General features: G+C 40.9%; 2 protein-coding genes across 3 annotated transcripts; both read right to left on the reverse strand.

Moving 5' to 3' along the window:
* Nucleotides 1-5,939: 5,939 nt before the first annotated feature.
* AQP3 (aquaporin 3 (Gill blood group)) lies at nucleotides 5,940-14,820 on the reverse strand. The gene is made up of 6 exons (XM_074281634.1): nucleotides 14,488-14,820; nucleotides 9,861-9,987; nucleotides 9,252-9,389; nucleotides 8,158-8,276; nucleotides 7,534-7,751; nucleotides 5,940-7,273 (listed from the first exon to the last, which is right to left on the reverse strand). Exons 1-6 carry the CDS (start codon nucleotides 14,593-14,595, stop codon nucleotides 7,105-7,107), a joined length of 879 nt encoding a protein of 292 aa, XP_074137735.1. The 5' UTR covers nucleotides 14,596-14,820; the 3' UTR covers nucleotides 5,940-7,104.
* A 21,748-nt stretch (nucleotides 14,821-36,568) lies between these two features.
* NOL6 (nucleolar protein 6) lies at nucleotides 36,569-60,292 on the reverse strand. 2 transcript variants are annotated; one of them, XM_074281635.1, is made up of 26 exons: nucleotides 60,138-60,292; nucleotides 55,670-55,879; nucleotides 54,133-54,249; nucleotides 53,519-53,698; nucleotides 52,057-52,225; nucleotides 51,773-51,907; nucleotides 51,444-51,607; nucleotides 51,022-51,142; nucleotides 50,008-50,066; nucleotides 49,714-49,815; nucleotides 49,353-49,468; nucleotides 49,024-49,201; nucleotides 48,745-48,867; nucleotides 48,374-48,522; nucleotides 47,132-47,207; nucleotides 46,648-46,788; nucleotides 46,405-46,522; nucleotides 46,108-46,262; nucleotides 45,722-45,885; nucleotides 45,285-45,437; nucleotides 44,880-44,977; nucleotides 43,296-43,420; nucleotides 43,018-43,107; nucleotides 41,196-41,390; nucleotides 38,173-38,274; nucleotides 36,569-37,903 (listed from the first exon to the last, which is right to left on the reverse strand). In XM_074281635.1, exons 1-26 carry the CDS (start codon nucleotides 60,189-60,191, stop codon nucleotides 37,754-37,756), a joined length of 3,444 nt encoding a protein of 1,147 aa, XP_074137736.1. In that variant the 5' UTR covers nucleotides 60,192-60,292; the 3' UTR covers nucleotides 36,569-37,753. The 2 variants fall into 2 exon arrangements, 1 of the variants encoding a protein (XP_074137736.1); XR_012484668.1 differs by lacking the exon at nucleotides 36,569-37,903 and adding an exon at nucleotides 40,189-40,357 and having other exon boundaries at nucleotides 38,174-38,274.
* Nucleotides 60,293-72,089: the final 11,797 nt, after the last annotated feature.

The following is a 72,089-nucleotide window of genomic DNA, read 5'->3' on the forward strand; positions in this document are numbered from 1 at the left end:
TAAGGTATTAAGCCAGTTGAAAAAGTCTAAAAGGGGACAGCTTCTACTCCTGGAACTTCCAGTGAGACACTGTTAGAGGTTTCATTCAGACTTCTAAAATCTGGTCCCTAGTGTAAATGCTGACTGCTTGCAGATGGCCACTAAAGTACATATCCTAGTCTGGAGGAGTTGATGCTATGTGCCTTTTTGGTGTGTATGTATTCATATATCTCTCCTTATAGGTTCACCTGTTTATGGAAATCTAGGCTTCCTTAGAGAGTAACTTCAGTCAATAGGTTTCCATTACGTTAGACACTTTCAGATAGAGTAGATTACTACTCTTTTTCCTGACTCTTGTTCCTCTAGAAAGATCCAATCCTCTCTGCTAGTGTCTACCCAAGCCAACCTCAATCATATCAGGCAAGGATCTAGCAGTCTCTAGTTTTTCTTGTTCATAAAGTGAAGAGACTGGGGGGATACAATGATAGCAAAAAAAAAAAAAGAAGAAGAAGAAGGAGAATGAACAGGGAGGATTCAGGAAAAATGTCATCAATAAGAAGAATCATATTTTCTTTTCTTTAACTCCTCCCTCTCTAGGAAAGGAGAAAGAATTCAGTTGAGTCGGTGGTAAATGGAGATAGGATAATAGGAAGCTGACCCAGCATGGTACTTGCATTGTCTCAACAGCTGTCACTTCCAGCTTTCAGCATTCTCTGCCTCTCCATACCCTTGATCACTCCATTCATCAATCACTGAGCAGGAGATGATGAGGCAGTATTCAAAGACTGCATGTGCTACCTAACTCTGTCTGCCTTTATGACACAAAATGGAGAATGAAATGTCATTTTCTGGAACATCTTTGCCAGAATTTTGCAAATATTCAGAAAGTCAACTTCAAAAGACATTATGAATTGACAAGTCCTAGGACAGCAGCTGCGTGAACCTCTCATTTCTATAGCAGTTCTACTCAGGCTGAGTGCCCAGGTACCCAGGGCTATGTATAGTTACAAGTATCTACTCTCCTACTATTATTCACATTAGACCCCCTCTCTCTACTCAAATAGCTACTAACTTAATTCAGATCAATAACACCTCTTAGCTTGCTTTATTATAAGATTTCCTAACTGATCTCCAGGTCTCAATCCATTCTTCATACTATCATCAAAGGGATTTTCCTTATACACAGATATGACCACATTATTCCCCCATGCAGACAAAATATGAATACTTCTATTTAGATTTTAAAGCAATTGGCCTCAATCTAGTTTTCCAGCTTTTTTTTTTTTTTTTTTTTTTGATTAGGTGAAAGAGACCATTCTTTGCCTCAAATGCTACCCAGCCTTAATCACTGAATGGGTGCGGTTTCAGTCAAACTGAAACCTGTTGAAGACCTTAGCCAAAAAAAGCCAAGGTCCCCCACTGCATCCAGAGCCATACCCAGTCATCCTGATCTCTCTCTGGCCCCTGGACTTTGCTGGCCCTGACTTTGTCCTCCCTTAAATCCAATTCATGGGCACGTCATACATCACCTCCTTGAAGAACAAACTCCCCCTCTTACATTTAATTCAATCCAATCACTCCTTCTCTCTGTTCCTCACACCCAATACTCCACCTCTAGCCTTGTTAGCTCTGTGCTGGCCATTTGCCTTCCACATGAAGCCCACTCTTCCCTAAATTACTTTAGATTCAATTTTCATTTGCACGTGTATATATGTTACATGCAACATATATATGTAAACATGTTTGTTGTTTCCCCCCATCATCCTTGCAGGCAGGGACCATTTATTATATTTGTATTTCCAGTGTCTACCACAGACTTGGCACATAGTAAATACTTAAGGGCTTGTTGATCAAAGGATTGAGCAGACAAGTTTAAGCATGGAGATGAGGGGGATTGGATTGTGTTTACTAAATCAGCATTTATATACTTTCTAAATATTCTTCCCATGCAATGGCTAAGTTGTTGTTTATCCTTTGTTATAAAAGACTAGCATATCAAAGAGATGATGCATGAGATACAAGTGAATTGAATTTAAGTGAGGGAGGTGGGGCAAGATCACCTGCCTCACTTTCCCCTCCAGAGCCATCTGGGTCCAGTGACCAGATAAAGATCAGAATGACCAGAGCTGGTCCTGGATGCAGTGGGAGACTGGGGCCTTTTTAGACTTAGGTCTTCAACAGGTCTCAGTTTGACTGAGATTGCACCCATTCAGTGATCAAAGCTAGGTAGCAATTGAGGCAAAGAATCTCCTCTTTCATCTAGTTAAAAAAAAAAATCTAAATAATAAATTTGGGAGAAGATCCTTAGTATTTCTGGCCAGAGCATAAAGGATTGCTATTTACATTCAATCTGAGTCAGTCAGGACCCAAACAAGATAGTCTACAAATCTTTCATTTCATTCTAATCCCAAACCTGAACTCAAGGGTTGAGTCAGGCCATCCTATAACAACAGGAATAAGAATCAACTGATGGAAGTTCATTCCTTTAACAAATATTTATTAAGCACTAGTAGATAGAAAGATAAAAATGACTGTCCTTGCCCTAAAGCAGCTTTTTTACTGGGATGTTCACAACCACAATAAAAGATCAAGAATAATGGGGGCAAAGGAGAGAACCAAACAAAATGGTTTAGGAAAAATTTGAGGCATGATAGATTTGAACTCCTTATAAGGAAGAATTATCTAATAATAATAACTTACATAGTGCTTTGCTGTTTACAACATGACCTTCTCACAACAACCTTAAGATGTAGGTAGTACAAGTCAAGTCAAGTCAAGAAGTATTAAGTATCTTTTCTCCTCCAGGCTTCCGGAGGCAGTTAGATGGCTCAGTAAGTAGAGTACTGGACCTGAAATCAAAGACCTGAAGTCAAATCTAGCCTCAGACACTTACTAGTTGTATGATCCTGAGCAAATCATTTAACGTTAGTCTGCCTCAGTTTCATCTTCTGTAAAGTGAGGATAATAGCACCTATTTCCCAAGGTTGTTGTGAAGATCAAAATGAGATGAGTTTTGAACAGTATTTTGCAAGCCATATAACATTATATAAATTCTAGCTAGTGTTATTACTATGTGCCAAGCATTGTATCAGGCATGGGGATATAAAGAAAGACAAAAAATTTAAAAGGATCAAAGAAATGGTGACTTGCTTATGATACAGGTTTTCTTATGATTTCCACCATATCATGCTGCCTTTTTGAAAATCAGAATTGTCTAAAAGTGGAACGAACTATTCATAAGATCCTGGGGAATTAAATGGAAACTGAGGCTGATGAGACCAAAGGATCATAGCTCTAAATCTAAAAAGGATCTCAAAACCCACCTAATCTAGGCCCCCCTTTTACAGATGAGGACCCTGAGACCAAGAGAGATGGAGCAACTTTGGAATCCCAGTCTCTATGACTCCAAATCCCACACCCTTGCCATTGCACCATGCTATTATAGGAAGACATGAATGCAGCATTAGACTAAGATATAAATTTTGAGATTCTGAGAACAAGTGAGCTTGTACTTTGAATAGAGAGGTTCTGAGTGCTCTACATTGCTGTTAAACACTTACTCTGAAGGGCATGCTAGTTCTATACCCAGCTAAGTCTCTCTCTTTCCACCCTTCCCCAAGGGCTCTTGGAAAGGAACTCTTCAGCTGGCTGGATTCCCTCTCTTAACATTCCAGGCGCACCCCTGGGGGTGGGTGGGAGCATGGGAATCGGGTATGGAGAAACCACCCTGTCCCCTCCCTCCCCTGAAGCAAAACTCTTAGAACTGGGAAGACATGAGTTCCAGTTTCCACTTACACTTTTGTGTAATCCAGATGGATCTGTGTTCCTTCTGTGTTCCCAGAGCTGCTTCTGGTTCTCATGGAGTTAAATACACTCCTTCCCACCCCCGTCCAACTCCCCACCCCCCAACTCTCTTTTCTTTTGTTTCCACTGAAACTCTAGAGGAAAACCAGGAAAAGGAGAAAATGAGAAGTAAAGAAGGAAAACATGTGATCTACGATTTTAGATGTTTGGTTTGTTTCTTCCTGGGGAGTGGGGGGAGGGGATAGAGATCATAGAATCATGATTTAGAGCTGAAAGGAGAACTACATATAATCTAGTTCAACCCCCTCATTTTACAAGTGCAGAAACTGAGGTCTGGGGTAGAAAGTTCAACCACCGAACTTTCACACCTACTAAGGGTTAGAGCTGAGTGAGATCAGAGCCCAGGTCCTCCATCTGGTTCTCACACTTTGGGTCCTTAGAAACTATTTAATGCAATGCCTTTATTTTATGGAGGAAGAAATAGAGGCTCAGGGAGGTGGAGGTTCTTGCTGAAGTTAAAAGTCACAAGCAAAGAGTCAAGATTCAAACACAGACCCTCACTCAGACTCTAAAATCAAGAATTTGTTAAACACTGATGAGTATTGTGCTAAAAACTACAACAAATAGTTCCTCTACCCCCAGTGACTTTAGGTTTTTCCCCTCTTTTTATTGCTTTCTTTTTTAATGTTAATTTAAAAAACACATATATTTCTTTTATGAATCATGTTGGGAGAGAAAAATCAGAAGAAAAATGGAAAATCACATAAGAAATTTGTGATTTTTATTCAGTCTCCACGAGTTTAGATTTTAATGGAGGAATATGCCATATAAAAGGAGCAGAGAAAGAGAAGGGAATCAGGAAGCATTCCAAATCTAGCTCACTTTGCCTGAATTTCCCTGAGCTTACTTCCTAGTCCTTAAAATTATGCTATTGATAAATACTTCTAATACTAACCTCCCAGAACTGTTACGAGCTGAGCATTTTGCAAAATCAAAAACATTGCATCAATGACTATGGAGGAATATTCAGGATTCTTAGCAGATTTGTCTTGCCATTTTGAAGCTCAAACTTTGGGGCTAAAATGCAGCAAACTTGGGAGAAATTAGACATTCACTTCACCTCAAGATGAACTTATCCTAGTAGAAAGTCCACTGCTTTCAGGAGACCTTGGGATTCTCTGAGGGTAGTTAGGCAGGCAGGAGAGTAAACTGTATGACGATCCAGCCCTAAAGTTAGGATAGTATTTGTTGCCTACCTCACTTAATAAGTGTGTGGTCCTAGGTAAATTACTTAATCTCTCTCCTTTATTTATTTATAAACCTTTTCCTCTTCTATAAAATTGGGATAATAAAAATAGCTATCTCATAGAGTTACTGAGATCAAATAAATGGAAAATGTTTTGCAAACTTTAAACCATTATAAAGGTTATTGTTATTATTAGAGCCCTTAGGGCTGGACAGCTAGGTCGCACAATAGATAGAGTGCCAGCCTTGAAAAAATAAGGAAGATCTAAGTTCACATCTGACTTTTACTAGCTATATAACTCTGGGCAAGTCACTTAACCCTATTTGTCTCAGTTTTCTCATCTGTAAAATGAGCAAAAGAAGGAAATGGCAAACTGCCCAGTATCTTTACCAAGAAAATTCCAAAAGGGGTCACAAAGAGTGACAGGGAGACTGAACAGTAGGATTGGACACCTACAGATTTGGGGTTAATGTGGATAAATGATAATTGACATTTTCATAGCTCTTAAGTGCTCTACAAATATAAACTAATCTGATTATTTTAGTCTATTCATTATATAAATATTATATCATAAATTATTGATTCATTTGGATAGATTTGAATTGGAATTTTCTCCACTCACCCTCCACTTTTCCTGTAAAGACCTGTTAGACAAGAGGGAGGGCTCAGCTTGAATGTGTTATACATGTCACCAGATGAATAGAAGGAGGCAGATAGGCAGCTCAGTGGATAGAGTACCTGCCCCAGAGTCAAGAGGGACTTGAGTTCAAATGTTGATTTCAGACACTTAAATGTGCTATGTGACACGTGATCTTGGACAAATCACTTAACCACAAGTGTCTCAAAAAAAAAAAAAAAACACCAACCGCCACCAAACAGATAACAGGAGAGAAAACCACAATAATTGATGTTTTCTGTGTAAATGTCTTTATTTAAAAAAAAAATTCAAGAAAGTGTATTGGGGTAGGGGTATCCACACAGTGAATAAGGAGTATTTAAGGAATAGGTACTCTCATTTGACCCATCTTGGGAATGCCCAGAGGGAATGAGAACACCCAGGAGCAAGGAATAAGGGGCACTGGTCTGGGAAGAAAGGCCCCCAATCCCTGCTGTAACATCTGCCAAAATGAAATATACCTGTACTTAGCACCCACCCTCTGAGGTCATGGATCAGGCTCGGAACATGCAAATAATGGCTTCTGCATAGAGCTCTGAACCTCAAATTGTGAGCTTCCCCCCAATATACATACCCCCAGGAAATTAATGTCTCCCTCAAGAGGTTCTTCTGCTCTCCCTGACTCCCCTTCACCAAAGTCTAGCAAGATCATCTACTGGGTCTCTCCTTTCTAGGACATATACATCTATGTTTACCCTCTCCCTTATATACAAATCTCAGTTGACACACACATCTATAATTGGCCATACCTGGCCATGCACAGGTGCACAATGCAGACACATACATACATATGTGTACATTTGAGCTTTCCTTACATTTTGCACTGTCATCTAACACATCTCCATTTAGAATCCCTTTCATTTGAGCCTTTTCCATATCTGGAATGGATGAATGAATCTGAGACTTTCCTAAAGTTAAAATACCCTGGTATATCTGTAACTCCCTTCCCATCTAAGTATTTCTCACATATCTGAACCCTTTCACACATCTGCTGAACTCCTAGCTTTTGCCTTTCCCTCTCCATTTTTCCTCTGGAGGACCTTCCAAGAACTCAAACCAATTTATTATTTCTGGCAAACTACTTCAGGTCTGGCAATCTCAGGGCAGGGCTTAAGTCCAACATCCATTGTAAATCCACACTGACCGTGATTCACAAAGATTCATTAACCCCTAGGTAGGGAGAGGTTTGAGGAGGCTTTTTTTTTTTTTTTTAAGCATTATTGTTAAACATAACCCTCAAAAAAGGATCTCTCAGAGTCAGAGGAGTGGGAGGGAGGAGGACTAGAGAGGTGGAGGCTATGGCTGCTTTGGGGGTATATCTCCAGCACAGTCCTCTCAGTGTTGGTTCCTAGGGGAAGGAGTGGAGATTTTGGAGGGAGAGGGAGCTGTAACTTCTAACTCAGATCTGTTCTTTGTGTTTCACGTGAGCCAGCTTGACATTCTCCTGCTCTGTGGAAGGAGGGGGAGCCTCCAGGTGAAATCCGATCATGAGCTGATAGACAAAAACTCCGCAAATGGAACCAAGAAGTGGTGACACGATGGGCACCCACCACCAGTGCCGACCCGTTCTGAAGAGAAAGAAAATGGAGAGACTTGAGTAACGTTCCTGGCCCGGTAACGTTCCTGGCCCGGCCCAGCTCTGCCTCCTCAACAAGGCTATAATAAAGAAGATATTTCAAGGTAATCTGAAGGACATTGGATGCTGCCCTGATCCTTTTGAGGAAGGATGGAAAGCTGGGAAAATTTCATGAAAAGAACCAGGGCAGAAGTTGGAAGTGGGAGCCAAACAAATGCAAAAAGGGAGGAAGAAGCAGGGCTTGTCACTTACGTGAAGACCTCAGAACCCCAGCCAGCAATGGCAGTGAAGAGGCGGGGACCAAAATCTCGAGCTGGGTTAACAGCATATCCAGAGTTGAAGCCCATGGATGTACCAATGACCAGAACCACAAAGCCAACAGTAAAGGCTTCCAGACCTCGGGGAACAGGGTTGTTGTGGGGATCCACAATAGCCAACACACAGACGATGAGTGATGCTGTGCCAATGAACTAGGATGGAAGAATCGAGATTGAGAAGAAGCAAATCCACTCTTGCCTTAATTTTTAATTCCCCTGATCTCACTCTCCTAGCTACTTACAGATCCCTCTTCGCTTTCCCAAGTGTTTCCTTGCCTCTTTGCTTACCCAAAACTTTTATGTCCTTGTAGGTTGAATTCAAGTCCTTGATCCTCAAAGAAGTATCCCTGACTGGTTCTTTCTGAGGTCCCCTAGTTTTTGGAATTGGAGCCACAAGATCTTCCTTAAACCATGACTTATCCTGCTTCATCCTTTATCTCATTAAGTCTTATTTCCCTAATTAGACTGAATTTGTTGCAGTGGAAACGGAAGTTTCTTCTACTGTATCCTTGGAGTAGATGCACAAAGAACCTGAGGACCTCACCCCAAAGCATCTTACCTGGTCAAAGAAGCCATTGACCATGTCCAAGTGGCCAGAGGGGTAGGTAGCAAAGATGCCGGCAGTACCGTTGGGGCCAGAGACAAAAAGTTCATTACCAGCAAAGGACCAAATTGCATCTGAAGAAAGATCAAACCATAGGTAAAGGATGAGAATGGAAACACCACTACTTCCCCTTATACCCAGGGAGCAGGGTAGGGAAACAGAAGTTCTCCAAGGGCAAGCTAAATGAGAACCTCATATCCTTACCCAGCTCCCCACAGAGCTCTCAGCCCACTAAGAATTCCCACATAGGATTTCTGAGGATTCAAAAGATCATAGATCTGGAGCTGGAAGGAACCTCAGAAACCATCCAGTCAGGTCCCCTGACTTCAGAGTCAGTATTCTTTCCCCTTTTCCCCTTTAATTCTTTCCTCTAAGCCCATCCTACTTCTATGAGTTCCAGACAGGTGGGAAAGGTGAATGGTGGGAAGAAGTCAGATTTCCCAGATGGAATCACCTTCCTATACTCCTCATATCCATATTCCCAGCCTAGACTTCCATAGAATAAGAAAAAGATATGGCCAGGATACCCTGGGGAACCATTATCATTGGTTCTTCCCTTGGAGCAAGTACTAAGGAGAATGTTCCCTCTGGATGTCCTGGCACACTCATTTCACGATCTATTCAAGTGTAAGCTACCAGTAAGGTAGGGTATTTATATTTTGCTCCAGGAAGACAATATAAAATAACTACCTTATTACATCAGAGGCAGGTTGGGGTTGGGGGAGAAGAAGGGGGGAGGGAAGAAGGGTCAGTGTTGAGTAACCAATCTCTGGTGTTACCTAACTTGTTTTTCCTTCCCTCCCATTGCTCCTCCCTTAATTTCCTTCGTCGGGGGCCCCAGTGAGTCATATACTCAGGTGGCTATAGGGTGGAGAGGCCCCCTCTGTCAGCACCTGGCCATTTGGGTGGCAGAATAAGTTAGTGACTGAAAGTTGATGGAATGGAGGGGAAAGGAGGAAGGGAAAGGACTAGAAGGGGAAGGTGAGGAAGTAGGGGTGGGAAATATAGGAAATAGAACACTAGTAGAGGGAAAAAGATTGGATCCTCACCATAGTACAGCCCAAAGACAATTCCAGCTCCTAGGAAGGCTCCCACAGTCTGGGCCAATGCGTAGATGGGCAGCTTGATCCAGGGCTCCCTTGCCAGAAAGCACATAGCAAAGGTCACAGCTGGATTTAGGTGGGCCCCTGTATAGAGAGAAGACATCATTCAGATATAACGGGGGGATGGGGGGAGGTAAAACAGAAGGAAAGGAGTTAGGTATTTAATATTTTATCCCTAGTTAAGGTCCTGATGTTTAGTCTACCCCTAGAAGGCTAGAACCAATTGAATGAGAGTTGCAAAAAGGCAGATTTCAACTCAATAAAAGAAAGAATAAACTATAACTAGAATGGGAATCCTTCTGGAGAGTGGGTTTTCATCATTGAAAATGTTCAGATAGAGTCAGGAAGATCACTTTTCTGAGATGATATGGAGAATCTCCCATATGGGGAGGGAAGTTTTAATTCTAGGCTTCAAGAGATACATGACAGAATCCCTTCATCCCAGGGAAAGGGTCCACAGGTCAGCTTGTTTCTAATATCTAAGAGAGACATTCTAAAGGTCAAGTAAGGAAGCCTACTCAGAAGATGTTAAGGGGGTGGGGCAGGGAGACATACCAGACACTTGGCCAGCAATAAGGATACCAAGTGTGACTGCAAAGCCAAAAGCCAGGTTGATGGTAAGAAAGCCACCATGGGTTCCTCTGCTCAACACAACCTGGGCCACAGAGCCACAGCCAAACATCTGTGCGGGAGAAATATAGGGTAAAATTGAGGATCACTGATATGTCATAGGGATTTCTTGTCCATGTGTCCATAATAGATACTCATTTTTACATACATATACACACACACACACACACACACACACACACACACACACACACACACACACACACAAGTATGAAACCTCATGCTACCAAAAACCAATTTCCTTCCTGCTGCCAATGGAGACCTCCCCTCCTACAAAATAATAATGTACAGTGGCCTGAAAAAAAAAAGTCATCTGATAAGCAGCTAAGGGGAGTATAAAGAGCACTGAACTAGGAATCATGAGACTGTGTTTATAGTTCTGGCTCAATCACTGTGATCTTAGGGCTGGCCATTCTTTAACCTTTTGTTTCAAGGATTATAGGAATAGGTGGAAAATAATCTGAAAGTTGGAAAACTTTATACAAATGGGGAATTACAATTATTTTATCCAGGATTCTCTCACACAAGGTTTTATCTCCTTCAGCTTTCAGTCTTCGGATAAAATAAAACCTCTTCAAGATCCTGATGACTACCATGTTTCTTCTTCTACCTACCTCTCTTTCTATAGGATCCAGTGATCTCTAAAACTGAGCTCAAAGGATCAAAATGATTTACCTTTAACATCTATTTTGGGGTCTTTCCTTCTTTCCTTTTCTCATTGCCCTCCATCTCCAAGGATAACCCATCATCCCCTAGCTAATTGCAATATATGGAATCAAAAACAGCAGAGGAAAGGGCAGGGCGGTATGCTAGTCGGGAGTTAGGACACCTAGGTCTTATCCAACTAGAAGATTAAAAATTTCAGGACAATTGGACTTATGCATTGGTAGAAGGAGTTTCCTTATAGGGAATTTTGTACATTGATTAAATTACACATCTGGAACAACAATAAAAAAAATCCACTCCACACAAATATACAAAGACCAGACCTTAGTTACAGACAAAATCCTGACAATCCCCTCCCTCCAACCAACACACACACATACACACACACCCCTTGTCCTGACAAGTCCTGCTTAATTTCTTTTCTGTCTGCGTTCCTATAAGCCTTAGGTTTAATTTCACTTATTAAATGGTACTGAATTCCTTCAGCCTTTCAACTTATTATACTGCTATCTTGAGCTGGCATTCAAGCCTGATTTTATTGTTTAATCTCTGTCTCTCCATTCCTCTACCCCTCCCCCGCTCCAGGATACAGCACATGGCCAAGCACTTAGGGGTAAAAGGAGAGGGGAGTAAGGGAAGAAGTGTGGCCTGTAAAAAAATTGGATAAATGTTTACTTGATTTGGATCCTTGCACCACTGAGGTGCGAAGAGCCTTAATTAATCCCTCTCTGGAGAGAAGGAAAAGGAGGGTAATGATGTGGTTTCAAGTGGAGGTAAAGGAGAGGGAAGAAAAAGAAAAACAAGGAGATGCAGAAAAAGGAAAACACACACACACACACACACACACACACACACACACATATACACATGGAGAATCTACAATGGAATTCAATTTAACAAACATTTTCTGGACCTGAAGAGAAATTGAAGAAAAAAGAGGGAGATAGAGAAGGGATCTAGACAAAGACAATGAGAAAGACTATTTAGAAAAGGGTAGGGGGCAGCACTACAGTATCAGAATTTCACCTCAGCTGAATAAAAATAGGTATGTAAGTACATCTTTAAGGTATAAAGTGACAGAAAAGAGCAAAGAACAAAAGTCGGGGTAAAGCATCCAGGGAAAGTGTTTCCTAGCCTTGGGGCACTGGGCTGGGGCCCAGCCGGGGTCCCTGCCTCCACTCTACTCTATCTGCCAATTGTTTGGGGAGCTGGCCCAGTTCCAGAGGCCAGGGAATAGGGTGGGGATGGCAGGAAGCCAGTTCACCAGGAGAGTCTCCTCCTGGCTAATTCCTCACCCCCAAAGTCTTGGTCTATTCTGATCTGCCTGTTTTGACCCTTTCCAATAGATGGGTTTGGGGGTCTGTCCAGCTCTCAGTAAAACTTTTCCCACCCCTCTAAGGAATTGCTTTCTTTCTCTTCTGGACATCTAACCTCACTCAAATCTCTCCAAATATAAGAATTTCCCCCCACTGATTTCAAACCTCCATGACTGAACCTTAACCCACCGACGATTATCCCAATGCCATCATCCAATCTCCAGGGTTCCTGAGTCATTCCCTGTCCCTTCTCTCCAAAATAAAGTTCTTCCCCACCTGGGTTATCAATCTAATTCAACTTTCATGGGTGTACCTACACTCACACTCGCTTGCTCAAATGCACTTGAAAGGCACCTCCACAAACATCACACCCTAATCCGCCCAGCCAATATACATTGAGATTATTCCTCTAATCCCTTGATGGAATAAGCAGAGCCTTCTCCCATGACAACGATCACAAGTTCTTATTTCACAATGGGAAAGCAGAGCACCTGAAAGAAGGATGAGGCAGGGGCTTGCTTTAAAATAGGAGCACCAACATCATTTCCACCTAAATCTTTGAAATGCTGCTTTTGAAAGGGAGGGTGGTGGTAAATGGAGCTTGTAGAAATGAACTTTCAGGACCACCAAGTTCTACTCCCAACCCTGTCTCCTTTGACATCTCAAGGCAAATAAGCATGGAAGGGGCAGGGGGTGGTGAAGAAGCAAGAGACTGGGATCTAGTTCTGTCCCCAAACTAACATCCTGCCTTCCTCTCTGTCTGAAAAACAGAATTGTCCTCCCTTGACAAAATTATGTAGAAACAACAAAGATGATAGAGAACTATCTCTGTCCTCAAATCCCACGCTACACTCCTGGACTCTTCTGCCAATTGATGGCACTATCTTGTCTGGGTACAGGTATCTGCAGACATGAGGGATGTAGATATCTCCAGATGGCTGGTAGAGAGCCTTGACAGTTTCCTGTGAGGCAAGAGGGTAGTGACAAAGTGCATCCTCTCCTAGTCTGCCCCTCTTTTCAAAGCAAAGGTTATATCTTAAAGTTCTGGGCTTTGTATTTTAATTGGTCAGGTTTTTCCATATGTATATACTGGTTCCTAACTGCCTCCAGCACTCTTGACAGCTTCTCTACAAGTCAGAGAACCTAGGGCAATAAATAATAGGGAGGCACTCCTTATTCCTCCCTTCCCCCATACATCTGAGAGAAACAGACAGACACAAAGAGGCAGAGACAGAGACAAAGAGAGAACAAGAGAGACAGAAGGAGACAGAACGAGAGAGACAGAGACAGAGAGAGAGACTGAGAAACTGAGAGAGCAAGAAAGCGAGTTGTTCAGCTTCACTCTGACGTAGACCCTTAAGTACTGCTCTGTTCCACCTATAGACATTCCAACCTTGGTATCCCACTACCACCCTCCAAATCTATTTTGGTTGCTATTTGCACAGTGCACTTAGCTCAAGGGGAATGAAGAGGGAGTTATAAGTGATTGGAAGGAAGGATAATTAAAAGTATACAACAAAAATAAAGTAGGAATAAGCTAGAAATAAATGTAGCAGAACAATTTAAATATACTTAAGAGCAACTACAAGCAAAAGTAACATAGTAAAAACCAGAATTTGTTTGTGGCTACCATGGAATAGCATAAGAATAAGTAAGAATCTCTGAGGAATTAAGTGGAAGAAAGTAAAGGCAATAGAAGTTAACAAGAGTAAATCACGCATAAAGTGAAGGTAATTTCATTTCTCTCCACGAGATGATCACAACTCTACACGTGGCAGGGACCACAGGATCCATCTAGTCCGCCTCCCTCGGCTAACACTTGGGAAATCGAGGCCTACTGAGGTTACACGACTATCAAGGTCACAAAGATGAGTGAGAGAGGGAGGATCCTCGGAGTCCTCCGTCACTCCTCTTCCCAGGTCTGCAAACTTTAAGGGCCCTTCATCAGTCACAGTCTTCCTATCTACAAGGACCCAGCCCAGGCCAACCTTTCACCACAAAGTCCTTCCGCGAGCCAGTCATCGCTGCTGGAGACTTGAGACGAATCTCTTAAGTAACCCCAACCCCCCACTTGCCCCAGATCTCGGAATACTTTTTATTCTGTGTAACTTTTGGACTTTCCTAAGTTTAATTATTCATTAGTGACTAGACGCTGTTGTCTTAATAATCCCCAACTAGCAGTTTCAAGCCTATTTCTTCTTGGCAAAAGCCGAACCCTTTGCTCTTTCCGCCTAGAAACTAGTTAGACCCCAAATTTCAGGAGATGAGAGGGTCGGGCGGAAGGTTTGGGCGTCCAAGGATTCTAGGGGGACCCTTAGCATCGCTCCCCCGCCAAGGTGGGCCATGTCATTCTGGTGGAACTGCTGCTAATGGAAAAGACGGGGCTGTCCAGTAGCTGGAGAGCGGACAGAGATGGCTTTGAAAGAACAGAGACGTCCATGAGAGAACTAGGTGGGATCGCCCTGGGACCGGGGAGTGAAGGTAAAGAATTCTCTTCCAGAGGAAACTTGGAGCCCTCCTCCGACTCGAGCCCTGCGCCGCTAGTCCCGCTGCCCCGTTTACTCTCTTACCACCAGTATGAGCGTCCCGAGGCATTCAGCGAGAGCCTGGCGCAGCAGCCGGTACCGGACCCGCAGCAAGTCCCCGCAGCGCGACACCAGCTCCTTCTGACGGCCCATGGCTGGAGTAGGGAAGCAGTACCGTGGGGCAGGAACTCGTGGAGAAGAGTGAGAGTGCGTCTGGAAGCTCCGTACGGGAGCGCCGGAGCTGCAGGTGTCAAAGCAAAGCGCGCCAAAGGAAAGAACCGAATAGGGCAGGAGCGCACCCTCCGCTAGCTCGCTGCAGGGGCCCTGCAGGGACCGAGCTTTATAAGGAGGCTCTGCCCGCCCCCCCAGGCTCGCCCCGCCCGCCCAGCCCGCCAGCTTACCAACCTTCCCGCCCGCCCAGCCTGAGCCTCCCGCCCGCAAAGGCGGAGAGGGGCGCGCCGGTTATAGGCTTCCTGGGGGTGGGACGAGTTTGACACACCGTGCAACCCCTCCATCCCCATCCTTAACCTTTCTGACAATCTTTTCTCCCCTAGAAAATTTCCCAAGTAGCTTTAGGACGCCGCCCACCTCACCTGGACCTGACATGGGAGAATAAAGACCCCTTATTCCAAGGTCTTCCTCCCTTTCCAGTCTCCTACACCCTTCTCCTTTTAGGTAACCCGCGCTTGGGGTTTTGGAGAGAGGTGAAGTCTGTGCATTGAGAAGAGAAACAGAGACTGAAGGAGCCACAACTAAGTCCTGAGCCTCCTTTTCCATGCAGCCGCTGTCTCCCCTCCACCATCATTTTTCCCGTCCTCTCTACCTCTTCCTTAGAAGCAAATCTTTCTCCAGTCAACAAACATTTCATTTTATTTATTTAAATAGTATTTTATTTTTTCCAAATATATGTAAAGATAGTTTTGAGTATTCACCTTTGCAAAACCATGTGTTCTAAATTCTCTCCTTCTCCCACTCTCCCCGGGACAGCAAGCAATCCGATAGAAATTAAACATGTGCAATTCTTCTAAACGCATTTTCATATTCGTCCTATCAAATGGGGAGGGGGAGACCCGAGAAAGAAAAACAAACAAACAAACAAACAAACAAGCAACAACAACAACAAAAGGTAAAAATTCTATGATCCATATCCAGTCTCCCTAGTTTTCTCTTTGGATGCGGATGGCTCTTGGAATTGCCTCAACAAGCATTTCTTAAGAGCGATGCTAATAAAAGAAAAGTAAAAATACGGTTCCTGCTCGGCAGGCCATATTCTACCTCGCTGACAACTTTGTATACACAAGATGTATAAAGAATAATGCGAAGTAATTTCAGAGGGAAGGTACTCGTTTGTGGGGAAGGAGAAGGAGGACTTGGAAGAGCGGACCAAGGGGAGACTGGGAATAGGAGGACTGCTGAAAGTCTTCTGAAGAAGAGGAGAGATGTGAAAAGAGGATTGAAGGCAACGGGGAAAACCAGGAATCGGAAGTGAAGAGTGAGACCCTGAAGGAAAAGGCACCAGAGTCGGGAAATGAGAGTGGAGTGTGTGAGGGGGGTTAGACTAAGTCCCTCGCTCTCTGAGTCTTTAATACTGTTTTTCATCAGAACACTCATATGCTCTAAACGTGTAGATCACATCTGCTGGGTGTATTGTATGTTCTGTATGGACATGTGCCCCTTTCTCTATGTTTTCCCTCACAAACTTGCCTCTCACTTTTTCTGGCTTCCTTCAAGACAGCTTAAATCCCATCTTCTGCGGCAGACTTTTCCCAGTGTCTTCCCACTTCTACCCCCAGTTTTCCCCTAAGAGATTACTTTCCATCCACTTTGGGTATATTTTCTGTGTGCCTAGTTATTTTCACTGAATTCCAGGGATTTGTAGCAAAATGTCTGACCTATAGTAGGCTCTTAATCAATGCTTACTGACAGACTGTCCTGCATGACAAGGCAGTTAGGATCAGCTGCTGAAAGTTCACAATATCAGAGCTGAAGATAATCTCAAAACTCATCTAGTCCATTTTACAGGTAAGGATGCTGAAATTCTGAGAGGCAATCTGAGTTGTTATTAACTTGGTATTAACTGGCAGTCAGCATTTGAACACAACTCCTTCAACTTTATATATTTATTATTATATAATATAAAGATATTATATATTTGCATACTATAAATTTCATGCATTTCTGAGTTTCTAAACATTTTTTTGGCTTCTGCAAAACTCCCCCCTAATTCCCATTTAATTTTTATGCTAATTTGTGATACATCAAAACTGAAATGGGAAAACTTTTCTGACTCAAAAGCTGAAACTTCCAAATTTAAGCTACCACACTTCTCAAGGAAGCCCTTCCTAGTGGCCCACTCCCCAAAATGGGGGGCCAAGAGGCTCCCCAGCCAAGAAGCAGATTTCTGCTTCATTTAAGAAAAGACTTGGTAACAAACTTTTGTTTAATTAAATAAGCTTACGTCAGAGCTACAGAGTTCTTGATCTTGGAATGGATGTTAAAGGAACATTTGTGAGATACAGTGCAAAAGAAATTGCTTTCAGGAAAGCAAAGGACTAGATGACATCCCTTCAAACTGTAAGACTCTTTAGTTCTATAACTCTGTGATTTGTACATTGCATCCATCAAACATGACTATGTTTGTTTGTATTGTATATTTTGTACCCAAAATGCTAACAAAAACAAGAAGGCTTCAAGTATGGGGAACATACACCTTCTAAGCCAGAGTTGCCAGATCATTTGGCAAAAGTTCTTGCCTTTGGAACCTGACTAAAATGTATAGCTATCTCTTCCATATTGAGACTTTTTCCCATTTCAGTTTTGATGTGTCACAAATTAGCATAAAAATTAAATGGGAATTAGGGGGGAGGTTTGCAGAAGCCAAAAAAATGTTTAGAAACTCAGAAATGCATGAAATTTATAGTATGCAAATATATAATATCTTTATATTATATAATAATAAATATATAAATCATATATTTATATGATATGTGGTATATATTTGTAGTATAATATTGTATAATACTAACATATTTTATATTTTAATACCATAACAATTTCAGACTTCTCTGGTACAAGAAGAAGGCCAAAAATTTTAACATGAATTTTCTACATCACAGGAGGTACTATACCTCTAACACCCATAATGTGGAAGGGATAACTGTAATTGAGAAATAATTTTTTAATAAATTGAAATACAATAAATATAGATAACATGACATTTTGAAATTAAGTCAAATGCAGCCTGTGAGGATCTGAATTAGTGAGCCCTGTTTCTGAGTTTGACAACATTGCTCTGAATGATTTGTGTGAAAACATGAACAAGAATTACACAGAAGAAGGTGTGCTAGGGTTCTGATTATTATGGGGAGAGGAAGTCCCCACATGCATAAAATCATAGATTTGTTAAAGGTCTCACACAAATATGCTCTATATGATCATATCTAGGCATATTAAGCCATATGGTACACATTGTATATATTAACATATACTCCTCACCCCAGATTTATTCAGGGGGGCAGCTGATACGGAAATAGGACCTATTATTCCAAAAATCTGGGCCTCTTTCTAATGAGTTTTCACCCTGTTCCTTGGGAACTGACTTTAAAGCAGGTATTCTTAACTCAAGGTTAATTAACTTAAAGAATATGCATTTTGATATAGATGTTTCAATATAATTGCTTTCCTTCATAATTCTATGTATTTTATTTTATACACTTAAAAACATTATTCTAAGAAGGGACTCACCAGACCATCAAAGGACATGTAAAAAAAAGTTAAAAACCCTTGCTTTAAAAGATTAGAGAACCTTTGCTTGGAAATGGGGTCATTAATCTTAGATTTTGAATTGTCAACAAGAAAAGGAAAGGGGAGTCCCATTACCTTTTAATAAAAAGGGCTCACCCAACCACCCACAGCAACTGACACATAATTTCATAAATGGGAAACTGAGCCATGGCATAGGTTCCAGATGACTCACAGATCTCAGTCATAATGGTGACCCAAGAATATAGTTACCCCACATACCCCCTGGGATCAAAGGGCAAGGAAAGGAAAGCTTCTGGAACCCTAATTAGAGACCCTGTCAGTGATTTGAGGGAACTTGCAGGGTCAGATAGAGCTGTGTCCAAAGTCTAGGTTGAGGGAGGGACTATCTGGCTCCAAGGATGTCTAGGAAAGAAAAATGAAAATTCATAGGTAAAGTTAACTGGGCATGATGCCCAAGTGATTATTGGGAGGCTAGTACCTGTGATAATACAAACATATATGGGCAAACACAATCCTACACACATATATTTCAATATCGACTGTCACATAAACTCAAACACATTCAAACTGACACCTATTCATATGGGTTTACAGACAGAATCATCTAAAATAAACTAAAATAACAACCAAAAAAAGAAAAAAAAAAAAAAAGAGCTCTCTCAGACATATTACTTTTTCTGAAGTCAAAAATCTCTTCTGGCCTTAGGGGACCAGCTCTCCTGAAGACAAACCAGTTCTCCCCTTCCCTCCACACTTCCTACCCTTACCCCACCAAAGGTTGTCATCATGAATCACAGAGATTACCAGCATTGCCCGCCTCTCATTGACAGGTATGAGTCAATGACTCAAAATTAAGAATGCTAGTTAGGACAGAATATATAGGACTTAGTATCATAAAATGAAAAAAGTGCGGAACCAAGAAATATGGAAAAATAGTTCTTTCAAGTTGAATGGGATCCTGGAGGTCAAGTGGGTCAAAGACACCTACATTTTCTTAATACTTTGCCTTTATGTGGTCAGAAATCCATATATATGTGATTTTAAAAAATGTATAGTTTCCTATAGTTATAATTGCTAATTCATCCACTCCTTCTAATAGATATATTGTCTTATTCGTGCTTCTTGCTATTTTGGGTAGTTTTTTGGTTGTTGTTTGGGGTTGGGTTTTGGGGTTTTTTTTGGGGGGGTTGTTTGAATTCCTAAAAATATCAGATTTATATCCCATTGTCAGGTGGACTGTGTTTGATATACTGGCTATGTATTGTATAGTTAGAATCTAGTTCAAACCCCTGATTTTTCAAATAAGGAAAATAAAGTGTCAAGACAATAAGCAGCTACTTCACAACTGATTTATGGTAGACCTGAGGCTTAAAAAACAAAACAAAACAAAACAACCCCTAAATTTCCCAGAATTATCTACTACTGTGTTCTCCCAGCACTTGTCTGCTCCCAAAGTATTTTACTCCCAAACTGGCTAGAACCAGGATTTTTAGGAGCTCATAAAAAAAGGAAGGAAAGAGGGGTAGTTAGGTAGTACATTGAGAGAGGTCAGAATTTCAGACACTTATTAACTGTATGATCCTGGGCAAGTAATTCAATCCTGATTATTTCGGAAAAAGAACAACAAAAAAAAAGAGCAGGGAGAAAAGCTGGAGGTCCTGTGCCACATGGGAGTAAATGACTTCTTATCCTAAGCCTGGGAGTCTGTCACTTTGTCTTTCTTCTGTCAAAATTCCTTTCCCTGATATCTTGTCTTATTCCCTTACTCACTACCCCTCTCTTATCCAGGTTGTCTGCCTTAGAGGCTAATCAAAATTCATAGAATCATTGTATTTCATATATGAAAGATGCTTTAAAAGTCATAGAGTATGAATTGTTTTATTTTTAAATAAAAGATTTTTTTTTATTTTCAAAATACATGCAAAAATAGTTTTCAACATTCATCCTTGCAAAATCCTATGTTCCAAGTTTTTCTCCCTCCCTTCCCCTCTCCCCTAAATAGCAAGCAATCCAAAATATGCTAAATATGTGCAATTCTTCTAAACATATTTCCACATTTATTATGCTGCACAAGAAACATCAGTTCAAAAAGGAAAAAAAAAAAAAAGAAAGAAAGAAAAAATCAAATAACAAAAAAGGTGGAATACTATGTTGTGATCCACATTCAGTCTCCATAGTTCTCTCTGGATGCTGAGGGCATTTTCCAGCTCAAATCTATTGGAATTGCTCTGACTCATCTATAGTTGAAAAGACCATCACAGTTGATCATAACATAATTGTGGCTGTGTACAATGTTGTCTTGGTTCTACTCACTTCACTCAGCATCAGTTCATGTAAGTCTCTCCAGACCTTTCTGAAATCATCCTGTTGGTCATTTCTTACAGAACAATAATATTCCATAACATTCATATACCACAATTTATTCAGCCATCCTCCAATTGATGGACATCCACTCAGTTTCCAGTTTCTTGCCAGTACAAAGAGGGCTGCCACAAATATTCTTGCACATCCTTGCACATTGAAGCCTAAGCAGATGCTGGGACTTCTTCCATGTCACACAGCTAAGAGGCAGAGCAGGGCTAGAATGCAGGTAACTCCTAGTCCAGCATTTTTTCCCCATTATACCTTGCTACCTCAATTCTCAATGTTACTCCTCTTTCCCTTCTGCAATGACCTCATCCAGCCTCATCTGCCCTCAGAATACCTTTGCACTTTCAAACAGGTACAGATCTTCTGTAGAGAGACTCAGGACCTGGAGAGGCTGGTGTTGAGAGAGAGATATCACACTACGTCCGGCCAAAAGCAGACTTGGAAAGGGTAGAAAAGGGAAACTGATGCTAGAATGTCTTCCCCTTCCCCTGACCTAGAGATTATCTGAATATCGCTCTGTTAGGAGGGGGCAGTGTCAGGAGGAGCAGCTCTCTCCCCAGAAAACATATGGTGTGATCACACATATCACGTTCTTATATCAATACACAAGCACACACATACATACCTGCACATTCATATGTACCAACACCAAACCCCACATGTACATTCTGAGCATACAAACATATTCTAAACTCCATCCAACTCCATCTATTTCACTAAGCGTCTTTTAAATGTGTACTATTTCCTGGACATTGGAGGAAATACAAAGACAAAAATGAACAATTCCTGCTCTCACACTTACATTACTGGGGGTAATGCACATGTAGAGACATTCACATGTGTGTACATATAATCTGGGGCTCCCAGATACTGTTAGGATAAAATATAAATTCTCTTTTGTTATTTAAAGCCCTTCACAAATTGGTTCATTCACTGTTCCCCAAACCTGATGTTCCATCTTCCCTGTTCGTATTTTTGCCCAGGTTGTCGCCACAATCTGGAATATACTATTTCTCATTTGTACTTCTAAGAATCTCTGGTTTCCTTCAAGGTTCAGCTCTAATATTCTCTCCTATAAGAGACCTATTCTAATCTCCTCATCTCTCCATGGGCAATACCCTCCCATCCTGAAAATACTTTTTATCTGCTCTGTATATATTTTGTATTTATTTATTTGTTCTCATATCATCACCCCCTTCCCTAAACAAAATATAACTCTCTGAAAGGAACAATTTTCTTTTGTTCTTTTTTCCCCTTTCTTCCTTTTTCTCTCTTTTTCCTTCTTTTCTACCTTCTTCTCTTCCTCTTTTTAAAATTTTTTTCACCCTTTTTCTTTTTTCATTTTTTCTTCCTTCATTTCCCCTTCCTTTTTCTTTCTCTCTCTTCATTCTTGTTCTTCATTTTTCTTCTTTCTTCCTTTCTATTTCTTCTTTAAATTCTTTCTTTTTTTCCTTCCTTTTTTGTTACTTTTTTCCCCTTCCTTAATTTTTCTTTCTCTTTTTTTTCCTCTCTTCCTTCCCTCCCGTCCTTGTTTTCTCCCTTCCCACCTCCCTTTCTCTTCCTTCCTTCTTTACTTCCTTGCTTCCTTGCTTTCTACTTCAGCAATTCCAGCACCTAGCATAATGTCTGGTACATGGTAGGTATCTAACATTATTAAATATTGAATAAGTGAATAGGAAGTTTTTAGAGTTTCTATTCAACAAGTAAGGAGGCCTAAAACCAAAGCTGGAGGGAATAGAGTAGATCCAAAGTAAGGAGGAGTTATGGAGAAAAAGGCTGAAATAGGATAAGGAATGAGGAAAAAGAGGTTTTTGGTTTTCATTCAATGACCAGAGTCATAGATTGTCTTCAGGAAGAGGGATAGTTGACAAATACAAAGAGGTCAGTTCTAGACAGAGAAGAGATACTTTGATCCTCATATTTTGCCATCTTATTTTCAATCGACTCTTGGGTCCCCAAATCCTTGGCTATCCTTCCTCCTAAAGATCATGCTTCTTCCCATGTTATCACCACTTAGTGCACTGGAATCTCTTCTACAAACACTGGTAGAGATCATCGTCTCCTCCTTCCTTGATTTTCTCTCAAAGAAAATAACCCTCTCAGGGATTCTCTGAGAATGAAATATTTCTAAGGTACACACACACACACACACACACACACACACACACACACACAAATATAGCCCAGACATTATCAGGATAGGGGTAAGTGATTCCAGGAAATGCTGACCTTGAAGGGCACAGACAAAAGATCAGAGATTTAATTCTGAAAATTTAATCTAAATAAGCTAATCTAACTACCTTACAAGGAAACTGAGGTCCAGAGGAACAAAGTCTCCAGCCAAAAGTATCCTGCTGCTGATAGCCAAGGTGTTAATCTAGGTCCTTTAACTGTTAAATCCAGCATTCCTTCCCTTATTATTTTATATTGCATCTCAGATTCTTGGTTCCTCTAGACAATATCTGGTGTCCTTTTTTCAAATGTGAGGAAACAGAGGTCTATTGAGGGTCAGTGCTAGAGTCTTGGTCTCTATAGTTCCATGTCAGAAAACAAAGGGGAGATGTTTAATAGCAGTCAGGGGCCAAGTGATTTCCTAGCTGGGAATTAGGATCCTTGGGGCAATTAGGGCCTGTGGAGGCTGTTTAGATGACAGGTCCCCTCTACTACCTCCTGCCTCACCTCCAGGGTTGGGCAACAGGCTTCTGTTTCACCTTGGGTGTGAAGTATAAACTGGGGGGAGAGGACCTTCCCCTGTGGGTGGCTCTGACTGACTGACGCAGGCAGGATGAGAGGGGAGTGGGTAATCAGAAGGGTTCTTAGGGGAGGGAGTGGCAGAGCAAGTCAAAGCCTGCCTGGACAAAGCAGATCTTTTGGGAAAATGGGGCTTAAAATGGTGGTGAAAAGGGGAAGGGGTGCAGACTTATCTGGTCTGGGGGAGAAGAGGAAATTGGAACCTGAATTCAGGAAGTAGTGAGTAAGAGGAAAAATGGGTTTTTTTTTGTTTTTGTTTTTTAGTTGTTTTTGGTTTTGGTTTTGTTTTTTTTTCAGATGGGATTTTAACTTCAAAACAAACATTTCATTTGGAATTTGAGAAAACTCATTTTTTTCTTTTAAATCCAGGAAATCATAAGCCATGATCATAAAAGGATTTAGGGATCCCCTTGTCAATAACAAATCAAGAGAAAAAAGAGAAATTCTGCTGACCTGAATACATTTTGCTAAGGTCTTCCTTGTACACGCAAGGCTTTGAATATACAAAGACTGAACGTACATGTACCATTCTTCTTAGTTTTAGCAGTTTAGTTATAACTGCATAGAGAGCCATCTTAATTAAAATGATCTATATCTTGCCACTCTACCCAGATGGTCTGGAAGGGGAAGTGAGGCAGGTGACCTTGCACAGCCCTCCTTCCCTTAAATCCAAATTCACTTTCATGTCATGGCAGTACCTCCCTAATGTCATGGACCTCTTCCAGAATGAAAGAGAAATAACAACCTCTGTTAACAAAGCTACCCCACTGGGGATTAATTTGAATTGGTCAATTAGCACTTTTTTTCTTTCTCTTTCTTTCTTCCTCCTCTTCTTTCTTCCTCCTCTTCTTTCTTTCTTCCTTTTTTTCCTTCCTTCCTTCCTTTCATTCTCTCCAGCTAGATTTCTTTCTTAAGAATCATGCCTTAGACCTGTGTGTGCCAAAATGTTTGTGGCAGCTCTTTTCATAGTGGCTAGAAACTGGAAGATGAATGGATGTCCATCAATTGGAGAATGGTTGGGTAAATTATGGTATATGAAGGTTATGGAATATTATTGTTCTGTAAGATATGACCAGCAGGAGGAATACAGAGAGGCTTGGAGAGACTTACATCAACTGATGCTGTGTGAAAGTAACAGGACCAGGAGATCATTATGCACTTTAACAACAATACTGTATGAGGATCAGTTCTGATGGAAGTGGAAATCTTCAACATAAAGAAGAGCCAACTCACTTCCAGTTGATCAATGATGGACAGAAACAACTACACCCAGAGAAGGAACACTGGGAAGTGAATGTAAATTGTTAGCACTACTGTCTATCTACCCAGGTTACTTATACCTCCAGAATCTAATACTTAATGTGCAACAAGAAAATGGTATTTACACACATGTATTGTATCTAGGTTATTCTGTAACACATGTAAAATGTATGGGATTGCCTGTCATCAGGGGGAGGGACTAGAGGGAGGGAGGGATAATTTGGAAAAATGAATACAAGGGATAATATTATAAAAAAAATTACTCATGCATATATACTGTGGGGAAAAAAATTATAAATTAAAAAAAAAAAAAAGAATCATGCCTTAAACCCAAATCACTCTCCCTCTCATTGATTGAACCACAGTAAGTCTCAGGCAAAACTCCAGTTGATCACTATTTGGACTATGATTGACTCAGAGTGAATTTAAATAGCAATTATCCTGTTTTGGCCAGAAACTCTGAGGGTCTTTTTCTCCCTGATTTATTTTGACTAGCTAAAAGAGGCCATTCTTTACCTCAGTTCTTCTTACCTAGCCTTTAATCATTGAATGAGTGTTGCTTTCGTCAAACTGAAACTCTGTTAAAGATTTTAGGTTAAAAAGACCAAGATCTTCCACTGCATTTAGCGCCATCTTCCATTGTCCTGAACTATATCTTGCCATTGGAGTCAGATGGCTTTGGAGGAGAAAGTAAGGCTAGTTATAAAGACTAAGTTAACACCCTGGATTCCTTAAGAATCAACTGGAGTCAGGATAAGCAAAAGTCCTTTATTCTTGGTTTTTAGAGGTAAAAGTGAAGGGAATGGACACTCAGGATCTCCTCCACCTCACCTCTCCATCTCCCACCCAGAAGTGACTCTGGCTTGTCTTACTCCACCCCCTAATCCCTCTCACAATTCTCTGTATACACCAAACAATTGGGCCAGCACAGGATAATGGGAAGAGCCATTTTCCAAGAATATTCTAATAGAGTATTGTCCAATCAGTAATTAGCCTTAAGTGCTCAGTTGTCCGACTTCAGTGCATCAACTCAGAGTTTCAGCCCTTTACAGCTGGTGATTTTGTACAGCCCATTCTCATTTAAATCCAATTCACTTGCATGTCATGGCACCATCTCCCTGATATTGTGATTTTCTCTGAGAACAAAGGGCAAGTAACAACAATAGTGGACCATTTTATTCTTGCATCTTTTCATTGGTTTCTTCTTTAGAGTTGCCCTTTTTTACAAGTCAAGATTTGGTTCTATGTTCAAAAATGTTTTTGTGATTTTTGCCTTGTTTTAACATAGTGATAACTGTTTCCTTAGTTGGGTCAAGACCTATATGGACAATGGTGCCATTAGTTACTGCAGTGTGAACACTGCAGGTTATCAGTGGAAAGGATGTATTTCTTTCTGTAAATCAGCCTGCTTTGCCAATTTGCTAAACTCTCTAGTTCCCCTAATTCATCTAGATCATCCTCCTCTGGGATGGATGTGTACTAGACACTATGTTTCTGCCTTGGCTCTGTGAAAAATAGGAAAGATAATGGTTTTTCCACAAATTTTGATTTTTTGTTTACATTGGTACTCACAAGAGAGTTGAATTTCAATTTGACAAGAGAAGTCATCAAACAAATTCTAGTGAGGAATTTTGGGTTTGGAGATAGGGGATTTGGGCAATATTAGGTGAAAAAAAGAGCTTAGGCCTTGAGAATCTGGAGAAAGAAATTGCAAGACAGCTTGTATGATACTGAGAGTAAATGATAGGAGTCCTGGGGGACCATGGAGCAAAACAATATGGTAGCATGGCAAGAATGTTGGCCAGATAGTTTTCAGATGAAGAAATTAAAGTTATCTATAGTCATATGAAAAAATGCTCTAAGCCACTATTGATTAGAGAAATACAAATTAAAACAACTCTGAGGTACTACCTCTTACCTATCAGATTGGCTAATATGACAGAAAAGGAAAATTATAAATGTTGGAGATGTGTGGAGAAATTGGAACATTAATGCATTAGTGGTGGAGTTGTGAACTGATCCAACCATTCTGGAGACCAGTTTGGAACTATGTCCATAGGGCTCTAAACTGTGAATATCCTTTGATCATACCCTTTGATAGACCCTCTTCTAGGTCTATATTCCAAAAATATTATAAAAAAGAGAAAAGGACTCACATGTGCAAAAATGTAGCAACTCTTGCTGTGCTCTCAAAGATTTTAAACTAAGGGAAGGTCAATTAATTGGGGAATGTCTAATGAAATTGTGGCATATGAATGTAACAGAATATTGTTGCTCTAAAAGAAATGATGCACGTGGATTTCAGAAAAATTTGCAAAGACTTTCATGAATTGATGCTGAATGAAGTGAGCAGAACCAGGAAAACATTGTGTACAGTAATAGTATCGTTGTACAATGATCAACTTTGTTAGACTTACCTCTTCTCAGAAATATAATGATCTAAGACAATTTCAAGACTCATAATGGAAAATGCCATCCACATCCATAGAAATTACAATAAACTTTGAATAGATTGAAGTATACTACTTTCACTTTGTTTTTCCTTTCTTGTGGTTTTTCCTTTTGTTCTGATTCTTCTTTCACAACATGAGTAATGAGGAAATGTGATTGTACATGTATAACCTATATCAGATTGCTTGCTGTCTTGGGGAAGGGGAAGAAAGGAAGGGAAGGAGGGAGAAAAAAAATGGAATTCAATATTTTATAAAAATGTTGAAGACTATCTATGTGTAATTGGAAAAAATAAAAGGGGGAGAAGAAAGAATGTTGGCCAGGAAGCAATGAGGCCTATATTCTAGTTTCTATCATACTACTAGGCAGTCAGTATAGTTCACTTAATATCTCTAGAAAGTTTCTTTTTTCTTGTTCCTGGTAATATATGTACACTAATTTTGAAAATACACAATTCTTTATCAATCATGTTGGAAGAGAAAAATCAGAACAAAAGGGAACAACCATGAGAGGAAAAAAAAAGAAAAAAGTGAACATAGAACACATTGATTTAAATTTAGTCTCTGTAGGTTCTTTTTCTGGATGTAAATAGCATTTTCTATCCAAAGTTTATTGGGGTTGTCTTGGATTACTGACAGCTGAGAAGAACCGAATTTTTAATAGCTAATCACCCCACAATTTTGCTGTTCTGCATACAATGTATTCCTGGTACTTCATGCAAATATTTTCAGGTCTTTCTAAAATCAGCTTGTTTTTCATTTTTTATAGAATATTCCATTATTTTCAAATACCATAACTTATTCAGCCATTCTCCAATGATAGGGATCTACTCATTTTCCAAAAAGAGCTGCTACGAACAAGGTTCTGGGTATTTTTCCCCCTTAGGCAATTGGAGTTAAATGATTTGCCCAGAGTTACACAGGTGGGAAGTGTTAAGTATGTGACAGTAGATTTGAACTCAGATCCTGAAGACTTCAGGGCTGATGCTCTATCCACCCAGCTGCCCCTGGGTCTCAGTTTCTTTAGCTGTAAAATAGACTTGACAATATTTACTCTAACAACTGCACGAAAATGTTTTGTTTCATTTTGTCTTTGGCTGTGTTTTTTGCCATTTTAAGGAACTATCAGAGAAGAAACTCCCTGTACTAAAACAGATTAGCATCTGTTTGTATTTTATGGTCTCAGAAAGTTGCCTGAGGTCTGAGAGGTTAAATGATTTGCCCAGGATCACACATGCAGTATGTGTCAGAAGCAGTGTCAGCAGGTTATGAGAATCAAACAAGATTATGTCTGTGAAAACATTTTGAGAATAATAAAGCACAATTTTGAAAATTAGTAGTGTGAAGTATTATTATTAGTCTGAATATACTAATAATATTTATTTAGTACTTATTATGTGCCAGGCCCTGTGCTCAGTGCTTTACAATTACTATCTCACTTGATCCTTACAACCCTGGGAGGTAGATGCTATTATTATCCTCATTTTACAAGTAAAGAAACTGAGGCAGAGATTTCATAGCCCAGAGTCACACAGCCCACCAGCACCACCTAGCTGCCTCTAAGAGTATATTTATCATGGGACCCTGAGGGAAACGTGCTTTAAGCCTGTCTTTCCTTCCCATGCTCCTCCTCTCTCAGCCAATCTCTCAATCCATGTTGGTTGAAAACCCCTTTTCGATTCATTAGTTGAATTACCAATTGGTGAATTATCAAAATAAAAACAAAACAAGACAAAACCATCATAATATAGCATTAGTAAGCAGCAATAACAATAGCCAAAATGAATGTAACACTAAGATTTGTGAAGCAGTTTTCATATTTATTATTATCTCATTTGATCAGAAGCATTTATGATTATAATTATAAGCTCCTTGAAGGGACTGCTTTTTGCCTATTTTTGTGTGCCTAGCACACAGTAGGCATTTAATAAATTTTTGATTGAAATACTAGTCAAACCTGTCAAAAATTGGCTAAATGTGCTATAGTGGAAGGAATTCCATTTTCAGCCAGAATTTACTGTTTATATCCCGGTTCTGCTACATGACCAATCATTTTCCCTTTTCTGGAAAAAATGAAAGTATCACATTGACTGTGGAATGACTAAGCAAAATGTGGCACACATATAAAATGGAATATTGATTGCTTTCCCAGCTTGGATATGATGCAAGTCACCAATTCTAATTTTTTTTTGGTGAAATGAAATGCTTGATAATTTACCTTACCTCTATGCTCTGAAATATCCCACAAACTATTATAGGACTTACACAACCTAAGGACCCCTGGTTTCTGCCATTGGCCTGTTTCTGCACCCTTAGAATTCTCAGTTCTTCCAACCATCTTGCAGTTAAACTTCTACTATGTTATCATCCTTAATAAGAGAATGAACTATTTTAGATGAGACACTGTTTTGTTTTTTTCTATTTGAATCTCCATCACTTAGAACAATGCTTAGCAATATAAATCACAACCATTATAATATTGCATTTTTAAAAACAATCAAGAAAACACACTAAAACTGAGCATTGAATTTTCTAAGTAAGCTTGCCTCCTAATTAGAAATCTGAGAAGGCACCTCCCTTTCCATTTTGTGCAGTATAGGGTGAGACTATGTTAAGTGTTGATTTACTTGATAAGTTTTGCTGAACTAATTTTCTTTAATCTTTATAAATGACAGCACTGTGGGACAGGGAGGATAGAGGTGCATATAAATAAATGTAAATGATAGAGAAACAAAAGATCAATTAAAATCATCTAAAAAAAAAAAAAAAAAGGAAAGGAAAAAACCCTAAAAATAAGACTTGGACTAAATAGAGATCAAATTCCCTGTCAGACTTAAATCATATCATTTTTACATAGTTAATTGTTGTCCTTCGTTTTAGAAGAGAACCAATGACATAATGGGATGATATTTTGACTCTTGCATGAATTGGATTTAAGTGAGAGAGTTGCACAAAGTTTCCAGCCTCATTTTCTCTTCCAGATTTATCAAAGTCTAATAGCAAGACAAAAGTCAGGATGATTACTGATGACTTGGGATGTAGTGGATAATCTTGGGGTCTGTGATGTTTGACCAAGCTCTAAGCTTTCCACAGTGCCTGCTCCAGCTGCCTTCCTGGTCATTGGAAGAAATTATTCATCTGCCTATTGCCAGAGGAAGACTTCACATCATTCACATCTAACCCACAAACATGTAGGAGGTCCACAGATTATCTTCACCCTGGTTTTGTCCATCTGCAAATGTGGTTTTGTGCTACGGCTTCTTGGAGCTATAGGTGAGAGCTGAATGACAGATGGGATACCAAAGGTGGGTGAGCATCCCTGCAAGGATTCAGCAAGCCCTCATACCAGAGGTGCTAGTGTTTCTGGAACACCCCACTTAGCTTGTTCTATTCCTGAGCATTTCTTGTTTAACCTGAATTCACTGAACCTCTCAAAGCTTCAGAAGGAAAAAAAAAACTAGCTAAGATCCCTATACTGGTAGACAAACAGCCCTGGCACACTAAGATATCCCTCTGCCAAAACACCAAATCCTGCATTATCTGGGATTCATATAACCATTCTATATTGGAGCTTGTCATCCTTTCTTTGTGAAATTCTTCGTGGCCTAGGTTGGTCAGGACTACCCACTATTACTACTGCACACTACCCATAAGATTGGCCAGGGCTGTCAGATGAAGGATGATCAACTCATCAAAAATATGGTGCAGTAATAGAGTGTCAACCCTGGAGTCAGGACCGGGATTTCAAATCCATCCTCAGATATTTAACACTTACTAGCTGGGTATCCCTGGGAATGTCACTTTATTCCATTTGCCTCACAGAAAAAATAATAAACTTGTGATCTGTCTTAGGATCACTTATGATCTATCTAACAAAGAGTATCAATGATTTACTCCTAATTAAAAGATTTTTTTTTCAGGCTATTAAAGTGTCTGCTATTACAAAATGTTATTTTTGAGATGATTGATTTGAAACTGATGTTCTTTTTGATTAAGTGACAGGGAACTCCTTGCTGTATCACCTCTTAACTCTGGGCATTTTCTCTGGCTGTTCCTCATGCTTGAAATGCTCTTCTTATCTCATCTCCTGGGAACTTTGGCTTCCTTTAAGTCTCAAAGAAAATCCCATCTTCTACAGGAAGCCTTTCTTAATCAAGCTCTCTTAAATTCTAGGGCTTCCCTTTGTTATTTCCTATTTATCTCATATATAACTCGTTTTGTTTGTATTCGTTTGTTCTCTCTCCAATGTCCTTTCTTCTTTTTGCATCTCCAGTGCTTATTACAATGCTTGGCACATAGTACCCACTTTTAAGTATTTATTGACTGACAGTTTATCCATACCAATTCTTTATTTGGCTAATATAGCTTCCAGATTAATAAGACATTCATGAAGTCATTCAAGAAGTTGCTAAACATTTGCACTTTTTTTTTTGCTTGCATTTTTTTTCTATTTTTCCTTTTTGATCTGAATTTTCTTGTGAACAAGTTAATTGTATAAATATGTATGTTTAACATATATTAGACTATTTGCCATCTGGGGAGGAAGTGGGGTTAAGGAGGGGAAATTTGGAACACAAGGTTTTGCAAGAGGCAATGTTGAAAAATTATCCATGCACATGTTTTTAAAATAAAAAGCTTTAATAAACAAACAAAAAAGTTGCTAAAGAAGAGTCTAATAATATCTCTTAAACCAGATAAATGATAGACTCAATAAAACTGAAATTATTTTTGGGGGAAAAAAGACATAAATTATCCATCTGTTTTCCAAGTCCAAAACTAGAAATCCTTACATCCAAGAGCTAATTCAATTAGGGGTATGTAATACTGAGAAAGGGTAACAATCCCCAGAGACCTTGGGCCTAGTGGTACATGTGATGGTCTCCAACTCCCTAATCCTTCAGCAAAGAGGAAGAAAGCAGGAGATGGACTAGAGCAACAAGGACCTGGGAATGGTAGCCGAGTCAAATTAGGGAATGAATCTGTGAAGGATGATGAGGAATAAATTCAATGAACTCCATCATCCTCTCTTTTTAAAAAAGACCTCTTTTTTCCAGTGGTGGGACGTTTGTTCCAAACACATAAAGACTTCCCCCAGCAATGTGCAGATGAGAACCAGAAATTCCAGGTTCCATGTCTATCTTCCATAATCTTGTACATAATTCTTCATTGGTAATAAACTACGGAACATTTATACTATTTATACTCTCCATTTCTCTTTAAGTAGCCTGGGAATTTTGATTTTTCAGACCTAGTAGCATATTCTTCAAAGACTGTGGCTTAACCATATGGCAAAACTCTTAGGAAATCTCAGCAGCTATGTGTTTATTTCAGAAATGGCAGGTGAAGGGAGAGCTTATCCATTTCCAAAGAGAGATGTTCCAGTCACTTGGATTCATGGGAGAGAAAATGTGGAGTGTCAGGAAGACAGGCTTGATATTAAGAAATAGCCTTTGGGATATACACAGCTGAAGACCAACAATTAGGGTTAGAATTGCAGAAATGGTGTCTGATCTCATAGAAAACAGTCTTATTAAAGCTAGACTCCCATAAAATAGAATTTGAGAACACAGGGTAGCATGTGGCAGAGTGTGATTCTGATTCTTAAATGTCATAATGCTCAGACATTATGGTCCTTGGAGGACAGGGAAGGTATGGATAGTGACAAAAGGCATCCCAAGTGGAAAGAATTATGTGAGTAAAGCTACAGAACAGGAAAATAAATGCACAGTGTGCAGACTGACCTGGCTAGATTGGGAGATTTTTAGTTGCAAATAACTCTTTGATACCCAGCACATCAATGCTGGGTTTTCCTGGCAAAGATACTGGAGTGGTTTGCCATTTCCTTCTCCAATAGAGTAAGGCAAACAGGTTTAAATCACACTCCCAGGATCACCCAGATGGTAAGTGTCTGAGGCCAGATTTAGACTCCTATTTTCTGAATTCCAGGCCCTGAGCTTTATCTACTGAGCCACCTATCTACTCAAGACTGGAAGGTACCATAGAGAAAATAGTGTGGGAGTTAAGGCTGAAGGCCTTCAATGTCATTCTGAGGAGTCCAGGCTTTATCATGGCAATGGAAAACTACTGAGATTTGTTATTGTGAACAAGGAAACATGACCATAGCTGTACATTAGAAAGGTGGATCTGCCAGCAATGTGCAGGCAAGAGTGAAGACTAGAGACTGGAGTAATGAAGATTATGTAGAAGGAAGTTGCAATAGTTCAGTGAAAGATAATCAGAGCTTGAGATGAAGTGATGACAATAGGAATGGAAAGATAATGAATAGGTTAATTGTTGAGTCAATATTAAGAAATGATGCTGTACATTACTTGTAGCAGCCCAGGACTGGAAACAAAGTAAATACCCACAGACTGGGGAATGATTAAATGAATGTAATGGAATATTACTGTGTGGTTAAAAAAAAGAAAATGCTGACTACAGAAAAATATGGGAAGACTTATGTGAATTGATAAAAAGGGAAGCAAACAGAACTGGGGAAACAAAAGATATACGTGTGTGTGTGTGTGTGTGTGTGTGTGTGTACCTATATAAAAGAGACGGAGAACACAACCACATAAATGGAAAGAACAATAATACAAGAAATCTAAGTTGAATGCTGGATTTCAAAGAAGGGAAATGATATCTCCTACCTTCTTTGCAGTTATTTAAGATTATGAATATGGAGCTCTAAACATAAAATCATATTTTTTCCCACATGCTGGTAACTTTCATCAAACTATCCCTCCTTCTTATTTGTTATAAAGATTAGTCAGTGGGAGGTAACAAACATTTGTTTAGTGAGAGAAACAAAGAGAAAGACATAAAGAGGCAAAGAGAGAGGATGATGTTGCTTTCAGAAAGAGTATTTATTAGTTGGTTCTTGCTTAAACAATGGAATCGCCCAGACTGAAGGAACACTCATTCAAAGATGCTTTCCTGTGACCCAACTGGTGATCAGAACAGCGACTTATACTAAGAAGGGAAGGGACTGTAGCGTAAACCATAGAGGATCCAGAAATCAAGGAAAAGGCTGCTAAACAAAAGTGGGTTTCTGAGGCAGTATGAAGCCCCTAAAATGGTCCTGGATCCTTCCTTATACCAGAAAATTTTGTTCCTCAAGGATGTCTGGCCTGAGTGAGTTTGAGGGAAGATGGGTAAAAAAAGGTCTTCCCTGCTGCTCAAGTCCCAAACTCTACAGTATCTGGAAATGGTGACAGAAACTGTAAGGGTGGCTGTGGCAGCTAGGGCCAGGCCAAGTTTGGGTGCTCACACATAGATGGCTGAGGGTGTGGTCGTTGTTAAACAAGGCCAGTTTTCCAAAATGGCCCCTAGGAAAGGCCAAACAGTCATGCTCTTCCAGGGATGAGTCTCCCTGGCCCAGGCCAGATGCTAATTACAGGGGAGATGGCAGAGGCTCCCTTCTGCCCCTGGGCCTCTTGGGCAGGGAGGACAGGATGGAGCAGGAGTGATTGCAGGAAGATGGAAGACTGTCTTCAGCAGGGCCATGACGCCACAAAACAGGGAAGTGATTCAGGCTGAGGAATCTTTGTCCCTGGGGAGATCCTACAAGTCTGAGGCAGTCAGGGAGGATGGAAAGGGACAAGTAGATTAACGTCAGCCTCAGCCTGGGCTTCTGTCTCAATCAGTCCAGCCTGTACTGAATTCTGTCTTTGGCCTGTGGGTGTGCAGTCTAGAGACCGGACTCACCTGCTTGCAAAGATAACTCAAACACATAAAGCCTTAAGGTTAAACCCTTCTGGGCTAAATGCAATGAGTCAGGTAGTACACGTATTCTCTCTTTCACAGATTGTAGGACACTCAGACTCAGAAAAACTGTGACTTGCCCACACAAATAAATGTGTAGCTGGAATTTGAACACAGGCCAATTCCATAACCAGTATTCTTTCTACTATGCTCTCCCACCATAGTAGAAGGCAGGAATTTTTTTTTTTGACTTTTGTGACTGCATCTACATAAGCAATGTCCTATCAGGAAACTTCTTCCTCCTGACACAAATTGGCACCTTTCTCTGCAGTTCCTAATCTTTGTTATGTGGCAAGGATCACACTGTCAAGTGTGTCAGTTGTCTCAAAGCCCAGCTCGCTCTCTCTCTACTACCCTGTGTGCTGGGGTGGTTCAGGAAAGCTTCACAAAGGCGGTGAAATTCGAGCTGAATCTTGAACAGGAGTGGTGGGTCATATAATCATAAAACTAGAGCTATAAGGGCTTCCAAGGGCCATTTAATCCAAACTTCACCCTCTTGCTGATGAGGAAACTTGGTTCCAGAAAAAGGAAAGGACCTACTATATGATAGGTATTATACTACATCCTTTACAAATCACATCTGATTTGATCCTCACCATTCTGGGAGTTAGGTACTGTTATTGTGGTCAGGAAATCTGGGTTCTTGTCACAATTCTGCTCTCCATGTAGCTATGGGCCTGGGTGAAGTAGGAAGAATCATTCCTGTCTCACAGAAAATGGAGACGGGAAAGTATGTGGTAGGAACAGAAATGTCTCAGTTCTCAGACCAAAAGGCTGCCCACTTCTGGGTCTCCTTCCAGAATCTTTCTCAGTTGCTCTGGGAGATGGATAGGTTCCCTGTCCACTGAAGACACCTCCTGGAAGTGTCCCTCTCCCAGCAAACCCTCATACCAAGTCTGTCTTTCTCTTATCTGGTACTGCTCAAGGCCTAGATTAAGTTCTGACTCACAGAACAGATATGGGCCATTGGGGAGGGTGGGGAGAAGGGAGAACCCAGGAACAATAGTCTCGCTCAATACTCCAGGCTAAGGCCCAACAACTTGCACTTAGTAGCCCCATGGAAAAGGAAGTTCTCAAGTGTAACTAATCCCACCCATTCTGCTATTCTATCCTCTCTTCCTTCCCCCTAACCCCTCCCAAACACACACACACACACACACACAGCCCTGAGGGCCCGATGAAAGCTGGTGAAAATTACCAAGGAGGTGACCTGGGGAGACACCCATCTGTGGGGTAGGGAAGAATCAATCATCTCAAAGGCATAGTAACAGCCATGGAGGTCTACTCTAATCTTTATCACCTCATGTCTCTTCTTAACTTGGTATCCCAAACCCAAAGCACAGACAGAAGCTGCGCCACTTTGGAAACTTATTCAGGAGTTCCAAAACAATCCTTAATCTTCTGACCCCATGAGCCCAGAATCGTAGTTGTTGTTTAAGTTACTGTGGTTTGGGAATGAGCAGGTTTCTACACTAGCCCTCCACTCCTAGATTTGATAGTATTAGTAGGCAAATAGAACTCCAAATATTAATAATAGCATTTTGTGTAATGGCAAAGTGTTGGAAACAAAATTAGATGCCAACTGATTTGGGGAATGAACATACACAAAGGCAACACCAATATAAATAACAAGGAAAAAAAGATAAAACTTAAGACCAAGCTTGGCCCTGATAAAAAAAGATAAGAAAGTGCCCCATCTCCTTTCTTTGGGGGTGGGGATGAAATACAGGTGTGACACAAAACATATACATCCAGACTCATTTATGTCGGCTGTTTTTCCTTTTTTAATCTTTGTTACAAGGCATGGTCCCCGGAGCTAGGGGATGAGGGGGCAGTTGCCAAAATGAAAGCTATCAAGTCTCCCTCCCCCGAAGTTTCAATGGGTTGGCCAAAGGGTGAGGGTCATCTATCTCCCTCTACCCTCCCCACTTTAATCCATCAGCGTGGGCTCCCATCCTGACCACTCGGCATACACTGAGGACTCAGAGAAGTCAGGCCTTTGTCTCAGGGTCATACAGGACCATTAGCAGTTAGCTAGCTCATATGAACATCCCAAGATTCAAAACTCAGAAGGACTGGGAATAAATCCCAGGCCTGGGGAAAGGTCCAGTGCTCTAATGAGCATTGAGGCTGGGGTATTCTGGGAGGCTAGATCAAAAAGAGTAAAGTCTCCAAAGTCCAGGAGGGACAAAAGGCAAGTGGCCAGGATCTATGATAACCAATAGAAGGAAAAACATGCCTCATCACTCAAAATCTAAGCAACAGGACTCTGGCCTGCCTGCCCCAAGCCAAGCTCCTCTAGCGGAAATGACTCAGGGAAAGGGCCTCATTCCCTGAAAGAGAACCCAAAGTGGAAACAAAAATCATGAGGAGAGGTTGAGTGCTGGAGAGGACCTTGGAGCACAGTTAGTCCAACATCATCACTACAGTCAAAGGAGACCAAGGCCCAGGGAGATTATGACACTTGGCAAAAAAGAAACACAGGGAGTGCTAGACCATCTGACTCCAGAAATATGGTATCTCCAAGGGCCTTCTGTCACAGCTTAACTGAGGCTTAGGCCTCATCAAAGCCTATAAAACCCTTTTTGGTATGTCCAAGACCCCTTTGTAGACTGCTTTTAAATGCATAACACAGAATACATAGAATTTTAAATGAAACCAGTAATATTGAAATAATTATGAAAATATTTTTTAAAAAAATAAGAAAAAAAGGAGTTCATTTCAGGTAAGAACTGATGCTCTTGCTCCTTCTGCAGACTATATTCTGGAGTGTCAGGATCTGAGGAGGGCTGCTCCTGGATTTCAGGAGGCCAAACCCAGAGCCAGGGGCCAGGGCTGCCAAGGAACAACTGGAGCTTTTACTGGGGATGAAAGTATGGTGGTCACAATTTCAGAGACAACTTCCTCCATCTTTCCTTCCAGGTACGGCGTAATGCAGCTGGAGTTTGGGATCACACTGTCCACTTCTCACTCTGGGCCTCCACAGTTTGTACCAGACCTTTGCCCAGGATGGCAAAATCTTCCAAAATGGCCTCCACATTGGGCACTGTCACCAGATCCCCCCTCTGTGACACCACCATCCTCCCCTGCACACTGGTAGCCTGGAGGGGACAGGAGGGAAAGGAACAGAACAAATGTAGGCCCAGAATTAAAGAGTAAAAGCAGAAACCGAGCCTCTGTGAAGATCTGGGAGATGGGGATGGGCAGAGTACAGAGTCTCCAATGCAGAAGCCCAGGAAACAACCCATGATGGAAAATGATCCCAGGGCAGAGAGCAGAGTGCTCCTCTTGTCTTTCAAGGGCCACTCCTTCCACCCAGCACAATATGCTTACAGATTCATCCACATCAACACTGACCCCACCACCTCACCTTGAAGGGTTGTGGCTGGAAGCTGTCAGGCCTCCATAAGACACCAATCACTTCCCCGCCATGCTGATCATAAAAAAACAGTGCCAAGTCTCCAAAGGCCTTCTAGGGAAACAGGAAAGAAGACAGCATGTCAGACAGCATCACAAGCAGGGCCCAAGGCCCTCCCCAACACTGCTCGCCAGCCCTCAGGCTGTGACGAGCACTAGGAATGACTTTTCCCTCACTAAACTCTCCCTTTATAATCAGCACATCCCCAAACATTTCAGACTAAGGAAGTACTCTTATAACTTCCTTGTATGAGCATTGCAAAGAAGCTATGATTTCATTAATACAGGACCTCTCTCCCCCAATGCAGTTCAAAATACATTAGAGACACAAGATATTTGAATAAGTAAAAGGTCTGATTCTGGCAGCATGGGGAGCTATTGGTTTAAGAACTAACTCTCTGCACAGATAGAAATCTCTCAAAGACTGAAGAGAGAAATCCTAGCGCTGCCTGAGGCAGAGAAGCTGGATGATTTCCCTAGATCACACAACAGGTAGCAGATAACATCTCTGAAATCTCGACTTCAAGCCCAGCATACCCTCCACCATAATATCTCTAACCCCTCCTCACCCCCTAAAAACTGATCTCTTATCTTTTTATTTCTGGGTGGTACAGTAGATAGAGTACCAGGTCTGGAGTCAAGAAGACCTGAGTTTTAATGTCATTTCAGACTTACTAAAAAGTTTGTGTGACCCTGGGTAAATCACTTAAGCCTGTTTGCCTCAGTTCCTCATCTCTAAAATGAGCTGGAGAAGGAAACAGCAAATCACTCCAGTATATTTACCCAGAAAATCCCAAAAGGGTCATGAAAAATCAAAACAACAATCTTTTATTTCAACCATATTCTAGCTCACTTTTATTCCCCCAACTCCTCCCAGTGAGGCTGACAGACATCCAGATCTAGAACTAGAGAAAACTTATGAAGCACCTCATCTCATGCCTTTATTTTAAAGGTGAGAAAACTGAGGTACAGAGAATTAGCTCAAATGTCACAGGTAGTAAGTAAACATCCAAGGTGGGGTCAGTGTCCTCATTTCAAGAGGAAGCCTAGGTCAAGAGAAGGGCAGTAACAGGAAGTTTGTAGAGCTGGAGATTGAATCCAGCTTTCCTGACTGCCAATATAGGGTTCTTTCTACCACACAAGGACTCCCGTACAGTCCTTTTGCTGAAGGGGATGATAGAGACAAAGTTATAGTCTGAGGATCAGGATAAGGAGACTGATGACTCCCTCGAGTAATTAATAAATCCAATTTTGATTATATTAAATTAAAAAGGTTTTGTACAAACAAAACCAATGCAAACATGATTAGAAGGGAAGCAGAAAACTGAGGAAAAATTTTCATCCAAGAGTTCTAATAAAGGCTTCATTTCTAAAATTTAATATAGAGAGAAATGACTAAAATTTAAAATACAAGCCATTCTCCAATTGATAAATGGTCAAAAAATATGAACAGACAATTTGCAGATTAAGAAATTAAAGCCATTCCTAGTCATATAAAAAATGCTGTAAATCACTTTTGATTAGAGAATTGCAAATTAAGACAACTCTGAGGTACTACTACACACCTCTTAGATTGGTTAAGATGGCAGGAAAAGAGAATAATGTTGGAAGGGATGTGGAAAAAATGGGATACTAATACATTGTTGGTGGAGTTGTGAACTGATTCAACCATAATGGAGAGTAGTATGGAACTATGCCCAAAGGGCTATCACACTGTGCATACCCTTTGATCCAGCAGTGTTTCTACTGGGCCTGTATCCCAAAGAGATCATAAAGGAGGGAAAGGGACACACATGTGCAAAAATGTTTGTCGCAGCCCTTTTTGCAGTAGCAAGAAAATGGAAACTGAGTGGATGTCCATCAGTTGGAGAATGGCTAAATAAGTTATGGTATGTTAGGGTAATGGAATGTTATTGTTCTATAAGAAAGGATCAGCAGGATGATTTCAGAGAGGCCTGGAGAGACTTACATGAACTGATGCTAAGTGAGTAGAACCAGGAGAACATTGTACACGGCAACAAGATTTTGTGATGATCAAGTCTGATGATGGCTTTATTAAACAATGAGGTGATTCAGGCCAATTCCTATAAACTTGTGATGGAGAGAGCCATCTGCACGCAGGGAGAGGACTGTGGGGACTGAATGTGGATCACAACAATTTTTGTTTGTTTCTTTACCTTTTTTGTTGTTTGTTTGCTTTTTTTCCCTCATTTCCCTTTTTGATCTGATTATTCTTGTGCAGCATGATAAAGGTGAAAATATGTACAGAAGAAGTGAACTGTTTAAAATATAATGGATTACTTGCTCTCTAGAGGAGGGGGTGGGAGAAGAGAAGGAGAAAAATTTGGAACACAAAATTTTGCAAGGTATTTTTGCAATGTATTTTGAAAATAAAAGCTATTAAAAAAGTAACAATAAATCCAAATGAACACAATTGTTTGTCCAGGCTGTGTAGGATATAGGGAGAGGGCTAGAATAGAAAACCTCTGAACTTCCTTCCAACTCTGAAGGAGAAGGCAAAGTCATACCCGTTACCCCCACTGCCGAACCTCACTATTCTACAATACCTCACCCTCTCCCACCTGCCACTTTTCTCCTTGGTCTTTAGCCGTTTGCTACCTCAAATTCTTCCTGCAAACTTTTTTGAGCATGCCAGAAGTACCTCTTGGCCCGTCTAAACCCCATGGCATAATAAGTCTGGCTTCCATGGGGGAGTGATTAGGGGAAAAGATAGAGAAAATGGAATAAAAGGATGAGGGGAGAAAAGCAGGAAAGGGGAAAACAAGAGATGAGGGAGAGGCAAGTACTGAGAAGTGAGGAGAAATAAATAAAGAAGGGAATGGCAGGAATGATGAGGCTGTTAAGAAAATGAGAGAAGCCTTGGAATTAGCTGCTCGATTGGGATTCAGAAGGCTGGGTAGAAGAGGAGCAAGGACAGAAGTTGAGGGATGGAGGAGCAAGAGGTGAACAACTTACTCTGAGCTGATCAAGGTAGAGGCTTGGAGGGTCATAGCAGAGGACTGGCAGCCGGGGCGAGGGGTCAGCACTCTGAAGGAGGCCCCTGCTGAAGGAAGCTGCAGGTAGGTCCACAGCCTCTCGGTGCCTGGGGATATGCCGGGGATTCAGGCGGATTAGCACATCATAAACATCCAGGGCTGGCCGGAACACCATCTTAAAGGAAGTTTTGGGCAAGAATAAGTAGAGATGCCTCTGCTTCTCCACCCCATTTCAAGATGGTGCCAACACACACACCATTACATACAGAAAATAAGCAAAGCAAGTATGATCCTCATTTGACCAATGGTGAAACTGAGACCCAAAAAATAAACTGGTTCTCCTAAGGTCTCCTAACAGCTGGCTGATTTAGGAATTATATTATCTTAGAACATAAAGTCAAATGGTTAAGACAGGCTAGTCCAGCCCTTTCACTTTCCTTACTGATGAAGAAAACAAGCCTAGAGAGAACAAAAGATTGGCCTCGTTCACATAGTTAGCAACAAAGCCAGAATTATAACCTAGGTTCATTTGAAAAGCAACATTTTTGTGTAGAGGCAAAAGAACATTGGCCTATCAGTCAGGACACTAGGACTCTGAGGTCACCATTTAAGTTCTCTGGGTCACAGTTTCTTCTACTATAAAATACAAGATTTGGATTAAATAACCAAGCCCTAGGATCCAGCCTCCTCATAGCTCATCTTTATCATCCTTCATCCAGTTCTACAGAATCTCACACCTTTCAGACTGGCCCAAATGACAAAAGGCCACACAATCAGTGTCGGCAGGCTCTGTGGAGAAACACTAGTACCCACTGGGGCAGCTGGGAACTGATCCAAGCATTCTGCAGGGCACTTTGGAAGAAACTACACCCACAAAGTTACCCACAGAGCCAAAGCACTATGAGGCCCATTCCTACCCTAAAGAAATCAAAGACTTGTGATGGAGAGAGCCATCTGCATCCAGAGAGAGGACTGTAGTGACTGAGTGTGGATCACAACATAGCATTATCCTTTTTAAATTGTTGTTTGCTTGCATTTTTCTTTCTTTCTCATTTTTTTTCTTTTTGATCTGATTTTTCTTGTGAAGCAAGATAATTGTGGAAATATGTATAGAAGAACTGCACATAGTTGAATTTTTTTTTTTTTAAATATATATCAAATTACTTGCCATTTTAAGGAGATGGTGGGGGAAGGGTGGGAAAAAAATTTGGAACACAAGGTTTTACAGAGGTGAATGTTGAAAATTATCTATGCATAAAGACAGCGGAAAAGCATATATATATATATATATATACACACACACACACACACACACACAAATATATTAACAGTACTTCTGTTAATGGTAGTTAAAAGTTAGAAACTAGAAATGCATTCTCCTGCTGAGGACAACTAAATAAACTGTGTGGATGCCATGAAATGTATCGTGCTCTAAGAAATGGAAAATTTCAGAGGAAAACTGTGCAGAGAACATAACAGAACTAGAACAATTTGGACAGTGATAACGTTATAGAGAAAAACCTTGAAAAACTTTGGAATTCTGATCAATATAATGATAAAATACGAGTCCAAAAGAATGAAGGTGAAAGATGTCTTAAGATGCAGAGACAGACATATTTTTTTGCATGTGTTTAATGTGGGAATTTGTATTGCTGCACTAAATATATGTAGCAAAAGATGTGGGTTTTTTAAACTCAATTTGAGAGAAGATAGGGGGTGGTATGAGAGGGACAGATTTTTATTATTATTATTATTTTTTTACAATGCCTTAAACAAAAAGAAACCTCACACCAATATCTCACCCTGATATCTCCAGACTTAGAAGGATTCATCAACTGGTTCTCTAGGACTGATAGAGCTTTAGTTGCTAGATTCACAAGGTGATGCAGGATCTGTAGGAAAGATATGTCAGACACAATGATACCCCAGCCCCACTCCCTATCACCAAACAGCCCAAGAACTAACAGATATCCACCTCCTCTAATTCCCCTTCCTCAGAGAAGCAGTTTGATGTTGGAGAATAGTGAACTGGCCAAAAGTACAGGTCTACATGGTGATCATAGGATTGAGGGCTATTTACCTGAGCTGAGGGTTTGTCCTTGGTCCACAAGGAGTGGTTTCGGTCTTGGGGTGTGACAATGACCATGACAGGAAGGCGGATTCGAGATTCTAGGAAATGGCTATGAATCTCTGCTTGATCCTCAGCTGGAGATAGAGGACCTGGGTATCAGAATCTCTACTACCCAATCCAGATGTCTGGTTACCCCCACCATTATTGTATGTATGTATACACAAGACAAATCTAAACTTAGAAACCAAATAAAACAAGCAGTACCATCCACAATGTGAAAGAGAAGAGTATACTTGAAATTGTGAATCTCTGATTTACACCTTATTTTTAAGTACTTAAAAAATTTAAAACATAACTTTCAGAGCTGTCTGGATGACCTGATTCTTCTTGATCTTATTTTATTTTCATTAAAAAAAAAAAAAAAAAAAAAAAAAATATATATATATATATATATATAAATATATATATATATCCTTAGCACAATCCTAACTGTGCAGGGGGCACTCTCTCTCATACTCATACACACACACACACAAAGAATTAGATTGGAAGCTCAGCAGAATCAAGGACCCAGGAGTCCTGCCTCCTCTGAATCCAATATATCACTAGTCTTAGTCACTCAGGTTGATTTTTTTTCTGCCTCTGGCCTAAACAATACAAAGAAAGGGCCCTAAGGATCCCTTGGAGCTAACCAATCTCCTATTCCCCACCCATTCCAGGTGATATCTGCCAGTACAGGTAGAGGCAACCTTATTCGCCCACATGTGCACACACACCTGGGGAATTAGGAAACTGACACTAAGCCTGCCTCCCCCCATCCCTCTCCTTCTGAGACCTAACAATGGGGATTAGGAACCCCTCCCCAGTCCAGGGTATTTTGGTTACTGAACAGAATACTTCTCACCTCCCAAGTCTGGGCATGATGCCCAGTCAAGGTCATCTCACCCCTATCTTCCCATAACAGGGGGGCTACAGTTCCCAAGCACCCATTTAAATTCAACTTCCATCCTGGTTACCCCATCTTGTCCCAAGGCCTTCAATGACCACCTTCCCTTCCAACACTACAGGGAAAAATACAAACTCCTTCAATTAAAATTCAAGGACCCCTACAATCTAGCCCCAACCTGACTATTTATACTTTCTTCTCAAAAATCCTTTCTTCCTTTGGAAATTGTTCTCCATTTCTTCAAGAACAAACTTAAACTTTACCTCCCCATGAAGCAAATCTTCACTATTCCAGCCCAGTGAGGACTTCCTTTCTTTAATAAGTCCAGAATTAAAGAAGCTGAGTCACCCAGTCCCTTTTTAGATTACAGTTTTATTATCATTGTTTTTATTTCAATATTTCATGCATCTTTTCACTCCTACTTGGACCATCATCTTCTTAAGGGCAGGAAAGAAGAGAAAGTAGAACAAATAGGATAAGCAAAAGCTTACTGATACTTTGACTGGAGAAAACTCCTTCCCAACTGCTTCCTAGGATCACCAGTGAAAAGTGCTTCCCCTTTCACTGCAATTCCTTGGGTTACAGCCTCAGCCCTTCTCCTCAGGAGCTTCTGACAAATGAGACTAGAACAGTTCCCCTTTACTGACCTGTGAGTTCGCCATTCAGGTTGACAATAAGGGGATTATTTTTCCAGTCAAATGTGGACAGCAGGGACAGGAACCGGAGAAAGCCAACCTGGGGGGAACTGAGGAAAAAGGAATTCTGGGAAAGAGCAGAGAACTGTGGACAAGATTTTCTCTAGCTCTAGCTAGTTCTTATTCCCCCCCCCCCCCCCCCCCCCCCCCGTTCCCAACATATAACCACACAAATCAAAGGCAAAGGGTCCTGATTCCTCAGGGAAGAATCTCTGAATCTAGTCCTCCCTTAACTTTTCTTCCACATTTGTAGAGAATACACTGATGTCACAAGAGCATAGATTTGGGTTAAGGCAGGTAAGATTTTCCTAGTCCAAAAGAGACAAAAGAGGTTGGGATGAAATGAAGGTGGCTCACCTGGGTGGAGTAAAAGGAGCAGGTTGCAAGAAGAGGGAGGCAGCCATCAAGTCTAGGCTCTCCTCTGTCAATCCATCACTGAGGAGCTGGGCCCGGACCCAACGTTTTGCCAGACGGGCCACACCAGAGAAAGCTGAATGCTGTTGCTGGAGCCTATGAAGATGAAGTGGGAGAAAAGCAGAGAAAGTAGGACTAAGTACCTGATATCTGTATTTAGCCTAAAAAAGAGAAATAGGAATAGGATCCAGCTACCCAACCCAGGGGGAGGAGAGTGTGAATGAAAGTCATTGATCCAGGGATTCTGCCAAAGACAGAGAGAAGGGTAAAAAAAAAGCATTGGGGAAAGAGTTTGGAACTCTAGAGTAGGGAAGATGGGATTAGATAGTGAGAGAAAGGAGATGACCCAAACCCCAACCATAGCCCTTCAATTCCCTTACCCATGTAAGGCACTAGTGAGCTGGGGCAGCTGCCGCGTGTCCCGATCAAGAAGGATTGAGGCAGGTGTATCCCTCAGTGTGATCATTCCCTCTGGGGTACAGGACTCCTTTAGGATTTGGGGTTCCCGGTGGTATGCCACTCGGACTCGAAAAACATAACCGTCCTAAGAAATTGGGGAAATGGAGTGGATATTTGTCCCCCTCTGGCATAGGACCAAATTTTAAAGCTGGGCCAAACTGTCTTGTTAGGTCTCTGGTCTACAGATGAAAAGTCAATGACTCATCCTAAGTTCACACAACCAAGAGCAGCACCAGGACTCGAAGCCCCACTTCCAGTCCAGTGAACTTTCTCCCAACATTCACAGCTGCTCTGGCCACATCAATACCTTGTAAACATCAGTGTGGGAAGCCTTGGCTGAACACTGGAGTCCATGCTCTTGACTCAACACCTCTGCCAGGCGCAACTGGAAGGCAGCTCTAACTCGCTGGATAGCATCTGCATCCTGGGGCCATTGCCCACTACCCTCTAGATGACACACCACTTCAGAGAGGAGGAAAAGAAAGGGGTTGTTAGTTCTCTGCTCAGATCCCCAGAGTCTTCATTTCACCCATTTCACCTTCTCCCCTCCCCAGCCTAAATCATCTGCATTTACTCTGCATCTCTATACCCCCAGTTCCCTCACCATTTATGGGATCCACAAAGGCGGGGCAGGGCTTGCTGGACCGAGGAAGCAGTGCGTCCCGTTTTTCCAGGTGGTCATGGAATGTGTAATCAAACCAAACAGGAACAGGGGAGAACACCTAGGTTTGGAATGTATTTATTTAAGGGAATTTTTGTGGTAGGGCTGGCAGCCAGCAGGGACTGGGGGAAGGAAGAAGAGGGGAACTGACAGGAGGAGGGGGAGTCCAGATCTCAGAATACTCACGTCGGTATATCGCAAGGCAGGGTGAGCTCCCTGAACAGAGGTGACAGTCAGAGGCAACCCTTTGAGCCCCCACAACTGGCGGCTCAGGTGGTCATAGGAGCGTACAACCATGGCCAGCGCCTCCTCACCTGTGCTGTGATTCTGCCAAGGAAACACAGGAAACGAGGTCAAATCAGGCTTCTTACTTTTGGAACTGAACTGAGTGAAGAGGCTCAGAGCAGAAGCACCCTATCTTCTCCTCTCTGATGGGGGGCTCCCTGAAAGCCCAGGGATGAGTGCAGGCAGGCCTGGAGGCGTCCTTATCCCTCTCCCTCTCCACTTGCCCCTTTCCAGCAGTTCTCTAATTCTTCCAGCAGGTTCAGGGGCCCCAGCTAAAGTTTTGGTGAAGTCACTGCACCACCTACAGGGCACATTAGGGACTACACTTCTCCCAGGTCTCTTCCCCCCGAACCATTCCTTCTACCCCAGATCCCAGGGGCCTCACCTCTTTGGGGACTCTGATAAGAGGGTCCAGGGAGCCCCCCACATAATGTACATAGGACTCAGGTACACCTACATGGCTGGGAAGGAAAAAAAGAAAACTGCTAAAAGTGCTAGACAACTACTTTAAAAAAGCAAATTGAATCTTAGGCTACATTACATTGTAGTTTTTTGTCCAGACCAGTCATTTTGTTAAGAAACAGACCTCCCTGTGAGGTGCCTCCCCCCTCAAAGTAGTTCACCAGTGGTCTGTATCCAGGAATCTTCAAGAAGAGCCATGGCTCGCAAATGCCCCAAGTTCACCCAGTCAGGATGTCAGAGGCCAAGCTTGAAGCCAGCTTCCCCTTTTGTCAGATCTCTAACCACTACTCTATGCTCCATTTCTTATTACACACAGTGCCCTCAATGTCTTTGTGAAGTTGTTAGAGTTGAAATTATTTATCATTTAAACTACATTATGGTTTGGGGGACACCTTGCATTGCCACAGTGGGTTCACAGTTATGTGGATGGTGCTTGACAAGATGCCAACAATAAACCCTCAGAGATGGGCCTGTAGATAAACCTCCTGCAGCTGTTCTAATATGTCCATTGAGAGGAGAGGAAGAGATGCCTCAAAGTCCAAAAACACCAAGATTAAAGAATTCTAGGAGGAGAGAAGACTTAGGGGAGGCGCAGCACCTACAAGATACTTAAACAGTCAGGGAACTGAAACAAGGCACACAAGACCCGTAACGCCATCTTGAGGGAGGAGTGGAGTTGGTGACTGCTAAGGGCCCTGAAACTCTGAGACCTTGGGGTCCTGTGATGTATCCGGAGCCTTGCAATTAAGCCAAGTTCCTTGAATACAGTGAGCTAGGAAGGGCAAGTTAGATGTCTGTATATGACAGAAGGAAGAAAATGACAAATGAACCCTACCAACTCTTAAATTCTATTGGTCAGGGAAGACTAGGGTCAGGAGATGGACTGAAAAGGAAAAAAAGGACAGCTTTCCTCACTCTCAAGTCAGACCAAGTAAAGGCACCTGTATCATGGGACTCTCCCCAACCTCCTGGTAGCTGGGAGATTGGTGGGGGACAAGAGTACTAGTTAGAAGTGGATGGCATTCTGGGCTTAAGGAAAGAGCCGTGGAGAGGGTGAGGAGACCTGGTCTCTGGTTAGCTGTATGATCTTAAACCAGTCACTTAGGTTGGATTAGCTGATCTAAGACCCCTTTTCAAGCAACAGAAGTCTATGAAGGACACTCACAGTTTCAGGAGGTGAGTGATCACCTGGTGGGGCAGGAGGCGTTTCTCGGCCATAGATTCAGCCTTCCAAAGAACAGCCTCCCGGATTGATCCATCCTGGAAACGCCTCAGCTCAGATCGTGGGCCCCAGAACTGGCGGAAATCAGCAGCCTGGGATAAGGAAGGGGGCAGAAGCAAGAAAAGAGAGATCAGGGTGACCACCACCAACCAGTACATTATTCTCTTTGAAATAGTCTAAAAAAATCAGTTTCCTTGACTATCTAAAGTAGATGGGTTCCCTAATGAGACTAGCCTTCTCGGGGTAAGATCTATATCTCCCTGTGCCCACTCAGCCTTGTCCCTCAGATTTACTCAGGGCTCTGGGCTCCTCACCTCTGGATGATCAGCTTCAGGTCCCATCTCTAGGACACTGACTAGTCCCTCAGGCCGGAGTAACAATCCCAACGTCAAGCCTCCCCAATCCTTGTGCTTTGGAGGGTTCTGGTTGATCTCCCACTGTAGTGAGGGATGGGAGGAAAAAGGAGAAATACATGATCTGGAACTGTAGGAGTCAGACCTGGTATGCTGCTTTTCCAACACTTTACCCAACATCATCCAACTGTCTTCTTCAAAGGTTCCTGGGAAGCCTCCCTAGCCCATTACAATGCTTACCTCAGGCACAGGGGCCCGAGAATGGGTCAACAGGCTCAAACGGGAGCCCAGGCCCCGTTCCAGAAGGGTAGTCAAGGTGGGAAGTATGGCAGCCACATAGTCTCCTCCATGGTCCAGCAGTTCTGACCACATCTTTAGCCTCCGGCAGGCAGCATACAAACAGTTTAGGGGGTGTATACTGAGGAGAGAAGGATTAGGAAAGAGAAGAGAAAGAACATAGAAAAATATGACCCCAAGGTGAACATTAAGTATCCCTGCTAGTCCCCTCTAGGAAGCCCACCTGAACTCCCCCTTCCTTTCCCACCTCCCCCCCCCACACGCCATCTCACTGGAGAACATGGTCAAAGGTCCGGATCACTGGTTTGGGTGTCATAAGCAGCATCTGGAACCCATCTACAGTCTTATCATCCAGCATAGCCATAGATAGCTGGGCTTCATGTTGCACCTGAGGAAAAAAGATAGATGGGGGAAGCTTAGAATTATAAACAGAAGCACAAGCTTCCCCAAGGAGCAGCCCATGGGCTAGAGCCCAGCTCTTTTGACATCTAAGTATTTATGTAAATCTGCCCCTGGAAGGACACGCAGGGACATAGAACTCAGCCCTGGCAATCCTGGGGAAGCTTTGATATTCTATCCTGCTACTTGTTTCCACTAGTGTCCTCAACAAAGGTTGCAAAGAGATCCAGATACCTGCTGATAGGTGGGAACTGTGACATCAGCACATAGATTAAGGTAGCCTGATGGATCCACGAAGACCACAGAGAAGGCCTGATGGAAGTCAGCCACAGCTGGCTAATGTGAAGGAAAGCAAAGAGGTTAAGGACAAAAGGAGGGTGATTGAGCCAGAGGCCATCAGCTTCACCATCCTCTCCTCCAGACCTTCCCACCATGAAGGAAGCTCCCATGACCCTTCGTACCCCAGCTGTTTCCTCTTATCCCCATCCTCCACATAATCCCTCCCCTCCCAACAGACTTCCCACTAACCAGGGATGGATCCAAACTACGACACAAGCTGATGCCATTGACTGTCAGATCCGTGGCAGCTGGAGTTGGGAGTGATGGAAGAAGATGGGTAACAGGTCAGCCCTGGAGCAGTGAGGTGGGAGGGCATCCACTCCATCCCTCCTAACCCGGCGCTCCTAGTCCCCCACCTCCTCTCACACCTCCTCCGCTCCCCTGCTGAATCACCATCTAGTCCAAACCTTCTCCCAAGAATCCCTAAAATGGCACAGCACACAGGTGGCCATCTAATCTTGCTTGCAGAGACGAGCCAAGGGAAACCCATTACTTCCAGAAACAGACTGAACTATTTTTACATAAGTCTAATTGTTAGTAAATTTTTCCTCACACAAAGCCTAGATTTGCCTTTTGCACTATCTACTGGTTCTCCTAGCTTTGCTCTCTGGAAACAAACAGAACTTGTTCTAATTTTCCTTCTATACAATGGATTTTTTAGTTTTCAAAGATAGTATTTATATCTTCCTTCTTTTCCCAGCTCACCATCTACTGCTTCTTCAATCAACTCTCACATGGCAATGACTCAAGGCCCTTTACTACTCTAGCTGTCTTCCCTGGGAAGCTATCCATGCCATGGTATCTAGAACTACACAAAATTTGCCAAGTATGACTTCACCAGGGCAGAACAGAGAAACTCTCACCTCCTCATTCCTGGAAGTTCTCTCTGCCTTCCAAATGCAGCCTAAGATTGAATTTAACTTTTGCTGGATGCCATATCACACTGCTGACTCATACTGAGCTTGTCACCTATCAAAAATTCCCAGATTTTCTTTTAGACAGATTGGTATCTGGTCATGTCTTTTCCCATCTTGGAACTTGTGAAGTCAATTCCTCTCTAGGTTTCATTCTACTTGTTTATAAAACAGGACTGATGACTAATAATCCAACGTAACACTACACAGACAGGATAGGTGGGGGAAATCTTCCCCATACCCTAAGATCCAGCTTCTTCGTCCACCCTCTTCCAAATTTCTACCTCACCTAGAAATTGCAATGCATTCCTCAGCACTTGATAGCCACTCATAGACTTGCTGATTTTTCGAGAAGACACTAAGAAGGCCACCAACATGGAAACAATGAAGCCACTGAAGCCTCCTACACCCTAGGGAAAAATTGAGAAGGAAAGATTAGACTTGAAAGAAAGCCTCTTCAACTCAGCCCAAGAGACTGATGATCCAGCCAGGAGGAGACAGAAATAGCCCTCTCATGGTACCACCATCTCGGTACTACTCGGGACAATCCAGATTCAACATTGTCTCTTCCAGGACCAAAACTGGGCCCTGTGTATGCACATAAGGCTATGATACCAGGGGATCCTGCCATTTTTCCCAGAGAAAGAGATGGAGAGTAATGTGTCAAATGGACTCCAGGGCAAAATGGGGCACCCCTATTCCCAGGCAAACCTTGTCCAGATCCCGCTGTCGCAGCCAGACTTTAAGCAAAATAATGCCATCCCGAAGGCCAGGGGAGGAAGCAAGCATGGCTGACAGCAGGTGAAGGTGAGATTCCATAACTTCATCACAGAGGAGTAAAGTATTATAGTGAGGGGTAGGAGTATCCAGGACACCTGGGGGAGGGGGATGAATTAGTGGGAGATTAGTAAATCACTCCTTCATTTCCCTATATCTTCTTCCTCCTTTCCCCCCAAAACTCTGCCCAATCCCAACTCCAGTCAACATCCTTTACCTCCAATCTCCCTCTCTTCCCAAGTCTCCCCAGCTTTCACTCTTACCCTCCTCTGGAATCGTCTTGTCCCAGAACCAGGTGGTACGGACATTGTTCTTGGAGGGCAGCAGGCGGCACAGACGGAAGAACCCAGGGGGTGGACAGGGATGCAGGCGCACAGTGACCAGCCGCTCATCCTTTCCTGAGGAGAGTGCGAGACATTGAGATCCTGGGTCTCCTCTTGGCCTAGAGCTTCCCTAGGGGGTTGGGGCCAACAATAGGAGAGGACAGAGGACAGGAGGTCCTGTGTGCTCTGCAGGGAGGGTCCCACCCTTCTGCTTGTGCACACACCTGCGGGACGGAGAAGCAGCAGGGGCTTCAGGTGACAACCATTCGTGTAGGAGAAACGGACACTGCCAAAGAGCGGGTCCCGGGACAAGTGGTGGCCCAGATGAGCTATGTAGAGGGCACGCTTTCTTAGGTAGCGCTGATTTAGCCCATCCTTATCCTGTAGGATCTCCTGTGGACAGGGAAGGAGAAGGCAAAACAATACCAGGTGGCAGGGCCATAGTAGTGTGTGGTGGGGAAGGGACCAGTGAGGGATCAGGAACCTTAAGTCCTAGGTCTCGTCATTCATTGGTTGGCACGACCACTTGGGTTTGCTAACCAGGCTAAGGAGAGAATTTCATGCCCCCCAACCCCATAAGATCAGGGAGGACTTGTGATGTGCCCAAGATGACAAGATGAGTTTGTGGTAGAATCTAGACTGGAACTGCAGTCTCCTAATTCTAAGCCTGCTCTCATTCATCAGACTGAAGTGAATAACTTTTAATGGTGATTTCAATGTTTTGAATATAGGTTTTAAGGGGGAGGCAAGATCTGTTAATGATAATGATCACCTTTCCCAGTTCTCTTTAATCTTAGTGTTTTCCCTCAGAGATTGCCTTTACTTTATCTGGTATCAATCTTTTTTTTTTTTTTTTTTTTTTTTTTAAATTAGGTATCATTCTTAATAAGTAAATAGTAATGATGATAACAGCTAGCATTTACAGTACTGCAGGTGTTCTGACAAGTGTTTTACAAATATTACCTCACTGGATCCTCACAACCACCTTGTGAGACAGATGTTGCCATTAAAGTTGGTGACTTGTGATGGTCCCACAGCTAAGAAGCACCTGTAACCTGAGAAGGGCCAGGACTCCTGAATGCCCTTGAATGACTATCTATAGCTGTTTATCTGTTGCTTCCTCCATTAAACTGTAATCACTTTGAGGGCAGGGATTTTTTTTTTTTTTTTAATTTCCTTTGACTCTGTCTTAAGAGCTCAGCACACAACAGGCACTTAATATATGCTTGGTGTCTTAACCTCACATTTATAGAGTAAATACCACTGTTCTCTAATCTTTTTCACACATATTGGCTGCCTCAAAATGACCCTCAACAAACTGTGTAGTAGACAAAGGTAGACTAGTATATCTATTCTAGAGATGAGAAAACAAAGGGCTAGAATGAAATGACTGGCTCATCCATGAAGCAGCAGGCAAAAGCTGAGCCTAGAACAGAATACAGATCTCGATGCCCAGCCTGAACTCCCTTCCACGATATGGGTGTGGCTAAAACATGACCCTTTCTTCCTCCACTTCTCCCCCCAACTGCTTCTCCAATGGCTGGCCCAAGTTCATGTCTGCCATTCTGCAGGGAATACCTGGCCTGAATAGCTAAAGAGGGAATCAGAAGCATCCAAGAGTCTTGTCTGTAATCCTGGTGTTTCCCAAAGCCTTCCCCATCATTCCTTTTCTAGAATAAGCCTTACCTTTGGCATAGTCAACACTACATCAATATTGACATCTGGTCGGACACAAGTTCCCAGCAGGTAGCTACCCACCACAGTAACCTGAGTGGGAGGCAAGAACTGGAAGCGACCTTTCACAGCATAAGGCTTCTGGATGAAGGGTACTCTGACATCTTTGGGCAGCCACGATTGATCTGTCATCTGAGAAGGGAGAAAGGTTGAGTGAGCCCACAAAGAAACAAACAAAAAATAAAATAATAATTATTTGAAAGGCAGAAAACCGATCCCAATTAAAGAAGGGAGCATAGGCCAAGATAGATTATACTTAGCCCTCAGGTATGGAAAGCCTGTATGCTACCATTTAATTTCCTCTAGTCCCTGGTTCAAGAATGCAAATATCTCTATTCCCTCAACCTTCTGAGCTGAGTTTCTAGGAAGGGCAAGGACACCTGGTCACCGTGCTCCCTGTCCTCCAGACAGTAGTGACTATAGTGTTAGGACTATGGAGATATTCTAGTCACAATTCCATCCCTAAAGGCCTCTCTTCTTGTGCCCGTACTTGGAGTCCTCCAACTCCCACATCCAATCCTAGATAATCTCATCAAACTACTGTTTTCATACTGGCCCAAACTCACCTCAGTAACCTTGGTCGAAGGGACAGTAAGAAGTCGTTGCTTAATTTTATGCAAGAAGGCATCAATCCGTTGTTGCTTCTTCTCCTTCAGCCTCACCTCTTTCAACAGCTCCTCCATCTAGAAGGATTGGAATATCTAGGAAGGTCTTCAAAGCTCCCCTCATACATCAAAACCAGAGCTTAAGTGATCACAATCAGGCCATTAGAAATGAGAACAGTATTGTCCATCCCATGTTCAACTAGCCTCAGATCCTGATCTTGAAGGGAAAGTGAATGGCCAATTTTTACCTCCTCCATTCTGGTCCCATCTCCTCTTATGTTTGTCCCAACATAGAGCTCCCCCTACTTCAGAATTTCATTCACCCATTGGGGAGAACAAACATCCCTCAGGTCTAGGAGTGAGGAGGGAATTTTTCTGCAACCCTGTCTTTTTGAACAGGAAAGCACATATATACCACAGAATTACTATGGTGAGGTACCCGTAGGAATGAGGAATATTCCCAATGTCAACTCTGGTCTCTCTTTATAAAGTATATGATTGAGAGGGTGGTAATATGTGTCTCTACTAGTTTAATGGCAAGAACACTGGCCTAGGAGAAAGGTTGGGGGTTGATTTCTCATTCCTGCCATTAATTGGTAGGTTTCTTCACCTCTTGTAATCCTAGATTCTTCTTCTGTCAAGGAAGGAGGTAATGGTTCCTAAGATCTTTGTCAGCTCTAACATTCTATAATGAAAATCAGGGGAGTGTTTATATATCATTGACTATATGAAAGGCCCTGTACTAAGTGCTTTACAAGTATTGCTTCATTTGATACTCACTTTATACAATAAGAAAGCTGAGACAAACAGAGGCTAACTGATTTGTCAAGGATCACACAAGAAGGGCTGAAGGTGGATTAGAACTCAAGGCTTCCTGCCCCCAGGCCCAGTGTTCTATCTATTGCTAGCTACCTGGCTGCCAAAAGTACTTATAAATTTTTACAATTTTCAAAGAACTTTTGAAGATCTCAATAGGATATACTTCCACAAAGGTGGAAATTGTTCCCCCTTCCTCTTTTCTTTTTTTCCCCCCAGAGGGGAGGATTGCTATACTGTATTCCAAGCACCTAACAAACACAATGTCTGCAAATGCTAATCTACTGACTTTTTTTTTCAATTCTAAGACTTCATTTTTGTTTCATTTGATCACAATATCCCTGTGAAGTGGACATAGCAATTTCATTTTACAGGAGAGAAAACCAAATGATGTGCTCAAAGTCACACTATTAGTGGTTGAGCCAGAACTAGAACCCAAGGCTCATGACTCCCAACTGAGTGTTCTTTCTCTCAAACCATTCTACTTTCTAGCTTGCAAGTGGGAAAATGAAGCATTACCTCTGAGGAATCAGCACTAAGAGATCATACTTGATTTTAGAGAGGGCTAGACAATCTTTTCCTCTCAAAACCTGCAGAACCCAATGACTTTTTCTATCACTCCCTTCCATTTCTACCACGGGGTTCCTCTCCCATTCTTCCTTCCCCTCCCCAGGGTCCTAACCTGCATCCGGAGGAGGTTGGAATGGAAGAGGTTTTCCGTCTCTTTCATCTGGCTTAATTCTTCATTTGTGGGTTCCTTGTACAGCTGGGCTTGGCTCAACTCCACAGATGGCAAGAGTCCCCCATCCTGAGAACCTGTACGACGCTTCTTAGAGGAAGGAGTATCCTTGTTTTCCTGTGACTCCATGTCTTCCACAACAGGTTCTATTACCTGTGACCAGAGAGATGGAAGTGATCTCATACTTGCTCCCTACTTTTAGATCTTTTGAAGCTCTGCTGATTTACTGTATCATATTGGACTGGACAAATTAATTTAACATGGTATGATTTGCTCTTCCTCCATCTCCAAGATTCCTACCCAAAACTACCTATCCTAGTATCTGAAAGTTCAGAAATAGCATTTCCTTCTTTCAGCTCTCTGGGCTTCTCTTTTAAACTGCAGATTCCTATGGGAAAGACACTTATTCAGATCTTAAAACTGTAAAGCAGATGAGCTTATTAACTTTCTTCCTGGATAGGAAAGAACAGGCTACAGAAGAGCTTTTTACTTCTGAAGGAAAGTATGTACTAGAGGCAAGTTTCATAAAAGTTGTCCTGCTATGCACATAGTGTTTACACAGATTACAAATCATGCTGGAAGAGAAAAATCAGAGCAAAAGATAAAAACCATGGGGGGGAAAAAAACCCACACAGAAAAAAAGCAGTATAGCATGTGCTGATTTACATTGTCTCTTAGTTCTTTCTCTGGTTGTACATGCATTTTCTGTTCAAAGTCTATTGGGATTCCTTTAGATCACTAACCCATTAAGAAAAGAACCAAGTCTTTCAAGACTCACATTTTTGCTGTTATTGTGTACAATGTATTCCTGATTCTGCTTGTTTCACTCAACATCAGTTCATATAAATCTTTCCAGGCTTTTCTAAAATCAGCTTGTTCATCATTTTTTACAGAATAATATTCCATTATTTTCATATACCACAACTTGCTCAGCCATTTCTCCAAATGATGGTCATCCACACTTTTTCCAATTCTTTGCTACCACAAAAAGACCTGCTATAAACATTTTTGCACATCACATTTTCCCTTTTACCCGTTCAAAGTTCCATCTCCTTTAAGAACCCACTGACTGAATGTGGATCATAACCTTTTGTTGTTGTTTTTTTTTTTTTAAATCCTTTTTTTCTCCTTTTTGAGCTGATCTTTCTTGTGCAGCATGATAAATGTGGAAATATGTTTAGAAGAACTGCAAAGGTTTAATCTATATTGGATTACTTGCTGTCTAGAGGGGGATGGCAGGAAGGGAAGGAGAAAAATTTGGAACACAACGTTTTGCAAAAATGAATGTTGAAAACTATCCTTGCATGTATTTTGAAAATAAAAAAAGAAATATTGCCATCACACCAAAAGTGATCTGGCTTATTTCCTATAACCAATCAATATTTACCAGTTCCCATTATAAGTCCAATTATACACTTAAAAAGTCAGGAAGATAAAGAAAGAAGGACAACTCATAGTCTAGGTATGGAATGCAAAATGTACCTTGAATGATAATAATACCAGATAAGACATGGCAAAAAGTAGTACAGACCAGGGTTTCTTAAGCTTTTCATACTTGCAACCTCCCCCCCGCCTTTTTAAATTATAGCTTTTTATTTACAAAATATATACATAGGTAATTTTACAACATTGACAATTGCCAAACCATTTGTTTCAACTTTTCCCCTCCCCCCTCCCCCAGATGGCAGGTTGACCAATACATGTTAAATATGTTAGAGTATAAATTAAATACAATATATGTATACATGTCCATACAGAATTGGACTTTGAAACAGTGTACATTTAGCCTGTGAAGTAAATAAAAAATGCAGGTGGGCAAAAATAGAGGGATTGGGAATTCTATGTAGTAGTTCATAGTGATCTATCTCCCAGAGTTCTTTCACGGGGTGTAGGTTGTTCAGTTCATTACTGCTTTATTGAAATTGATTTGGTTCATCTCATAGTTGGAGAGGGCCACGCCCATCAGAACTGATCCTCATGCAGTATTGTTGTTGAAGTGTATAATGATCTTCTGGCTCTGCTCATTTCACTCAGCATCAGTTGATGTAAGTCTCTCCAAGCCTCTCTGTATTCCTCCTGCTGGTCATTTCTTACAGAACAATAATATTCCATAACATTCATATACCACAATTTATTCGGCCATTCTCCAATTGATGGGCAACCACTCAGTTTCCAGTTTTTGGCCACCACAAAGAAGGCTGCCACAAACATTCTCTTGCAACCTCTTTTTGTTTGAAAATATTTTTATGTGACTCCAGGTATATAAAATAGTATGCAAATCAAACTCTTACAGATAATAGTTCTTAATTTGGACTCACCCATGTTCAGCTATGTAATAACATGGGATTTTGAACAACAATTCATAAGTAGGGCATAAATAGCAAGGACCCAGTTCACAATAGATACTGGGAGTTAGGAGATCCAGGTTCTTGTTGCTGAATCTGCTGATAATTAGCTGTCTTTTGTGTGATTCCTTTGGCAAGTCATTTCATATTTCTAAGTGTTTCCTTATCTGTAAAATGAAAGCACTGGACAAGCTAAAAGTTTTTACAATTAGAATAGACCTCAGAGGCTATATATGAGGCCTCTTCTCTTCAACATATCAGATGAATGGTCACTTTACCTCTGCTCTAATAATGAAGAATTCACCACTTCCCGCCTATCAATTGGGGAATGGCTGAATAAGTCATGGTATATGAATATAATGGAATATCATTGTTTTATAAGAAATGATCAGCAGGCTGACTTTAAAAAAAATCTAGAAAGACTTCCACGAAATGTGCTGAGCGAGAACATTGTATACAGGTGACAACAAGATTATATGATGATCAACTGTGATGGACTTAACTTTTCTCAGCAATGCAGTGATTCAAGGCAATTCCAACAGACTTGAGATGAAAAATGCCATCCACATCCAGAAGGAGAACTTTGGAGACTGAATGTGGATTAAAGCATTCGATTTTCACCTTTTGTTTTTTCTTTCTTATGTTTTTTTTTTCCTTTTGTTCTGATTTTTTCTTGCACTACATGACAAACATAGAAATATGTTTAACAGGATTGTACGTGTATAACCTATATCAGATTGCCTGTTGTCTGGGGAGGGAAGAGAAAAAATTTGGAACATAGAATCTTACAAGAATGAATGCTGAAAACTATCTTTATATGAATTTGGAAAAATAAAATACTATTGAAAAAAAAATTAAGTGATATCCACCAGCAAGACCACCACCTCCCACTTTATAATGTGCATCTCTTAATATAACCCAAGATCAGATTTTCAGACAATGCATGCCACTATGGACTTCTGTTGTCTTAAATCTACTTTCCCTATATTATTCCCATAAAGTTGATTTCTGACCCCCAATAAGACTTTAGTCTAGTTGATTTCCTAGTATCCTAATTGATTTCATTTTCTAACTTATTTTACACGGCCCAACGTTCTAGCTTAGGCAGATTTTTTCCGACACCACCAGGTGAAACTATCCCTCCTAGCTTCAAATCAATAAGAGCAAAAAGCAGCCACTTAATGTTTACTTAGTTGATTTTGAGAAATATGCCATTTACGACTTCATTCAAGGCAGTGATAAAATAACACAGAGCTAAGAAAAACCCCCGGGTTTCTCCACTGCAGACCTCCCGATAGAAAGAAGTGAGCCTACTAATCACTCTACTTCAGTCAGGTCTCCCAAACAGCTCAGAACTCATCCACTGGCTACCCTTCTAGTCCGGGCTGCTTCATTTCCCCTCGTGACCCTCTTCTGCGCCAGAAGTTTTTCTGGCTACCTAAAAGCAGGCGTACAAATCGAACGTTTGCTGACTATACAGCGTGACTTCAGGACTCGCACACTTAATCGTGCTGGCCACAGAGCGCGTCTCATCTAGAACACACGCACACAGTTCTGTTAAGTAGCTCAGGCGTTCTCCTTTTAGCGCGAGGTTTCAGGGTATCGGTTTCCACATGATGATATGGACGTCATCTGCCCACTTCCGAGGACTACAATTCACTGCTCCCAACAACTAAATGCGCTAAATCTTTGAAAACTCCACACGCTTAAAAGAAAAACGCAATCAGGAAAAGCCCAAGTGGCCAGAGACCCGCGCCTCCCCGCGCCGCTCAGTCAGGCACCTCCCCCACCCGCTCCCCGCCTCGCCGATGACGCAGAGAGGAATTGTTTTCAGTGACTGCGGGAGAGTCACCTCCGCACCACAGCACGGCCTGCAGCTCCCCCGGGACTCTCGGGCAAAAAGCTCGGAGCTCAGCGAACACTAGCCGACAGGCACGCGGAGGTCTCGAGGGCCGGGGGGCAAAACCCCAGTTGTCTCCCTGAAACTCAACCCTCCGCAGAAGTAACGGACAACGGCTCCTCTCAAACCCACGACTTCTTCTGAGCAGGAGACCTGCCTTCCTCACCTCAGAGTCCCTGGGAACCCGACGTCGGGGTGCTCCTCGGGATGCCGGCCCCATAACTCCAGTCGCAAAGCCCCACACCTCCGCCGCTCCCCACGTGGGCGGAAGTTCCGGACGAGCGCCTTCCCATCACCTAGCGAGCACCCGGGTCCCGACCCCGACCAGGACCCATCCTCATTGGTTGATCGTTAAAGCATTCCTTCGCCATTGGGCCTGACGTTCACTATGTATATTTCCCCCTCCCCGCCCACAAAAAGTCAAAGAGCTTAGGGCGGGACTTCGCATTACAGCGCTTTGCGACAGTGAGCCGGAAGTTCGTCAAACGACGCACTTAGAGGGTGAGAGTAAGCATCGCCGTAGTTCGCCTTGTCTCTAGGAACTACCCGTCCTGACCTTCTCTAACAGAATTTATCAGCTGGGCCTGCATCTTCCCAGCGCTAGATAGCCAGCCTTTTGATTACGGCCCGTGGAAGGATCCTCGTCCGGCCCCTGACACCGGCTTTTTCTCGCCATGTTGGAAAGATGTCTTTTCCCCACTAATTTCGCTTCGCCTGGAGGGAATAGAGATGAAGGGACGGGGGAAGAGGGGAGACACTCTGCCAGGACCCGGATGGTGACTGGGTTTGAGAGATCTTTCAGAAAAAAAATGTTTTCTTCCGGGGTACAGTCTGTAGTTGAATCTGATAACGGGCCGGGACGAACCTCTAAGGAAGAAGCTTCCTGTTGTCCCTTCGTCACTTAGTGATTTGAGACCTGGCTGTCTTCTTAGGATATTGCTTTGTTCCTGACTTTGAACACCCCAAGGAAAGCCCTAAAAAATGCCAAGGGAAGCACTTTTAAGATCCTCGTTCTTTTAAGGGTTAAACTTGAGCAGCGGGTCTGCTTCCTCTTGATTGCCTCTGTTTTCTGCAGTCTTGTTTCTGACTTAATCAATCTGGCAATCCCCAAAATTACCAATGAATTCTTATTTTAAATTACGTTTTGTTGTTTGCTATTAGTTTTTGATAGGTAAACAATCTAGAAATAAAATCTGTATATTTAAGTGAGTTTTATTAAAACGAGGGGATTTTATGCCACCAAGCATTTTGTTGAAACTATAATCTTCATTTGAGGAGCCAACGGAATTCCAGTATCTGTTCATAAGCAAGGGCCAGCAACCCTTGTCGAAATTAAAATCAGAGGCTTTCATAGTAAAAAACAAAAAAGGAGTCGTCAGAATCTGAGGAGAAAGGGCAAGTCCCAACAGAGAGAGTGTAAAGCACAAGCTGCAAAATACAAGATGCTAATCAGAAGTCCCCCCTCCCCCACCCCTTCCCTTCTGACCTTTTCTCCCATTGGCCAGGGGAGTCCAGGCTTACGTGTTAACTAGGAAATTGTTAAGGGCTGAAACTCTGAGCAGGTGCACTGGAATCCAACAACTGAGCACTTAAGGCTAATTATCCGTTGGACAATACTCTATTTATTAGCATATACTTGGAAAATGGCCCTTCCCACTATTCTGTGCTGGCCCAATCTTTTGGTGTATACAGATAATTGTAGGAGGGACTAGGGGGTGGAGTAAAACAAGCCAGAGTCACTTTGGCGGTGGATGAAGAGAAGGGAGTACTGTCCATCCCCATCACTTCTACCCCTAAAGACCAAGAGTAAAGACCAAACACTTTTGCTTATCTGGACTGAGGCTGATTCTAAGCCATTAGGTACATAAATGCTAATGAAAAGATGGGGGCGGGGGAGATAGGAGGGGAATATAAGTTTAGCTAAAATAATCAAACACCTGTAGCTTTTAGCTGTAGCTCAACTTGTTATCGCAAAGTCTCAAGTCATGCCTTTACTCAGTTTACCCCCTTCATAAAGCATGACATGAATCAAAGATAAAATCACTTGGATTTATACTTTTTAAAGTTAAGGAAACTAAAATAGTTGATTTGTTAGGACATAACCCATTTAATAACTACTTATAGCAATGAAGAGACAGAAGAAAGCCCTACACTAATAAAATGGATTATGAAAAAGTTCTTGCTTTAAAGAAGTTTAATTCATTCTGTTCTCCCAACTGCATATTATGTATTCATGCAATCAGTGACATAAAATGTGTGTATTTAGCCTTTTTTAGCCATGTAAACAAATGTATTTCAACTAAAATTTTATATAAAAACGTATTTATAAATGGTCAAAGGATATGAACAGACAATTTTCAGATGATGAAATTAAAACTATTTCCACTCATATGAAAGAGTGTTCCAAATCACTATTGATCAGAGAAATGCAAATTAAGACAACTCTGAGGTATCATTACACACCTGTCAGATTGGCTAAGATGACAGGAACAAATAATGATGAATGTTGGAGGGGCTGTGGGAAAACTGGGACACTGATGCATTGTTGGTGGAGTTGTGAAAGAATCTAGCCATTCTGGAGAGCAATTTGGAATTATGCCCAAAAAGTTATCAAAATGTGCATACCCTTTGACCCAGCCATACTACTACTAGGCTTATACCCCAAGGAAATACTAAAGAAGGGAAAGGGACCTGTATGTGCCAAAATGTTTGTGGCAGCCCTTTTCATAGTGGCTAGAAGCTGGAAGATGAATGGATGTCCATCAATTGGAGAATGGTTGGGTAAACTATGGTATATGAATGTTATGGAATATTATTGTTCTATAAGAAATGACCAACAGGAGAAATACAGAGAGGCTTGGAGAGACTTACATCAACCGATGCTGAGTGAAACGAGCAGAACCAGAAGATCATTATACACTTCAACAATGATACTGTACGAGGATGTATGCTGATAGAAGTGGATTTCTTCAACATAGAGAAGAGCTAATCCAATTCCAATTGATTAATGATGGGACAGAATCAGCTACATCCAGAAAAGGAACACTGGGAAATGAGTGTAAACTGTTATTTTTACCTTCTGAATCCAATTCTTCCTGTGCAACAAAAAATTCGGTTCTACACACATATATTGTATCTAGAATATACTGTAATATATTTAACATATATAAGACTGCTTGCCATCTGGGGGAGGGGGTTGGGGGAGGAAGGGAAAAAATCTGAATAGAAGTAAGTGCAAGGGATAATGTTGTAAAAAATTACCCATGCATATGTACTGTCAAAAAAATGTTATAATTTTAAAATAAAAAAATAAAAAAAAAACGTATTTAACCTAAATTAAGAAAAAAATTTTTTTTGAACTGGAATTTCTCTTCCTCTTATCTCCCATCCATTGAAGCAAGAAATGTGATAACTATTATACATGTGAAAACAAAACATTTCCATATTAGTTATGTTGCAAAAATAAAAGGAAAAATAATCCTTCAATCTGAATACAAACTCCATCACTTCTCTCTGGAGGTGACATTTTCCATCATAACTCAGAATTGCCTTGGATCATTTTATTAATGAGAATAGCTAACTCATTCACAATTGATCCCTAGATAATATCGCTGTCACAATGTCCAATGTTCTCTTGTTTCTCTCACTTCACTTTGCCTGAGTTCATATAAGTCTTACCAGATTTTTCTGAAACCAACTTGCTTGTCATTTTGATGAGAACTAGGTAAGGAGTACCTAAATGAAATTAGGTTCAATTGAGGTCTAGTGGCAGGTTCGGGGTACAGAGAGTCAAATAGAGCTCCCCTGCAACCCCTTTGGGCAAAGATACAGAGTTAAATGAGGTCTAGTAGCGACACAAGAGTCCTCTGTAAAAGAATTTACAGACCCGAAATCTAGATTGATAAAAGAGCTTTATTGTGGGGTTTGGAAGTAAAGTTTTAGTAAAGTTGACGGTAGAGATAAAAGGGCACCGGTACTACAGGTCCGGTGGGCAGAAATCTTTGACATGACTGGCATAAGGATGCCATGTTTGGAATCTCTGCAAAGAGTGGACTCCACTTTGGCCCTTTTTATAATCTGAAGGGGCTAGTGGGTAGAGTCCCAGGTTGGCTTCTGGCTTGAGTTCCAGTCAGGGTTAGAATTTGCTAGGTGGGGGTTGGGAAACCTGAGCAGATCATTAGAATGGGGTCTGGGACAGCCCAAGTTGGCTCAGATCTGATGGGGGCTGGAAGAGCCCAGATTCTCCCATTGGAATTCAAAAGGGTGCTTTTGACCAGGACTTGTGAATCAAAGGTCCTAGGTTCTTCAGTCATGGGTTTGGGAATCAGAAAGGAATCTTAAAGGGATCACAACCCACATCAATTTCATAATCCTTTTCTATCACAACTTGTACAGTTATTCCCCAATTGGGTATCACCTCAATTTCCAATTTCTTTGTCACCACAAAAACAGCTGCTATAAATATTTTCGAACATGACTCCATTTCCTTTTTCTTGATCTCTTTGGGATACAAATAAGAATATGCAGTTTTATAATCCTTTGGGCATAGTTTCAAGTTGTTTTCCAAAATGATTTAGTTCACATTTATAACTTCACCAATAATGCCTTAGTGTCCCAATTTTCCCTCATCTCCAATATGTGTCATTTTCCTTTTATGTTAGCAAAACTGGTAGGTGTGAGGTTGTATCTCAAAGTTGTTTAATTTGTGTTTTCTCTAATAATGATTTAGTTTATTTTTCATATGACCAGAGATAGCTTTGATTTTTTTTTTTTATGAAAAGTGTCTGTTCATATCTTTTGATCATTTATCTATTGGGGAATGCCTCATAGTTTTATGCATTTGCTTCAGTTTGCTATTTGAGATGAAGTTTATTTATAGAGAAACAGTAAAAAATTTCCCCCCACTTTCTTGCTTTCCATCTGATCTTGGTTGCATTGGTTTTGTTTGTACAAAACGTTTTAATTTAATGTAATCAAAATTATGCATTTTACTTTCCATTATCCTTTCTAACTTGTTTGGTCGTAAATTCTTCCTTTATTCATAGATTTGACACATGAGATTTTCTACAATGCTCTAATTTGCTCATAACATCACCTTTTATGTCTAAGTCATGTACCCTTTTCAACCTTATCTTAGTTTATGATATAAGATATTGGTCTATACTTTTGTTGTTATTGGTAAGCCATTTCTATCCCATCCCTTTCTTTGGATTTTCGTGGCAGAGATACTGGAGAGCTTTGCCAATTTTTTTCCTCCAGCTCATTTTACATGAGGAAACAGACAAACAAGTGACTTGCCCATGGGTCATTCAGCTAGTAAGGATGTGAGACCAGATTTTAACTTAGGTTTTCCTGACTCTACATCCTACACTCTAGCCAGTGTCTACTAACCTGCTTTACAATTTTCCCAGCAATTTTTATCATTATATTACATTCTTGTCCCAAAAGCTTAGATCTTTGAGTTTATCAAACAGTAATAGATATATACTAATGTGTATTGTGTATATGATTTCCTTCCCTACTGATGCACCACTCTATTTCTTATCCTGTACCAGACTATTTTCATGATTACCATTTTGTAATATCTTTTGAAATCTGGTATTGCTAGATTGCCTTCCTTTAATTTCCCCCCCATTGATTCCCATAATATTTTTGACCTTTTATTCAGATTAATTTTGTTATTTTTAATATATAAAATAATTTTTGGTAATATAACACTGGGTAAGTAATTGATTTAGTTAGAATTATTATTTTTATTAAATTGGCTCAGCCTATCAATAAGCAATTAATATCCCTCCAGTTTAAATCTATCTTTATTTATTGCTAAATTCAAATTATATTCCCTATAGTTCCTAAGTTTGTCTCAGCAGGTAGACTCACATTTTTTACTGAATGCAATTTTCAGTGGAACTTCTCTATCTTTTCCTGCTGGACTTCGTTGGTAAAATAGAGAAATGCTAATGATTCATGTAGATTTATTTTATGTCCTACAACTTGGCTAAAGTTGCTAATAGTTCCAACTAGTCTTTAAGTTGGTTCTCTAGGACTCTCTAAGTATATTATTATATCCACATGCAAAGAGTTTTGTTCCCTCATTGCCTATTCTAATTCCTTCTGTTTCTTTTTCTTGTCTTTTAGCTACAGCTATAAGTTCTAGTACAATATTGAATAATAGTTCTGATAACATACATTCTTGCTTCATCCCTGATATTACTAGGAAAGAGTTCTAGCTCATTTCCATTAGATTTTAGGTAGACATTACTTAGTATTTTTAATAAGAATGAGTATTATATATTGTCAAAAGTTTTTTCTATATCTTTTGAAATAACCATATGATTTTTGTTGTTTTTATTACTAATATGGTCAATTATGCTGATAATGTCCCTAATATTGAACTACCCTTGCATTCCTAGTATAAATCCCACTTGGTTACAGTAATATCTTTGGGTTTTTTTGTTTTTTTTATTTTATTTATAAATTTTTTTTTGAAAATATATATGTATGAGTAAAATTTTTAAATAACATTATCCCTTGTATTCATTTTTCCAAATTATCCCCTCTCTCCCTTTACTCCCTCCCCTTGATGACAGGCAATCCCATACATTTTACATGTGTTACAGTAAAACCTAGATACAATATATGTGTGTAAATACCATTTTCTTGTTGCACATTAAGTATTAGATTCCCAAGGTATAAGTAACCTGGGTAGATAGACAGTAGTGCTAACAATTTACACTCATTTCCCAGTGTTCCTTCTCTGGGTGTAGTTATTTCTGTCCATCGTTGATCAGCTGGAAGTGAGTTGGATCTTCTTTATGTTGAAGATATCCACTTCCATCAGAATACATCTTCATACAACATTGAAGTGTACAGCGATCTTCTGGTTCTATTCATTTCACTCAGCATCAGTTCATGCAAGTCTCTCCAAGCCTCTCTGTATTCATCCTGCTGGTCATTTCTTACAGATCAATAATATTCCATAGCCTTCATATACCATAATTTACCCAACCATTCTCCAATTGATGGACATGCATTCATCTTCCAGTTTCTGGCCACTACAAAAAGAGCTGCCACAAACATTTTGGCACATACAGGTCCCTTTCCCCTCTTTAGTATTTCTTTGGGATACAAGCCCAATAGTGGCACTGATGGATCAAAGGGTACACATTTTGACAACTTTTTGGGCATAGTTCCAAATTGTTCTCCAGAATGGTTGGATTCTTTCACAACTCCACCAACAATGTATTAATGTCTCAGTTTTCCCACATCCCCTCCAACATTCATCATTATTTGTTCCTGTCATCTTAGCCAATCTGACAGGTGTGTAGTGGTATCTCAGAGTTGTCTTAATTTGCATTTCTCTGATCAGTAGTGATTTGGAACACTCTTTCATATGAGTAGATATAATTTCAATTTCCTCATCTGAGAATTGTCTGTTCATATCCTTTGACCATTTATCAATTGGAGAATGGTTTGATTTCTTATAAATTAGGGTCAGTTCTCTATATATTTTGGAAATGAGACCTTTATCAGAACCTTTGACTTTAAAAATTTTTTCCCAATTTGTTACTTACCTTCTAATCTTGTTTGCATTAGTATTGTTTGTACAGAAACTTTTTAGTTTGATGTAATCAAAATCTTCTATTTTGTGATCAATAATGATCTCTAGTTCTCCTCTGGTCATAAATTCCTTCCTCCTCCACAGGTCTGAGAGGTAGACTATCCTCTGTTCCTCTAATCTATTTATTATCTCATTCTTTATGCCTAAGTCATGGACCCATTTTGATCTTATCTTGGTATATGATGTTAAGTGTGGATCCATATCTAATTTCTGCCATACTAATTTCCAGTTTTCCCAACAGTTTTTTCCAAATAATGAATTCTTATTCCAAAAGTTAGGATCTTTGGGTTTGTCAAACACTAGATTGCTATAGATGTACCCTTTTTTGTCCTTTGTATCTAATCGGTTACAGTAATATCTTTGTGATATATTGCTGTAACATCCTTGCTAATATTTTATTTTAAAATTTTTCATCAATATTCATTAGAGAAATTGGTTTATAGGTTTCTTTCTCTGTTTTAGTTCTTCCTGGTATAAATAACAGCTTTATATTAGTTTCCTAAAAAAAGAGATATTTTGCCAATTTTTCTAAATAGTTTATATTGTATTGGAATTGTTGGTGGTAGTCCTTGGTTCTCACCATAGTAATCTGAAAGGTAATGTTATGACTTACAAGTAGTGAATTGGATTTAAGTGAGTCAGGCTTGTGCAAAGTCATCAACTTCACTCTCTTCTCCAGAGCTATCTGGGTCCAGTAGCAAGATAGAGATCAGGAAAAATTACATAGTATTGGAATAGCAACTAAAGTAGTGCTTTAGAGAAAATTTATGTCTCTAAATATTTTCATCAGAAATTCTACACAGTCCCCACAACCCTCTTTCTGTGTGCAGATGGCTCTCTTAATCACAAGCCCATTGGAACTGGCTTGAATCACCTTGCTGTTGAAGAGAGCCGTGTCTATCAGAATTGATCATCCTATAATCTTGCTGTTGCCATGTACAGTGATCTCCTGGTTCTGTTCATTTCATTTAACATCAGTTCATGTAAGTCTCTCCAGGTCTCTTTGAAATGATCCTGTTGATAGTTTCTTATAGAACAATAATATTCTTCCATAACATTCATATAACATAATTAAACAGATTTCCCTAGTATAAATGTGAGACAGAAACATGAACTAATTAATTAAAAGTATTCAATATTTACTAAGCACTTTGATAAGCACTCTAGTTACAATACAAATGTGAGACCATTTCTTCCCTCAAGGTGCTTACATTCTAAGCTACTATTTGTAATTGGTACTTTGAGAAAAATTTTGTTATGGTCCTCTTGAAGAAGGAAGAATAAATAATAATTTCTGACTAATAATACCTGCCCCATTGGGGACCCAGCTGGCCAGGCCAGTTCCAATTAGGTAATGTAGCTCTTTTCTTCTTCTTTTCCCTCCTACCTTCCTTCCTTGTATCTTTTTCTCCCTTTCTCCTTGTTCTCGTCCACACAGGGAATCATACCTTTAACTGTGGATGCTATGCCCAAAGAAATATACATTTTTATCCTGAAACTCCCACAATTATTGTGGGATTAACAAGCTAGATTTTTTTTTTTAAAGTACCATGCCTTCCAGCCAGATCACTCTGGATTTCATAGGTTGACCAACAATAGAGTCTCAGTCCAAGTCTCACTTGGTCATTGTTTGGACCCTGTTAGCTCAGAGTTAGTGTAAATAGCAATTGTTTCTGTTTTGGACAGAAATATTAGAGTCTTCCCCTCCCAGCTTGATTATTATTATTTTTTTGACTAGAAAAAAAAGACTATTCTTTGCCTCAGGTCTCCTTATCTAGCCTTATTCACTGAATGGGATTTGTCTCAGAGAAATTGAGACCTAGGAAAGACCTTAACTTAAAAAGGCCAAGGTCTTCTACTGTATCCAGGGCCATCTCCAGTCATCCTGATCTATATTTTGCCATTAGACCCAGATGGCTCTGGAGGAGAAAAGCTGATTTTTTTTTTTTTTTTGTACAATCCTGCCTCATTTATTCATTTTTGCCTTTCAAAAATTTTTATTATAAAAGATACCAAAGAATAAAATGAAAGCAAATACCAGAGTGGACTTAAAAAACAGAATCCCACAATATGTTGTTTACAAAACACATTTCACACAAAAGGACACATACATAGTAAAAGTAAAAGGCTGGAACAGAATTTATTATGCTTCAGCTTGAATGGGACCAAGTAAAGATTTCTGAGAGGCTATAAGACCTTAGGCCTAAATTTCAGGAAGTCACATGATCTCTATCCTCAGAAGACCCTAGGACTAAGCTTCAGAAAGTCGTGTAATCCCAGGAACTAGACAGCATTGTTGACCATTGGTCAATGGTTACTTCCTTTTCAGTCCATACAATGAATTTTAAAAATCAACAGGAAGGGAGGGTGTACCCGTGGCTTCTCTGCTATATAATCCATTCTCTGCTTCTGCCATGTGTCACACACCATGCTGGACTGTCCAGTTGATGTGCTTGGACCTCTTCTTGCAAGAACTGATTAAAATGCTTTCTTTTTGTATCTGGAGATGCCTCCGAGTAGTCAATTTGAGTAAGGAATGTCTAACTCCCCGCCCTACAAAAGTTGCCATAAAAAAAGCAGGGATAGTTATTCTGAGTTCAGAGAAAAACATAAAAATAGATCTTATTAAAAGAGATAAGAAGGAAAAGTACATCTTGATAAAGGGCATGGTAAACAATGAAGTAGTAATGATATAATATGATTTTGGTCCCCTAATATTAGAGGGGCTTCTGTTCTAATAATAAGTCACTAAATCCTAGATCTTCTGGTTTTGGTGTCAGCTTCATAAAACTCCCAAGCCAATCTGTCTGATTACCACTCCTCAGTCAGATAGCTTCTGTCTTTAGGAAACTCCCACAGATCAAACTGCTGAGACAATAGTGAATAGATCAGTACTCAGCTCATTGCTGACAGTCAGATAGATAATCTGTTGGTCAATTCATTGCTGACTGGTAATCTTGTCAGCCAGAACAAAATTCTGGAGATCACCCCTCCTTCCTACCTATGAGCCATAGAATTAGCATATCAATGATTGAAAGCTGGATAAATGTGTCTCCTTGCCTCTGTTTCTCTGCTAATTTCTTTTGAAAATTCAAATCTGCTTTGTAATGGTGTTACAATTACAATAAACTTTGTCCCTTGACTAGGAAATGGATTCAAGCCTGCAAATTCCTTTGAAACACTTTGAGACACTGGTCTGTGACCTCAAATTTTTGGTTTCCCTTTTCCAACCTCAACAGTAATAAGTGGTAGAGCATCCAAATTTCTGAAGAAAAAAATTTTTTTAATATAACTTTTTATTGACAGAACATATGCCTGGGTAATTTTTTCAACATTATCCCTTGCACTCACTTCTGTTCCAACTTTTCCCTTCTCTTCCTCCACCCCCTCCCCTAGATGGCAGGCAGTTCCATACATGTTAAATATATTATAGTATATCCTAGATACAATATATGTGTGCAGAACCAAACAGTTCTCTTGTTGCACAGGGAGAATTGGATTCAGAAGGTAAAAATAACCTGGGAAGAAAAACAAAAATGCAAACAGTTTACACTCATTTCCCAGTGTTCCTTTTCTGGGTGTGGCTGATTCTGTCCATCATTGATCAATTGGAACTGAATTAGACCTCTTTGTTGAAGATATCCACTTCCATCAAAATACATATTGTATGAGGATACAGTATTGTTGTTGAAGTGTATAATGATCTCCTGGTTCTGCTCATTTCACTCAGCATCGGTTCATATAAGTCTCTCCAAACCTCTCTGCATTCATCCTGCTGCCTATTTCTTACAGAACAATAATATTCCATAACATTCATATACCACAATTTACCCAACCATTCTCCAATTGATGGACATCCATTCATTTTCCAGTTTCTAGCCACTACAAAAAGGGCTGCCACAAACATTTTGGCACATACAAGTCCCTTTTCCTTTTTTAGTATTTCTTTGGGATATAAGCCCAGTAGTACACTGCTGGATCAAAGGGTATGCATAGTTTGATAATTTTTTGAACATAGTTCCAAACTGATCTCCAGAATGGCTGGATGTATTCACAATTCCACCAACAATGTATCAGTGAACCTGTTTTCCCACATCCCCTCCAACATTGCACATTATCTTTCCCTGTCTTTCTAGCCAATCTGACAGGTGTGTAGTGGTATCTCAGAATTGTCTTAATTTGCATTTCTCTGATTAATAGTGATTTGGAACACTCTTTCATATGAGTGGGAATAGTTTCAATTTCAGCATCTGAAAATTGTTTGTTCATATCCTTTGACCATTTATAAATTGGAGAATGGCTTGATTTCTTACAAATTAGAGTCAATTCTCTGTATATTTTGGAGATGAGGCCTTTAGCAGAACCTTTAACTGTAAAAATGTTTTCCAAGTTTGTTGCTTCCCTTCTAATTTTGTTTGCATTAGTTTTGTTTATACAAAAGCTTTTTAATTTGATGTAATAAAAATTTTCTATTTTGTGATCAATTATGATCTCTAG

Source organism: Sminthopsis crassicaudata, chromosome 1 (genome assembly GCF_048593235.1).
Source record: "Sminthopsis crassicaudata isolate SCR6 chromosome 1, ASM4859323v1, whole genome shotgun sequence".
Lineage (NCBI taxonomy): Eukaryota > Metazoa > Chordata > Mammalia > Dasyuromorphia > Dasyuridae > Sminthopsis > Sminthopsis crassicaudata.

Excerpts from the sequence above, each read along its gene's own strand:
- AQP3 (XM_074281634.1), bottom strand. The coding sequence starts at position 14,595 with ATGGGCCGTCAGAAGGAGCTGGTGTCGCGCTGCGGGGACTTGCTGCGG. Across the intron at positions 7,752-8,157 it reads TCAATGGCTTCTTTGACCAG|TTCATTGGCACAGCATCACT; the intron begins GTAAGATGCTTT and ends CTTCCATCCTAG. Across the intron at positions 7,274-7,533 it reads TGGGGTTCTGAGGTCTTCAC|AACGGGTCGGCACTGGTGGT; the intron begins GTAAGTGACAAG and ends CTTTCTCTTCAG.
- NOL6 (XM_074281635.1), bottom strand. The coding sequence starts at position 60,191 with ATGGGGCCGGCATCCCGAGGAGCACCCCGACGTCGGGTTCCCAGGGAC. Across the intron at positions 54,250-55,669 it reads CCAACCTCCTCCGGATGCAG|ATGGAGGAGCTGTTGAAAGA; the intron begins GTTAGGACCCTG and ends CAATCCTTCTAG. Across the intron at positions 51,143-51,443 it reads GACAGCGGGATCTGGACAAG|GGTGTAGGAGGCTTCAGTGG; the intron begins GTTTGCCTGGGA and ends ATTTTTCCCTAG.